Consider the following 72089-nt stretch of genomic DNA (forward strand, 5'->3'; position numbering starts at 1 on the left):
CACACTGAGGGCAAGATTCTCCAGAGGCAAGTGGAAAATTCAGAAAGGTCACCAAATGTAGATTAATGAGAAGAGCACACATCACCCACTTGAGTTAGAAAAATGAAATTCTACTTTTCTAGATGCAAATATTTTGTGGCATTGATGGGCTGTGTTTTTCAATAATATGCCAAGATGACTTATAGTGACACATTGGTCTACTTTTAAAAGATATTTTCTGATTTTTCCTTTAATGATTTTTTTATAGCATACCTGTGTTTAGCCATGTCTAAACACATAGGCTTACAGAATTACCGTCAATAAAAAAACCGAAACCCAGTTTGCTTCAGTGTTCAGGGGTTCATTAGAGTCAATTAGTCTTTGTTTTCTAAATGACTTCAATGAATGGCCCTAGGAACTGAACTTTCTACCCCCTGCCCTGCCCTCTACCGTCAAGGTAGGTGTGCACAGTCACCAGCTTGGGCTCTGGTCACTGGCCACAAGAGTTGATTTAAGGCTTGCAGATAAAGTCTGTCTATAGCTTTGGCCTGGTCAGCACTCCACTAGGATACAGTGGAGAGTAGATCCTATTTCAGTGCAGTGACTTAGCATAGCAAAATACTGCAGCTGAAGTACAGACCCTCAAAGCAGCCTCCATCAGCTCCCTGCATCTCAGTGCTCCTGTGTGGGAGGTGAGGAGTCATTTGCTAGGATGAGTGAACATGGAAACATGGAATATAGAGGCCAAGGTTGGAAACCCAAACTCAGCTTCATTTTACCCAACCTCTAGAGCAGAACCTTCCATATAAAAGTATAAAGAGCAGTAGAAAAACTCTAAACAATGGTTAAACTGTTAATTATTGTTCGAAAGGCCTTTGTAAACCTTTGAAACTCATAGCATAAGTTAGGAGCATATTTAAAACTTCGATCCTACAAAGATTTCTTTTCCTACAATTTCTTTTCCCCTCTGTCTCCTGCATGTGTGTGTGTGTGTGTGTGTGTGTGTGTGTGAGCCTCTAGCTAACTTACTAGAATTGTAACCTCTTTGTGATTGGAAATGTGCCCTCAAGAATATATTTTTTGACTCTTTGTTTTCTATCTTAATGTGTAACCCTTAAGATTTATTTTTAGAGGAACAATATCACTGATCTTGAGAAATTACACCTTTTTATTTTTTAAACAAATGAGATAAGCTACTCAGGGAGCCCAGCATGACATTAGTTCTCGATAGCTGTGTCCCTCGGTTTTGTAGCAATGGGAAACCCATTTCTGTTTGTGGAATCAGGGAAGGTTTTCTGAGGAGGCAGCAGAGAAGATGTGCCTTAAAAATGGGGGCAAGTGTGTTTAGGGAGCATAAAGAACCAAGGCAGAAGCTAGGGGTACATGATGGGGCAGTAGTGGTGATGGGCCTGGACAAGCTGGCTGGAGGTATTCTGGAGAACTGGGGAAACCAGAGTGGGAAATCTGTACTTAATTCAAAAGACAGAGAGACTTCTAGTTATGCTATGTCCCGAATGTCCCTCAAAATGACACTTACAGGATAAAACAGGGTACAGGCATTGCAGAGAGATGTTAACCAAATATGGGAAGCTTGAAAGCTGATACACAACTGGTAACTGACCCAGTAGTCCAGAAAAAGCTGAACAGTGAAAGCCTGCAGAGGGTTTGAGTGTGGGGGAAGTAAATGAAGAAACAATCCCATTCCTTTCACAGAATCCTGAAGATCTTCAGAATTAGGGACACTGAAGGTGGGTGCAGCTGGTGTAAAAACATGTTTGACTCAAGAAGCAGTTAGAAGCCCAACCCCTGTCCTGGCCCCACATAGTTAAAAAGGGAAGGATTCTGGGCTCTGTATGTTAGGACTTCAGGAAAATGATGGAGGCAAGGAGAAAAACTGTATTAGTTACTAAGGCCCAATGCCTCTGACACCAACTCCAAGAACACTGGCAGTCAGGGTTTTCTCTCCTAGCCAGAGATGAGAGGAGAACAAGATGCTGAAGAGAAAAGATGCACAGACCTTGACAAGTGGGAGCTCTTCTGGCACTGGACAAGCACAGCCAAGCACACAGGGCTTCCTATCAGCTTTTTAGTGGCTCACTCTTAAATAGGAGAAGACAGCTGTGCCTCACCAGACATTTGAGGAAAATTTCTCCTGTGAAATATGAAGATCAAAATAAAGATACAGAAAGCAGGAAGTATAGAAAAGAGAGATGATGCAGAGTGGGCCAAAGGAAATTGAACAACAAAAATAAAACTGTGTGGATAAATATTCTCAGAGAGATAAGGAAGGTTTGTGTTCATGAAACAAGAACAGAAAGCTAATAAAAAGGAAACATTCAGAGAGAAGGAAGAAAAGAGTTCTGGAAATTAATATGAAAGCAGAAATGAAAAATTCAATAGGGGTTTTGAAAGATAAAACAGTAGCACAAATTGGCAAAGAATGGAAAACAGAGAAGAAAATAGGAGGAAAGGTAACATAATTAGAGGAGCAGGCCAAGAAATCCAATATCCAAAGAAAAGGCTCTTCAGAAAGAGAACAGAAAAATCACAGATGAGAAAATGACCAAAGAAGTAATTCAAAACAATTTCCTTTTGCCATGGGACATAAGTTTCGAAGTTGGAAGGGCCCTTAAGAGAACTCCATTTCAGTGAAAGAAACACAACAATGGTAACAACAAGGCTTATATAAAGTTGTATTATTATAAAATTTCAAAACCCTGGGGACAGAGTGAGCACTTAAAAACTTCTGGAGGTGAGAAATGGGTCATATACAAAGGATCAAAAATCTGAATGGACTCAGAACCTGTCAACAGCAACAGTATAAACTAAAAGACAGTAGAGCAAAACGTTTTCCAATCTGACTTCCTATACTTAGCCAAATTTTCAAAAAACTGTGAGTAGAATAAAGACATTTTTTAGTATTCAGGTCTTAGTTTACCTTTCTTGCACCATTTCAGGGAAGCCACTGGAGGATGGGCTCTTCCAACATGGGAGATAGGATCAGCTGAAGACAATAGATTTGGGAATTGAGAATCCCACCTAGGAGAGAAGTGCAAGGAATTTTCAGGATGATGGTCCCAGGATGATGACTGTGTGGCAGGTATACAGAGAACATATAGCTCAGGTTAGGTTTTAAAAATGGGCTTAGACTCATCAAGAAAAAAAGGGAGAAGACTCAAATCAATAGAATTAGAAATGAAAAAGGAGAGGTAACAACTGACACTGCAGAAATACAAAGGATCATGAGAGATTACTACAAGCAACTATATGCCAATAAAATGGACATCCTGGAAGAAATGGACAAATTCTTAGAAAAGCACAACATTCTGAGACTGAACCAGAAAGAAATAGAAAATATAAACAGACCAATCACAAGCACTAAAATTGAAACTGCAATTAAAAATCTTCCAACAAACAAAAGCCCAGGATCAGATGGCTTCACAGGTGAATTCTATCAAACATTTAGAGAAGAGCTTACACCTATCCTTCTCAAACTCTTCCAAAATATAGCAGAGGGAGGAACACTCCCAAACTCATTCAATGAGGCCACCATCACCCTGATACCAAAACCAGACAAAAATGTCACAAAAAAAGAAAACTACCAACCAATATCACTGTTGAACGTAGATGCAAAAATCCTCAACAAAATACTAGCAAACAGAATCCAACAGCACATTAAAAGGATCATACACCATGATCAAGTGGGGTTTATCCCAGGAATGCAAGGATTCTTCAATATATGCAAATCAATCAATGTGCTACACCATATTAACAAACTGAAGGAGAAAAACCATGTGATCATCTCAATAGACACAGAAAAAGCTTTTGACAAAATTCAATACCCATTTATGATAAAAACTCTCCAGGAAGTAGGCATAGAGGGAACTTACCTCAACATAATAAAGGCCATATATGACAAACCCACAGCCAACATCCTTCTCAGTGGTGAAAAACTGAAACCATTTCCTCTAAAATCAGGAACAAGACAAGGATGCCCACTCTCACCACTATTATTCAACATAGTTTTGGTAGTTTTAGCTACAGCAATCAGAGAAGAAAAAGAAATAAAAAGAATCCAAATCAGAAAAGAAGAAGTAAAGCTGTCACTGTTTGCAGATGACATGATACTATACATAGAGAATCCTAAAGATGCTACCAGAAAACTACTAGAGCTAATGAATGAATTAGATTAAAGTAGCAGGAGATAAAATTAATGCACAGAAATCTCTTGCATTCTTATACATGAATGATGAAAAATCTGAAAGAGAAATTAAGAAAACACTCCCATTAACCATTGCAAAAAAAAAAAAAAGAATAAAATACCTAGGAAAAAACCTACCTAACAAGACAAAAGGCCTGTATGCAGAAAACTATAAGACACTGATGAAAGAAATTAAAGATGATACAAACAGATGGAGAGATATACCACGTTCTTGGATTGGAAGACTCAACATTGTGAAAATGACTATACTACCGAAAGCAATCTACAGATTCAATGCAATCCCTATCAAACTACCAATGGCATTTTTCACAGAATTAGAACAAAAAATTTCACAATTTGTATGGAAACACAAAAGACCCAGAATAGCCAAAGCAATCTTGAGAAAAAAAAATGGAGCTGGAGGAATCAGGCTCCCTGACTTCGGACTATACTACAAAGCTACAGTAATCAAGACAGTATGGTACTGGCACACAAAAAAAGAAAAAGAAATATAGATCAATGGAACAGGATAGAAAGCCCAGAGGTAAACCCACACACATATGGTCACCTTATCTTTGATAAAGGAGGTAAGAATATACAATGGAGAAAAGACAGCCTCTTCAATAAGTGGTGCTGGGAATACTGGACAGCTACATGTAAAAGAATGAAATTAGAACACTTCCTAACACCACACACAAAATTAAACTCAAAATGGATTAAAGACCTAAAATGTAAGGCCAGGCACTCTAAAATTCTTAGAGGAAAGCACAGGAAGAACACTCTTTGATATAGTTCACAGCAAGATTCTTTTTGACCCACCTCCTAGAGAAACAGAAATAAAAACAAAAATAAACAAATGGGACCTAATGAAGCTTAAAAGCTTTTGCACAGCAAAGGAAACATAAATAAGATGTTATGGAGGTTTCTTAAAAAACTAAAAATAAAACTACCATACGACCCAGCAATCCCACTACTGGGCATATACCCTGAGAAAACCATAATTCAAAAAGAGTCAAGTACCACAATGTTCATTGCAGCTCTATTTACAATAGCCAGGACATAGAAGCAACCTAAGTGTCCATTGACAGATGAATGGATAAAGAAGATGTGGCACATATATACAATGGAATATTACTCAGCCATAAAAAGAAACGAAATTGAGTTATTTGTAGTGAGGTGGATGGACCTAGAGAGTATCATACAGAGTGATGTAAGTCAGAAAGAGAAAAATGAATACTGTATGCTAACACATATATATAGAATCTAAAAAAAAATTGTTCTGAAGAGCTTAGGGGCAGGACAGATATAAAGAGGCAGATGTAGAAAATGGACTTGAGGACATGGGGAGGGGGAGGGGTAAGCTGAGACAAAGTGAGAGAGTAGCATTGACATATGTACACTACCAAATGTAAAACAGATAGCTAGTGGGAAGCAGCTGCATCCCACAGGGAGATCAGCTTGGTGCTTTGTGACTACCTAGAGGGATGGGGTAGGGAGGGTGGAAGGGAGAGACAAGAAGGAGGGGATATGGAGATATATGTATACGTATAGCTGATTCACTTTGTTTTACAGCAGAAACTAACACAACATTGTAAAGCAATTATACTCCAATAAAGATGTTTAAAAAAAAGCAAAAAACCCCCCAAAAGCAAAAACAAACAAACAAAAATCAGTGGGCTTCAATGTGGTATATATATATATATATATATATATATATATACACATATGCATACAATGGAATATTATTCAGCCATAAAAAGAAATGAAATAATGCCATTTGCAGCAACATGGATGGCCCTGGAGGTTATCATACTAAGTGAAGTAAGTCAGACAGAGAAAGATAAATATCATATGATACCACTTATATGTGGAATCCAAAAAAATGATACAAATTAACTTGTTAATAGAACAGAAATAAACTTACAGACATAGAAAACAAACTTATGTTTACCAAAGAGGAAAGGTGGGAAGTAGGGATAAATTAGGAATTTTGGAGTAACATATACACACTACTATATATAAAATAGATAAACAACAAGGACCTACTATATAGCACAGTGAACTATACTCAATATTTTATAATAATGTATATGGGAAAACAATCTGAAAAAGAATATATGTATCTGAATGTGTATACACACACACACACACACACACACGCGCGCGCAAATATGTATGTATAACTGAATCACTTTGCTGTGCACCTGAAACCAGCCCAACATTGTAAATAAATGAAACTTCAATAAAAAAAATATATTAGGTAAAAAAAAATGGGCTGCAGGAGGGAGGGGAGGTTGAGGTACTTACTGCTGGAGTTCTGGGTCTGTTGAGTCTACTGAGATTATGTGACGGTCCACAGAAAAGTAAGCAAAATAGAAAAAACAAGACAATTGTATAAAAAAAGAAAAGAAAGAATAATACATTTCTTAACCATACATAGTATTAATATAAGCACAATAATGTAAATTCAGCTAAAATTTGTGATGTCACTATATAGAAAGGATAGGAAGGTGTGAATGGATTGTGTTTTGTGTAGGGGTATTTTGTGAGTGTGTTAAAACTTCATTTTCCATACTAATAAATCAATAGATAATATCATACACTGAAATGCAAGTGATGAGGATATATAGTATGAATATCACATCATATTATATCACATAAGTAATATAGTAATATCTAGAGAAATAGCAGCAGAAGTGGCCTAAAAAGATGGAAGTGGCTGCAGTTGGGTGGTAGGACCTTAGGGTATTGGAGGGTGGGAGGTTAGGGGCCTCTGCTTTTTCCATAATAAGCCTAGTAAAATTTTTCACCTTTTTAACAAAGTACATTATTATTTCGGTTTTTAAAAAGCAAAAGAGAAAAAGGTGATAGGAAGCGAGTTTTGGTTTTTGACTTGGGGAGTGACAAGATCCAAGTTGCACTTTGGGAGGGTTGTCTTGTGTTGGGAGGGGCTGGGTTAGTGAGGGAGGGACCAGGAGCTCAGGTTGGAGGTCTTTGAAGTGGCCTAGCCAGCAGATACAGGGGGCTAAGCTAGGAGGGCCCCCTCGTAAGGGTAAAGAGACTGAGTCTGAGGCCCTCTGCTGAGCCCAAGTGTGCAGAAATTTTCCCTCCTCATCTGGGTGTAGGAAATTATTTTTTGAAGCAAAATGCAGGATCACACACTGTGTAGTTTAAATATCATGGTTCAGTCCAACATTCCAGATAGTGTAAAGTTGTTATTATTTACTAGATTTTTAAAAAATATATACATAGTGAAAAATCAGAACAGTTTAAAAATATATAGAAAAAAGTAAATTTTGATTCTAACTCACACCCCAGATATCCTAGTTCCTCTCCCTAGAGACACTCATCAATTTCTTGATCTTCTTTCCAGTAGTTTATCTATGCACCAATTATCTATGCACAAACTAGCAGACTATAAATATCTTCTTTGTTTTTGCACAAACTTAAACACAACATGCACACTCTTCAGCACCTTGCTTTTCTTTCCTCTCAATAGTATATTTATCTATTCAAATATATCTCTTAAGCACCTTCCATATGCCGGGCACTGATCCAGGCATTTGGAGATCCGAGCTACTCCAGAGATCATGTCTATACATATATGTGCATCTAATTTAATCCTTATGCAATTACCCAGCATTTAATAGGGTAGCACCACCATTTTTCAGATCAGATTCCTTGTGGAAGGACATCTGAGAAATTCAAGGAAGTTGAGAGTGTTTTGATTTTGAGTTGATCCTTGCTGTGTTAGTGTTCCTCCAAGCTCTGTGTCACCAGAAAAATTTATTCATACTTCTTCGTGACACTGAAAGAAACGCTGAACTTTGTAGAGTGAGTCAGCACTGCTCCAGAGTATGCCTACGATTTTACTGCAGTTTCTAAATTCTCATTGTGGGGATTTACCAGCTTCCACTGAACGACTTCTGGTAAGCAGCGCTCTCCATTCCTTCTCTAAACCCACTGAGGAGTTACCCTATTTTGCAGAATCAGGCTGGCAGCCTGCTCAGGTATGTCTAGGGCTCCTGCTGCTTCCAGCATTAAGGTTTATGCTTTCTAGGAGTTCGTTGTGTTTGCCCCAAGCCCATTTACACCAGCTGTTCTTGCTACTGTAATTATGGAAATTAATTAAATATCATGGGAACCAATGAAATATTAGTGTGAAAAGGAAAAGTTGTTTATATGAAAACAGAAGATTTTTCAAGTGCTTTGAAAAAATTGATAAGGCTGAGATGCTTAAAACAATTCTGCCCATTTAGATGTAGGTGAGAGAACTGTAGAAAATTGTAAAACAAACAAACAAACAAATCACAAAAAATTATTAAAGGGTTTAAATTTTTGTTTGCTAAAAACCAAACAAACCCAATAACCTAGAAATCATATAGGATTTATCAAAGATGTGCTTTTTGCAAGAAAGAGAACAAAACATGGACCTTGGTCTCAATCCCAAAACTGCCAAGTGATTGTCCTTTTAATACATTTTAGCATCAAATAAAAAATTTAAAATATGATATATAGGTATCTTTTTTTTTAGTGATGCTTAACTCTGATTTGTTTTTTCAGTTAATGGATGAAATACCAGGCTTCTACTGTAGATGATAAATGATCTAAATTCATCTGATAGTAATATCATTGAGTACACAGTTATTTTATTCAAAATGGTACCATGGACAGGTGTTTCAGATGCTTACTGATATCAAAATACAGATATAAGTTCTCTAGTATTTTCCTTGCTCTTAGTAACTCCAGAATTGGGGATGTTGCAGCATGGTCTGTTCTTTGTAAGCTCTTTTGTTCTGATTGATTTCTCCCTTTTTTTCTAAAAGATCACCTTTATGATGGTTGGGATTTTCAAATTCTTCTAATAGAAATTCTTTTAGTCTGAGATGCTAGGCTTCCAGTCTAGAAATTCTTCTAGTCTGGGATGTTGGACTTCCATTCATTGTTGTGTCCTCCATTTGTGTATAATAATTAGTGACATCTATATGAAGAAGTTACACAAACATGTTTGGACTACTATAACACAAAGAATGCAATTGCAGAGGAAAGGAGATGCACTAAAATGCAAGCTCTATAGGGTAAATGATTCTTCCCTGTAACTTGACTGACTGTACATAACGTCAAGCTTATTGGTGAGTAGATACTTAAGTGTGTCTTTTAACTTAAAAAAAAAATGGAATGGTATTTGCTTGTTTTCATTCTTCAGGTCCCGATTTCTAACATTGAAAGTGACCCTGAAATGATCCCTGCCTGCCTATAATTCAGGATTTGGAGACTTGAATTCCGATTCAATAAAGGACTCAGGGCTTTGTTGCTATTTCCTAACTCATTCTAGACATAATTACTTTGTGATGTTTCTTGCTTTTCACTTTCCATTTGAAAAGAATTCCACATTCTGGCCACTTTGAAAATAAAACAGATGGTGTGGTACAGTGGAAAGAGTCAGGAATCAAGACTCAGAAGAAATGAGTTCTATTTCCTGTTGGTTTTGACCATGAAAATTTCCCGGTAGGGCCCGGAAATTAAGTGTCCATGATTGTGAGAACACACTTCATGAACAAAGCAGGCATGGTTCTCCTTCAGATTTTCTTCTTTTGTTCTCCTTAAGAAGACCCCCAATCTGTTATAAGCTCCTGGTCTTTCAGTACCTACTGGCTAGTTTTCCCCGCCATGTTCTGCCACTTCTGTATTCTATGGCCTTTTTTTTATTACATCTTTTAAATTAGCTTATCTCTGGTTTCCATTCTGGCTATTATTATACTTCTTATTGTTTTCAATCTTATTACAGTGGAGTGAAGTGAGTAAAACTTTACATTTTTTTCAAGGAAGAGATAATGCCTTGTAAAAGATATACACTTACACTGTTTCTCTGATGTATAATGTCACCTTTTCTTTCTTTCATTCTTTTTTCCCCTTCTTCCCTCCCTCCCTCACTCCCTTCCTCTTTCTTTCTTTTTTTCCTTCTTTCTTTCTTTCTTTCTTTCTTTCTTTCTGTTTTTCTTTCTTTCTTCCTTCCTCACTCCCTCCCTCCCCCTTTCTTCCTTCCTCCCTTCCTTCCTCCCTTCATTCATTCCATCCCTTCCTTCTTTCCTTCCTTCCTTTTTATTTTTGGAGAAGATGACTTGAATGCCTCCTATAGTTTATTCATTCATTTAACAACTATTTACAGAGTTCTTCCATGTGCACAGCCTTGTGCTAGGCACTGTGATTACAAGAGTGGATGAGACAGAGCTAACCTTCATGGGCAGAGGCAGATAACAAAGTAAATAAACAACATAATTACAAAACAAATGACCTAAAAAAATGAACACAGGACTGTGAAAGGTGGGGTGGGGCAAGGCCACTTTAGATGGCATGGCCTATGTAGCTGGACTGAGAAGGAGATGAGATTTAAGGTGAGAAAAAGTCAGCCGTGTGAAGAGTATCTAGGCAAAAGGAATACATTGCGATGTCCTGCGAGGGGAAAGAGGTAGATATTTTAGGAATGGACTCAAGACTGATGAGGTGGGGATCCAGTGAGTAGAATGGGAGACAATGCACAATGATGTGAGTGGGGTAGAAAGATAGGGCCAGATAAATCAGGGCAAGACTATATTCATATCCCTAAGGTATACATAGACACCTGTTACATTACTAGTATATCACACAAGAACAGCTAACGTTTAATAACAGCCAGTGGCAATGGAGCTCGTCATGATGTGTGTGGTGCTGTCTAAGAGTCCCTATGAGACAGGTACAGTCATCATCCCCATTTTGCAGATAAGGAAACTGAGACACAGAGATAACTTCCCCAAGTCCTACTGCTAGTAAGATTAACCAGTGAAATTCAGACCTAGCCAGTCTAGCCCCAGGGCCTGTGCTCTAAGTTACTTTGTTCTACACTACAGCTTCTGAAGGGGTCAGTTGCCCTGCCCAAGTGGTTAAGAATGACTTTGACCAAGTCAGTTGCATGTGGGCAGCATGGGACTGGAGGTTAGATTTTTAAATTTGATGATTCAGGTGAAAGAATTTAGGCTAGAATGTATCACAGGTGATATATTCATAGGGGAAAAGTTCCTTGACATTGGTCTTGGCAATGATTTTTTGGATATGACATCAAAGACAAAGGCAACAAAAGCAAAACTATACAAACAATACTATATCAGTCTAAAAAGCTTCTGCACAGCCAAGGAAAATAATCAACTGAATGAAAAGGCAACCTGTGGAATGGGAGAAAACATTTTCAAATCATGTATCTGATAAGGGGTTAATATCCAAAATATATAAGGGACTTATACAACTCATTAGCAAAAACCAAATAATTCAATTAGAATTGGGCAAAAGATCTAAATAGACATTTTTTCCAAAGAAGACATATAAATGGCCAACAGATACATGGGAAGGTATTCAACATCACTAATCGTCAGGGACATACAAATCAAAACCACAATGAGAAATTACCTCACACCCATTAACATGACTTTTATCAAAAGACTAGAGATAACAAGTGTTGGGAAGAATATGGAGAAAAGGGAACCCTTGTACACTGTTGGTGGGAATGTAAATTGGTATGACCATTATGAAAAACAGTGTGGAAATTCTTCAAAAAATGAAAAATAGAACTACCATGTGATCTAGCAGTCCCACTTCTTGGTATACACCTGAAGGAATCAAAATCAGGATCTTGAAGAGATATCTGCATTCCCATGTTCATTGTGGCATTATTCACAATAGCCAAGATATGGAAACAATTTATGTTTGTCAATGGATGAATGAATAAAAAATGTGATATATATATATATACACCATATATGAAAAAATATGTATGTATCAGAATTTTTAATTGAAATATGATTGATGTATAACATTATAGGGGTTTTAGGTGTACAACATGCTTTGATATTTGCACATATTGCCAAATGATCACCATAATAAGTCTGGTTAACATCCATCATCACACACAATTACAATTTATTTCTTGTGATGAGAACTCTTTCCAAATAAATGACACAGTATCATTAACTGTAGTCCCCAGGCTGTACTAACATGGAATATTATTCAGCAACAAAAAGTGAGAAACTACTACCATCTGTGGCAACATGGGTGAACGTGTAGGGCACTATGCCAAGGGAAATAAGTCAGACAGAGAAGACAAATACTGCAGGGTATTGCTTATATGTGAGATCTAAGAAAAAAAGTTAAACTCAGAAACAGAGAGTAGAATGGCTGCTGTCAGGGTCTGGGGGTGGGGAAAAGAAGGAGATGTTGGTCAAAGTGTAGAAATTTTCAGTTATGAGTAGCTCTAAGTTAACAGTACTGTACTCTATTTCAATATTTTATTGAAATTTCCTAAGAGAGTAGATCTTAAGTGCTCTCACCAAAAACCAAAACCAAACAAACAAAACAAAAAAGGTAACTAGGTGAAGTGATGGATGTGTTATTTAACTTGATTGTGGCAATAATTTAACAAGGTATACATATATCAAATTATCACATTGTACAATTAAGTACATGTAATTTGCCAGGAGGGGGGCGGAAATCTTCTCTGTCCTTAGATACCCTGAGTTTTCATAAAAGCTGCAAGTCTCTTTAAAACTCCATCTAGTTCCCACTTCCTTCCCCTGAACCACCCTCTCCAGCCTCCCCTCCATCCTCTTCCCAACAATACTCCTGTTCCTACTTCAAAATTTATTCTGTTTCCAGTTCAGGATTATTCATATATTTACCTAAATTCTCCTCCTTGGTTGTGAGTTATGACTGTGTCTTCTGAAATTTAAGAAAGATAGGGACTTCCCTGGTTGTGCAGTGGTTAAGAATCCACCTGTCAGTGCAGGGGACATGGGTTAAAGGCCTGGTCTGGGAAGATCCCACATGCTGCAGAGCAACTAAGCCTGTGTGCCACAACTCCTGAGCCTGCACTCTAGAGCCTGCAAGCCACAACTACTGAGCCCACGTGCCACAACTACTGAAGCCTGCATGCCTAGAGCCCATGCTCTGCAACAAGAGAAGCTACCGCAATGAGAAGTCTGCACACCACAATGAAGAGTAGACCCCACTTGCCATAACTAGAGAAAGCCTGTGCGCAGTGATGAAGACCCAACACAGACATATATACACTAATATGTATAAAATGGATAACTAATAAGAACCTGCTGTATAAAAAAATAAATAAAATTCTAAAATTAAAAAAAAAAAGAACAGGGCTTCCCTGGTGGCATAGTGTTTGAGAATCTGCCTGCCAATGCAGGGGACAGGTTTGTGCCACGGTCCGGGAAGATCCCACATGCCACGGAGCGGCTGGGCCCGTGACCATGGCTGCTGAGCCTGTGTGTCCGGAGCCTGTGCTCTGCAACGGGAGAGGCCACAGCAGTGAGAGGCCCGAATACCACAAAAAAAAAAAAAAAAAGAACAGAAAAAAAAAAATAAAAAGACCAACAATACCAAGTGTTGGTGAGGATAAATTTTTTTTTTCTTCTGTACCTTGACCTTAGGACATCAACAGCTAAGCATGTTATCTGCTCTTCTCCCCTCCTCCAATCTCTGTTCCTCATGTATTTTCTATCTTGGATAAATGGCACAATCCTCTACCTGGTTGCCTAAGCAATGGTCTCCTTTACTCCTCCTTCTCCTGTCCCCCAAGCTGTCTATTGTGACTCCTGTTTTACCTTTCAATGCTGTTCACTTGCTTCTATTCCACTTCCACCACCCTAGGCCATGCCATCGTCTCCCACCTGGACTACCCTAATCCACGCTGAACATAGCTTAAAACAATTCAGTGACTCATTATCACCAATAGGATCAAGTATCTACCACTTAACTTGGTTTATGGCTGTTTATGACGTACACCCTACTCATATCCCCAGCTTCATTTCCCCTAATGTCTTATGTCCCAACTACATCAAACGGCCTGTCATCCTTAGAACAAGTCGTGGTGTGTCATACTCGTATACCCTTGCACATCCATCCCTCTACCTGAAATGTCCTCTTTCTGCATCTGCCTGTAAATTACTGTCTTTCAAAACTTAACATAGAAGTCACTTCTTCTGTGAAGTCTTCCTGAATTACTGGTTGCTTTCAGAGTTAATTGCTTTCTGCTCTGCACCACCTGTATGACTTGTGCACATTTTTATTATACAATTAATTACACATGTTGATATTGCCTACTTACTTTTTTGTTTTTCGCAATAAACTTCGAGTTTGAGGGGAGCGACCCTGCTGATTTATCTCTGATATTCCAAATCACATAGGTACAGAGGCGATCCAAGGGGGCCAAGCTACAAAAGCAATTCAAGGAAGCCATAAGAACTGAATAGAGATATATCAACTGTAGCACATAGTAGGAGATACAAAGTTTGCAGTTTGAGTCCAGGCATAAATGGACTAATGAAAAAAAAATCCAACAATTTCCAACTCAACCAAATCCAGAGCTGCTATAATGTATTATTTATGACATCCAGTTTTCAACCAAAATTATGGAAATGCAAAGAAATAGGAAAATGTGGCTCATACTGAGGAAAAAATAAATAGAAATTGTCTCTAAAAGGGACCAAATATTGGACTTAGCAGACAGACACCAAAGCAGCTATTATAAAGATGTTCATAGGATCAAAGAAAAACATATTTTAAAATTTAAGGAAAAATAGTTTTTTTAAAACATTTTTATTGGAGTATACTTGCTTTACAATATTGTGTTAGTTTCTACTGTACAGCAAAGTGAATCAGCAATACGTATATACATATCCCCTCTTTTTTGGATTTTCTTCCCTTTTAGGTCACCACAGAGCATTGAGTAGAGTTCCCTGTGTTATACAGTAGGTTCTCATTATTTATCTATTTTATACATAGTATCAATAGTGTATGTATGTCAATCCCAATCTCCCAATTCATCCCACCTCCCCTTTTCCCCCTTGGTATCCATGTTTGTTCTCTACATCTTTGTCTCTATTTCTGCTTTGTAAATAAGATCGCCTATACCAATTTTTTCAGATTCCACAAATATGCATTAATATATGATATTTGTTTTTCTCTTTCTGACTTACTCCACTCTGTATGACAGTCTCTAGGTCCATCCATGTCTCTACAAATGACCCAATTTGTTCCTTGTTATGGCTGAGTAATATTCCATTGTATATATGTACCACATCTTCTTTATGCATTCCTCTGTTGATGGACATTTAGGTTGCTTCCATGTCCTGGCTATTGTAAATAGTACTTCAATGAACATTGAGGCACATATGTCTTTTCAAATTATGGTTTTCTCTGGGTGTGTGCCCAGTAGTGGGATTGCTGGGTCATACAGTAATTCTACTTTTAGTTTTTTAAGGAACCTCCATACTGTTCTCCATAGTGACTATATCAATCTACATTTCCACCAACAATGCATGAGGGTCCCCTTTTCTCCACACCCTCTCCAACATTTATTGTTTGTGGATTTTTTGGTGATGGCCATTCTGACTCATGTGAGGTGATACCTCATTGTAGTTTTGATTTGCATTTCTCTAATAATTAGTGATGTTGAACATCTTTTCATGCATTTGTTGACCATCTGTATGTCATCTTTGGAGAAAAGTCTATTTAGGTCTTCTGCCCATTTTTTGGTTGGGTTGTTTGTTTTATTGATATTGAGCTGCATGAGCTGTTTGTATATTTTGGAGATTAATCCTTTGTCAGTTGCTTCATTTGCAAATATTTTCTCCTATTCTGAGGGTTGTCTTTTAGTCTTGTTTCCTTTGTTGTGCAAAAGCTTTTAAGTTTAATTAGTTCCCATTTTTTTATTTCTGTTTTTATTCTCATTACTATAGGAGGTGGGTCAAAAAAGATCTTGCATCATCTCACACCGGTCAGATTGGCCATCATCAAAAACTCTAGAAACAATAAATGCTGGAGAGGGTGTGGAGAAAAGGGAACACTATTGCACTGCTGGTGGGAATGTAAATTGATACAGCCACTATGGAGAACAGTATGGATGTTCCTTAAAAAACTACAAATAGAACTACCATATGACCCCGCAATCCCACTACTGGGCATATACCCTGAGAAAAACATAATTCAAAAAGAGTCATGTACCAAAATGTTTATTGCAGCTCTATTTACGATAGCCAGGACATGAAAGCAACCTAAGTGTCCATCAACAGATGAATGGATAAAGAAGATGTGGCACATATATACAATGGAATATTACTCAGCCATAAAAAGAAATGAAACTGAGTTATTTGTAATGAGGTGGATAGACATGGAGTCTGTCATACAGAGTGAAGTAAGTCAGGAGGAGAAAAACAAATACCATATGCTAACACATATATATGGAATCTAAGAAAAAAAAATATCATGAAGAGATTAGTGGTAGGATGGGAATAAAACACAGACCTACTAGAGCATGGACTTGAGGATATGGGGAGGGGTAAGGGTAAGCTGTGACAAAGTGAGAGAGTGGCAGGGACATATACACACTACCAAATGGAAATTAGATAGCTAGTGGGAGGCTGCCGCATAGCACAGGGAGATCACCTCTGTGCTTTGTGACCACCTAGAGGGGTGGGATAGGGAGGGTGGGAGGGAGGGTGATGCAAGAGGGAAGAGATATGGGAACATATATATATCTATAACTGATTCACTTTGTTGTAAAGGAGAACCTAACACACTATTGTAAAACAGTTATACTCAAATAAAGATGTTAAAAAAAAAAAAGATCTTGCTGTTATTTATGTCAAAGAGTGTTCTGCCTGTTTTCCTCTAAGAGTTTTACAGTGTCTGGCCTTTTATTTAGATCTTTTAATCCATTTTGAGTTTATTTCTGTGTATGGTGTTAGGGAGTGTTCTAATTTCATTCTTTTACATGTAGTTGTCCAGTTTTTCTAGCACCACTTATTGAAGAGTCTGTCTTTGCTCCATTGTATATTCTGGCCTCCTTTGTTGTAGATTAGGTGACCACAGGTGCATGGGTTTATCGCTGGGTTTTCTATCCTATACCATTGATCTATATTTCTGTTTTTGTGTCAGTGCCACACTGTCCTGATTACTATAGCTCTGTGGTATAGTCTGATGTCAGGGAGCCTGATTCCTCCAATTCCACTTTTTTTTTTCTCAAGGTTGCTTTTGCTATTCGAGGTCTTTTGTGTTTCCATACAAATTGTAAAATTTTTTGCTCTAGTTCTGTGAAAAATGCTATTGGTAATTTGATAGGGTTTGCATTGAATCTGTAGATTCCTTTGTGAATGAAAATATCCCTATCTTAACAGAGAAATGGAATATATATGAAAATTTAGGAGATGAAATTACAACCACTGAAATGACAAATTCACCAGATGGGCTCAACAGAAAACAGGCTCAACAGACCTGTGGGAGAATATAAAGTGGTACAATACATGTCATTGCAGCCCCAGAAAGAAAGGTTAGAAAGAGACAAAATATTAAAAAACAATGGCTAAAAAGTTCCCAAATTTGATGGAAAATACTAATTCACAGATGCAAGAAGCTTAACAAACCACAAGCAGTATAAATACAAAGAAAACTACTCCTAGAAAACTACTCCTAGGTACATTATACTTAAACTGCAAAGATAAAATTTTCATGACTGCTAGAGAAAATGATCCATTACATAAAGGAAAATAATGATATGACAAAGAGCTGACTTCTCACTGAGAGAATATACTGCCAGCAGACCTGTGCTCTAAGAAATACTAAAAGAAGTTCTTCAGGATAAAGGGAAAGTACACTAAATCTCTGGGAAGTAAGAGAGAAATGAAGAATGTATATATATATATATATATATATGTTATACAATATATTTTAAAAGATATGCAACTAAAGTAAAAATTATTACACTGTATTTTTCTGTTTATAATGTATGTAATTACATATAACAATAACACTAAGGATGGGGGAGGTAAATGGAAACATACTGTTGTCAAGTTTCTAACTACATGAAATAACTCAATATTAGCTCTAAATATACTGGGATAAGTTACAGATGCAACTGTTATAAAATAATGCAAAGTAAAATAGCTCTAAAGCCAATAAAAAATGGAACACTAAAAAATATTTGGTTAACACAAAAGAATGCAGGAAAGGAAGAACTGAGGAACAAAAAATAAATGCAACAAATAGAAAATAGCCAAATGGCAGGCCTACATAAAACCATATAAATAATAATATTAAGCATAATGGACTAAATATTCATATCAAAAGGCAGAGATTGTTAGAATAGATTAAAATAAATAAAAAGCCAAGTATATTCTGTCTATAAAAGACACACTTTAAATACAGAGATACAAAGAGGTTCAAAGAAAAAAGATGGAAGAAGATATATCATGCAAACCATAACAACAACAACAACAACCTGGAATGGTGTTTATATCAGACAAACTGTATCTCAAGACAAGGGTCAAGAGGGTTTTGGGGGAGAAGAGGGTCACTTCATGATCATAGGATTAATATTTCAGGATGATTTAACAACTACAAATGTATATATAATTAATAAACAGAAGTAAGCAATAATAATTATTAGGAGCTTAGCCTTTTTCAAAATTAGGAAACTTTTTCAAAAGTGATTCAAGAGTATGTCAAAAGTATAGAAAACAAATATTGCGGTTGTAAAAGGGACCTATGTTTTCTGGGCACTCAACACCTTGGTCATTTCAACACAAGGAAAGTTCAGATCATCCTTCTAGTGATTTACAGTAACAAAAATTCCCAGGCCTTTCTTTCTTATTTATAAATCCATCACATTTAATATACTTTTTCAATGTTTTTACACAGTTTATTTCTTCCTTAGAGCTTATAATTTATAGATATTTGAAATCCAGGAAATAAAGTTCATTTCTTTCATCTTTCTGATCTTCTTTCATGCTCTGCTACAACCAGCCAATTCTTACTTAAGACAAAATTATTCTGTCCTTTTTCTTGATAAACAAAAACACATCCATTATCTTGCATATACAGTTCCTTACCAGCACACTCCTTCTTTTATATTTCTTTAAAAAGAACATGAATATTAATAAAACTCAGGGATATTAGTGCATCCTTTTTTTTGACATATTAACTGATGCCTACTTTATTATGTAGAAAAAAGTGTAGGTAAATGAAAATTGTATTGTCTAAGTATTCAAATGTTATTTATCAGTGAAAAATTAATATCAATTCAAGATCTTAAAGTTAAGTAAGAATATGAAAATTACAGGTTTGAGTTTGAAAATTAAGTTCTTATGATTTGTAACATCAAAAAATTTCACTAGCGTAACACTTTTAAAAGACATTTATTATTACCACCTCATTTAATTAAACATATTTTTGTAATATTAAATGATTTGTGCAAACAATAATTTTGACATAAAGCCAACATAGGAAATTTAGAAAATTTTAATCATGAGGAAATAAACTCTACTTTATGCAAACTAGAATATTGTACTTACATTATTTCTATAAGGTGGTAAAAACAAGGAGAAGATATAGATTTAGTTATAAACTAAAATTATTAAGTCAGTCTAATTTGTCCAAAGCATCTTGATAAGACTGTTTTTTCTAATATAATTCAAACATATTTGAATTTATAAATCAAATTTTAAAGGTTCTTTAAATCATGCTTAAAAGCTCTGAATATCTCTCTTTTTTATTTTGTAACCTAGTACGTAACCAAGACCATTAAATTAACTCAGAGGTAAACTTTTTATTATTTTTCAGAGCTGTAGTGAAAACAGAATTTTTTTCCACAGAATAGCCAAAATAAACAAAATATTAAGAGTTAAATTTTTCCCTTTCGGAGACTCTTAAGTTTTCTTTTCAAATTTATATGAGTATTTAATGTACCATTTTTTCACCCTAAAAATTTATAGGAACAGAAGATGCCCCAATAGGTTTTAAGAGACCTTGTAATCGGATTTATACCAATTTTGTATTAGATGTGTTTATCTGGATTAAATGTTCTTAGATTTGAACATAACAGAATAATTTTTTAAAGACTATTTGATCTCCAAAGTTTCTTTTTTTCTTTTTTTGTTTTTGCGGTACACGGGCCTCTCACTGTTGTGACCCCTCCTGTTGCGGAGCACAGGCTCCAGACACGCAGGCCCAGCGGCCATGGCTCATGGGCCCAGCCGCTTCGCGGCATGTGGGATCTTCCCGGACCAGAGCACGAACCCGCGTCCCCTGCATTGGCAGGCGGACTCTCAACCACTGCTGCACCAGGGAAGCCTCAAAGTTTCTTGAGGGAGCAGGAGAAAGAAAGGAATAGGGATAAAAAAGGGGAAGTGAGAGAGAGCTAGCTACAAACAGATATGGAAGGTGCCAGAGAAGTCTTGGATGCAGGAAAATATATTTTCACACACATACATACACACACACACATGGGGTGGGCTGTGTGTGCAGAGACAGAGAGCGAGAGAGAGAGAGAGAGAGAGAGAGAGAGAGAGAGAGAGAGAGAGAGAGAGAGAGAAACGTGATTGAAGCTACAGCTGATTTAAACGACTCAGGACCTTGATAATTCCATGAGGAGCATATGAATAAAAGCTGATACTTACTATTTCCCAAAGGAAGGTCATCTTTTATATTAAAGTGATATGTCTTTTAGTCAAAGCAGAGAATTTCCTCACTGGGGTTTCTTTCCTTTTGTAGTAAGGCACCCATTTCATTTTTGGGTCTCCTGAGAAGCAGGCAGCAAAACTGACTTAGATGTGAAAATATTTATTGGGAGAAAAGTCCTTAAAGGGAGCGCAGGCATAGACAGGGAAAGCCTTCAGACTGCAGTGTAAGTTTGACACGTGAAGAGAGGGAGGGAAGGTGGGAAAATTATGTATAAAGAGCCTCACCCCACAGTACAACTCTAAGAAAGTGTCAGCCAGGCAATGGGGGTGTCCCAGAGCAAAGATTGCCTGTTAGAGGAGTCCTATGTTGGACAGGAATTTCCCAGGTATGGAACCTCAGCAGTTCTAAGTTATTGGCTAGAAACTACCTAGGGAATGTGGTGGATCTTGAAAGTGGGACAGGTCAGTTGATTGCATTCCTTTCAGAAGTTCTGTCTTAACAGGAGATCTGAGCAGCTCACTCTCATGTCTACTGCAGAACCTCTCCAGTGAATAATTTTGGTTGCCAATGCAATTACAAATTGTCCTTGGTGAACTTATGACATTTAGAAAGATAAATGCAAGACTGAGAATGTATAAGCCAAAATTCTTCCAGGAGGTAGCATAGTTTACTAAGACATGGCTTGACCCTAAGGTCAAGCTCATCTTAACTTCTGACTCAAGAAATCAGCAGCCCTTGCAGGTCAGAGTGTATGGAGAGAAGAGCTCTCCCAAAGCCATAGTCTCATATACAGACCAGAATGAGAAATGTTCTTAATAGCTTTTGATGGTGACCCAAGGCAAATTTTGCCTTAAAAAGAATGCTAGTCTATCAAGACCTTTTACTCAGTGGTTTTCAGGGTCAGGTTGGAAGACAGAATTATGAAACCTGTATCAATTTTCTACTTTCTGAACTCCTTATAGACATAAAATAGTGTAGATAACAGATGGGCATGCAGAAGATTAATGGCAAATTATGGCTTTGGATGACCTTTACCAATAAAGGCTGTTTAAAGTCAAAATTTTCCCTATACTTTCTTGAAAAGTTTTAGTTTTGAACTTTATCTTTAATTCACCTTGAGTTTTGTGTATGTGCAGCTAGGGATTGAATTTATTTAATAGTACTTCCTTTCCTTAGTGATTATCAGGGCCATCTTAATCATATACCAAGTTTCTATGTATACATTGGTCTGTTTTTGAGCTTTTTCTTTTGTTATACTTGCATAGTTGGCTGTATCTGCACCAATACCATATTCTTTCAACAGTTCTCATTTTGGAATCTTGAAATATGATAGAGCAAGTCATTCTACCTTGTTTTTTAGAAATCTCTTGGCCATTTGCCATGATCATTTACTCTTACATATAAATTTTGATTGAAGAAATTACGTTTCAGAAAGAACTTTCTTGGAATTTGGTTTGAAATTTAATCAAATCCATCAATCAATTTTGAGAGACCTGGCATCTTTACAACATTTAATCTTCCTATCCATGAACACAGTATAACTCTATTTTATTCTCCTTTAATGCCTTTCAATATCATTTTATAGTTATCCATAGATAAAAGTTTACAAGTCTTTTATTGGATTTATTCCTAGCCTCACTCTTGTTCTTTCTCTCTCTTTCTCTCATTTTCCTTTCTTGTATTTTATTTGCTTAGTTTTAATATCAAATAATCTCACAACATGAGGTAAGAACTATTTCTTCTTTTTCTAGTCTCTGGAAGAATTTGTGTAATTGATCTGTTCCTTAGGAGGTTGTTAGGAGTGAACTATAAAATCATCAGGTCTGTTTTATCTGCCAGAAGATTTTAAACTACTGATTCAATTTCTTTAATAGATATTATAAAGTCTAGCCAGGTTTTCTGGTTCTTCTGGAAACTATTTTTAAAAGTTATATAAGCTTCTGGTTTGGCTTCTTTGAAAAATCCCTTAGCTTGACCCCATGATCCTAAAGATAACTGCCCTGTCTCCAATTTACCCTTCTGCAGGCAATCTCTTTGGCAGGCAAGATGGAAGTTGTGCTTTCTCCTATCATTGTTCTTTTTATCAAGGTAGAAGTCCTTTCTCATAAACCAGAGGGAGAGTGATCTCTGAGATCAGTGCCTGTGCTCCGGCTACAAGAGGTTGGTAAAATGAATGGCCTTTCACTGTCTGCAGTGGGACAAGATTCTTTTAACAAGGGAGAAAGGGGAAGAGTGGATGATGGTGATCAGCAGTGTCTGCCATAACTCAGAAGCCTTCAAGAACTGTAAAATATTTGTAGCTAGGACCATAGAAAAAAAAAGTTATAGTTTTGAAAAATGTGTAAATTTTAACTCGGCTTACTAATTTATTGGCATAAACACCTCAATGGTATATTCTCAATATTTGAAATCTCTGCGGATTCTATTGCATCTTCTTTTTTATTCCTAATATTTAATACTTGTGCTTTACTTCTCTTCCCCACCCCCAGATTAATCTTACCATAAATTTGTTCTTGATTAGTATATTTGAAGAATGCATTTTTGGCTTTGTTCATCTTCTGTATTTTATTTTGCTTTCTATTTTATTATTTCTGCTCTTATCTTTTCTATTGTATTGTATCATATCTTATATTGTATCATTCCTTATATTGTATCATTCCTCTTTGAATTTATCTGGATGTTCTTTCTCAAACTTCTTAAATTCTTAACTTTTAAGTGGGATGCCTTTGACTTTCTACTTTTCTAATATAAGCATTTAAGGTTACAAAATTTTCACTTAGTACTGCTTTAGCTTCATCCCATAAATTTGATCTGTAGTTTTTACATTATTATTCACTTATAAATGAAGTAAAAATCATATTTCCATTATGATTTTTTTTACCAAGGAGTTATTTATAAGAATCTTTGTACGTTTCCAGGTGTATTTTCTTTCCACAAACTGTCTTATGTTATTGATTTCTAACTTAATTGTATTGTGGCTAACAATGTGGTTAAATGGTATTGATTTTTTAAAAAAATTGTTGAGACCTAGTATATGGTCAGTATTTAAATATTCCTTGTGTTACTGAATAGTGGGTGTTCTAATTTTGAGTGCAGTGTTCTATATATGTCTAATGTTAATTTTATTTATTGTGTAGTTTGTATCTTTTGTATATTTACAGATGTTTTAATCTGCTGACCTGTCTTTAATTGATAGATGACATAATAAAGGCCATATATGATAAGACCACAGCTAACATCATACTTAATGGTGAAAAGCTGAATGCATTTCTTCTTAGATCAGGAACAAGCCAAGGATGCTCATTGTCACCACTTTTATTCAACATAGTACTGGAAGTCCTAGCTACAGCAATCAGACAAAAAGAAACAAAAGGAATCCAAATTGGAAAGGAAGAATAAAAACTGTTACAGTTTGCAGATGATGTGACACTACATAGAGAAAGTCCTAAAGACACCACCAAAAAGCATTAGAACTAATAAATGAATTCCATAAAGGATATAAAATTAATACATAGAAATCTGTTACTTTTCTATACACTAAAAACAAACTATCAGAAAGAGAAATTAAGAAAACAATTCCATGAATAATTGCATCAAGAAGAATAAAAGACCTAGGACTAAATCTATCTGAGGAGGTAAAAGACCTGTACTTGGAAAACTATAAGATAATGATGAAAGAAACTGAAGATGACACAAATAAATTGAAAAATATACCATACTCATGGATTGGAAGAATTAATATTGTTAAAATGACCATACTCCCCAATCTACAGATTCAGTGCAATCCCTATCAAAATACCAATGGCATTTTTCACAGAACTAGAACAAATACTTCTAAAATTTGTAAGGAAATACAAAAGACCCTGAATAGTCAAAACAATCTTGAGAAAGAAGAGCAAATATGGAGGTATCCCATTCCCTGGTTTCAGACTATATTACAAAGCTAGAGTAATCAAAACAGTATGGTAACGCACAGATTTAGACACATAGATCAATGGAACAGAATAGAGAACCCAGAAATAAACCCATGCTTACATGGTCAATTAATCTACAACGAAGGAGGCAAGAATAAACAATGGAGAAAAGAGAGCCTTTCAGTAAATAGTGTTGGGAAAGCTGGACAAAAACATGCAAAAGAATGAAACTGGACTACTTTTTCACACCATATACAAAAATAAACTCAAAATTGATTAAATACTTAAGTGTAAAACCTGAAACCATAAAATTCCTAGAAGAAAAAATAGGCAGTACACTCTTTGACATCTTCCATCTTAGCAATATTTTTTTGAATCTGTCTCCTGAGGCAAGGCAAATATAGCAAAAATAAACAAATGGGATTACATGAAACTAAAAAGCTTTTGCACAGCAAAGGATACTATCAACAAATGAAAAGCCCAACTACTGAATAGAAGATATTTGCAAACAATATATCTATTAAAATTTAATATCCAAAATATACAAAGAACTCATACAACTCAAATTTTTAAAATATCTGATTAAAAAATGGGCAGAGTACCTGAATAGAGATTTTTCCACAGAAGATTTACAGATGGCCAGCAGACACATGAAAAGATGATCTACATCATTAGTCATCAGGAAAATGCTAATCAAAATCACAATGAGATATCACTCAGACACATGAAAAGATGATCTACATCATTAGTCATCAGGAAAATGCTAATCAAAATCACAATGAGATATCACTTTAGATCTTTCAGAATGGCTATTATCAAAAAGACAACAAATACCAAGTGTTGGTGAGGATGTGGATAAAAGGGAACACTCATGCACTGTTGGTGGGAATGTAAATTGGTACAACCACAATGGAAAACAGTATAGAGGTTCCTCAAAAAATTAAACTACCATAAGATCCAGCAATTCCACTTCTGGGTGTTTTTCAAGAACAAACAAAAACACTAATTAAAAAAGGTATATAAAACCCTTATGATAATTGCAGCATTAGTTACAATAGTGAAGATACAGAAGCAATCTAAGCGTTCATTAATAGATAAATGGATAAAGATGTAGTATATATATAAAATGGAATACTACTCATCTATAAAAAAGAATGAAATATTGCTATTTGTGACAACATGCATGAACCTAAAAGGTGTTATGCTAACTGAGTAAATCAGCCAGAGAAAGACAAATACCATATGATCTCACTTATAGGTGGAATCTAAACATCAAAACAAATGAACAACTCAAAATGGATTAAAGACCTAAATGTAAGGCCAGAAACTATCAAACTCTTAGAGGAAAACATAGGTAGAACACTCTATGACATAAATCACAGCAAGATCCTTTTTGACCCACCTCCTAGAGAAATGGAAATAAAAACAAAAATAAACAAATGGGACCTAATAAAACTTAAAAGCTTTTGCACAGCAAAGGAAACCATAAACAAGACCAACAGACAACCCTCAGAATGGGAGAAAATATTTTCAAATGAAGCAATTGACAAAGGATTAATTTCCAAAATTTACAAGCAGCTCATGCAGCTCAATAACAAAAAAACAAACAACCCAATCCAAAAGTGGGCAGAAGATATAAATAGACATTTCTCCAAAGAAGATATACAGATTGCCAGCAAACACATGAAAGAATGCTCAACATCATTAATCATTAGAGAAATGCAAATCAAAACTATAATGAGATATCATCTCACACTGGTCAGAATGGCCATCATCAAAAAATCTAGGGCTTCCCTGGTGGCGCAGTGGTTGGGGGTCCGCCTGCCGATGCAGGGGAAAAGGTTTTGTGCCCCGGTCTGGGAAGATCCCACATGCTGCAGAGCGGCTGGGCCTGTGAGCCATGTCCTCTGAGCCTGTGCGTCTGGATCCTGTGCTCCGCAAAGGGAGAGGCCACAGCAGTGAGAGGCCCGTGTACCACAAAAAAAAAAAAAAAAAAAAAAAATCTAGAAACAATAAATGCTGGAGAGGATGTGGAGAAAAGGGAACACTATTGCACTGCTGGTGGGAATGTAAATTGATACAGCCACTATGGAGAACAGTATGGAGGTTCCTTAAAAAACTACAAATAGAACTACCATACGACCCAGCAATCCCACTACTGGGCATATACCCTGAGAAAACCATAATTCAAAAAGAGTCATGTACCAAAATGTTCATTGCAGCTCTATTTACAGTAGCCAGGACATGGAAGCAACCTAAGTGTCCATCAACAGATGAATGGATAAAGAAGATGTGGCACATATATACAATGGAATATTACTCAGCCATAAAAAGAAACGAAATTGAGTTATTTGTAGTGAGGTGGATGGACCTAGAGTCTGTCATACAGAGTGAAGTAAGTCAGAAAGAGAAAAACTAATACTGTATGCTAACACATATATATGGAATCTAAGAAAAAAAAAGGTCATGAAGAACCTAGGGGTAAGATAGGAATAAAGACACAGACCTACTAGAGAATGGACTTGAGGATATGGGGAGGGGTAAGGGTAAGCTGTGACAAAGTGAGAGAGTGGCATGGACATATATACTCTACCAAACGTAAAATAGATAGCTAGTGGGAAGCAGCTGCATGGCACAGGGAGATCAGCTCGGTGCTTTGTGACCACCTAGAGGGGTGGGATAGGGAGGGTGGGGGGGGAGATGCAAGAGGGAAGAGATATGGGAACATATGTATATGTATAACTGATTCACTTTGTTATAAAACAGAAACTAACACACCATTGTAAAGCAATTATACTCCAATAAAGATGTTAAAAAATTTTTGAAAAAAAACAAAAACAAATGAACAAACATAGCAAGACAGAAACAGACTCATAGATACAGAGAAAAACTGGTGGTTGTTAGAGGTGGGGGGTGGGGGGAGGAACAAAATAGGTGAGGGAGATAAAGAAATACGCACTTCCAGTTACAAAATAAATGTCACTGGGATGAAATGTATGGCATGAGGAATATAGTCAATGACATTCTAATAATTTGGTATGGTGACAAATGGTAACTAGACTTATAGTGATCATTTTTTAGTGTATAGAAATATCAAATCACTATCTTGTACACATGGAACTAACATAGTGTTGTAGGTCAAACAGACTTTAATTAAAAAAATTGATAGATGTATAACAAAATCTTCCACTCTGATAGTATATGTGTCCATTTCTTTTTATAGTTCTATTATTGATTATCTACTTATTTATATAATTTGAGCATTTTTGCTATGTTTATTTATGGTTAAAATTATTATATATCTTTCTGTATAATAAAACCTTCCATCATTATGTAGTGATCTATGACCCTAGTAAATTTTTTTGCGTTAACTTCTATTTCATTTGATATTACTATAACTAGCTCTGGGTTACCTTCGTTTTGAATTTTCTTGTAATGCCTTTTACCACACTTTTGCTTTCAGCCTTTTAGAGCCATATGTATTGCATTTCTTCTCTTGTATTTAATACTGGTAGATTTTTTTAATTTACTGTGATAATCTCTGTATTTAGCAGATGAATTTATTTATTGTGATTACTAGCATATCTGGACTTATTTCTGCTGGGAGACAATTCTATGTAAGTCTCTTCTGTTTCTGCAAATCTTTCAAGAGAAGTACTGAGTGCCTTTTGTTCCAAACTAGCTTTTCAAGGATGTTTGTGTAGTGAGTAGCCTCGGAAGAGAGAGATAGTGTCTCCCTCTGGAGCAAAGGGCAATTTTACTTACAGCCTTGGAGGTTAGAGATGGAGTCTCTCTCCAGAGCAAAGAGCAAGAATGCTTACTATTTATCATCAAAGATTCAGGTTTCCTAAGCTCAAGGTTCCTCTCCTGTAACACAACCCACTTCATGTGCAGGTGTCATCTGGCCATCTCCTATCACACTGTGGGAATTGTGGTTTGGAGAATAGGTACAAAAATGCTGATACACTGGCTACTGCTTCTGCTGTGAGTAATAAATCATCTCTTGTCTTGGACCAAGGATTCTTGTGTCTTCTACCAGTATCCATGAAACTGTGGCAGGCTAACGTGTTAGCTTTTAAGTAGGGTAAAATCTCAGTCTCTTCACTATCCTTGATGATTTTTGCTTTATTATTTAGTTTTTTCGCACTTGTCTTTCCCATCCTATTTCCCTTCTTCTTTGCCTTCTTTTGGATCAGTTAAGGTATTCCCCCACTCCCCCACCTTCCTTCCTCTCCACTGGCTTAAAAGCTAAATTCTCCATTGCTATTCTCTTCTCTCCTCCTGGTACTTAGAATAATAACTCTGATCACCCACTCCTGACATGTATGCTATTAATGTTACATATTTAACTATATTTTGTGTTTTTTCTCAACCTCACAAATCAAACATCATCATCATTTCACAGAGTCAGTATTTGTTTAGGTCTATTAGCATGTTAACTAATTTATTCACTCATCATTTCATCCTCCATATCAGGTCTACTTTCCTATCATCACTCATCACTAGTGAAATTACAAAACATCAAGGATAAAAATTTTAAAAGCAGTCCCAGAAAAATGGGAGATAACCTCAAAGTGAATTAGACATGAATCCATAGACACAGACAGAAAACCCAACATATTCCGAGCCATACAAATGAAAAGAAGTCCATGCTTAGACATGGGTCTGAAAATGTCTTTTCAAAAGTCTTTATTTGAAAATGCCTTTGGTCCTCAGTTTTGAAATAGTTTTTTGGGGGTATTCATTTATAGATTGATAAATGTTCTCTCTGAACACATTGAAAGTATTGTTTCACTGCTTTCTGGGTTAATTATTGATGTTTAGGAGTGTGATATTTGTATAATTGTAATTCTTTGGAAGGTGATCTCTCTTTTCTTCTGTTGCTGCTTTTAAGATCATCTCTTTATCTTTGGTGTTTTATAATTTTTCACTATAATGTGTTGAAACACAAACTTCTTTTTTATTTATAGGCTTTGGTATATGTTGGGCTTCCTGTATCTAGATTCATGTTTGATAACAGGTCTGGGAAACTCATGTCTTTGATTTTTTTCCATCTCTCCCATTCTGTTTTCTCATTCTGGAACTCTGGTTAAACATTTTCTTTCATATAACCTCTCTTTCACAAGTTCTACTTCCTTTTTTTCTCTATGCTGCAATCTGGATAATTTATTTTGATCCATCCTCCTATCCATTTTCTTTTCAGCTGTGTCTAATCTGATTTATAATCCATCCAGTGAGTTTTAAAAAATGATTAAATTTTAATGTTTTATTTGATTCCTTTATTAAATCATTTTTAATAGTTTTTTATTCTTTGACCATTTAAAATTTCTGTCTGCTTTTTTAAACATTTCATATAGAGACGCCTCATAAACATTATCCAAAATTTCAGTAAATGAGGTACCTGTGAGGAGGGATGTCTGAATTTGTGTTTTGTTATTTTTGCTTCATCTCCCTCATGGTGGCTCATTTCCCTGTGTAATGCTTTCATTTTTAATTGTGAGCTCATGTTTGATCCAACTTAATCTGTGTGATCCTGAGCAGTTAGGGAGTGTTCACCTTTATTTTTACCAGGTGCCACAGGGTTTTATTAATCTTGAACTACTTTAATTTCTAGACTGAGTGGATTCCTGGCCTATGAGTATCTTACATTTGAACTCTAGATCGGAGTGTGAGGGCCTTGGATAGCAAATTTTCTGGAGTGACTAATATAATTACTATGATTACTGTTATTGATGCTGCTATTGTTCTTTTCTACATAGAACCATCAGAGCAAAAAGAATTCCTCCAGTCTCCCATTACTGACAGGTGGATAATTTACCCTTTATTTCATCCATGGTGCTACTCTTTTCAAGGGTTTTGGCTTGGGGGGAGAAACTTTGGCATATTTCCCACACTTTTCTTGAGCCCAAGGTTTATTCTTCCATTTCCCTGCATAGTAGTTAATCCCCAAGGCTTTGGTTCCTGAATTCGAATTTTCTTTTAGGGCCTCACAAAATTTTGTTCTTCGTTATCATTTACTTTTTTTTTTTTTTTTTTTTTTGTGGTACGCGGGCTTCTCACTGTTGTGGCCTCTCCCGTTGCGGAGCACAGGCTCCGGACGCGCAGGCTCAGCAGCCATGGCTCACGGGTCTAGCTGCTCCGCGGCATGTGGGATTTTCCTAGACCAGGGCACAAACCCACGTCCCCTGCATCGGCAGGCGGACTCTCAACCACTGCGCCACCAAGGAAGCCCTACATTTTGGTTTTTTTGTTTGCTTTCATTTTCAAAAAATTTCAGCTTGTGCTGTTTTGTTTTGACTTTAGGAAGAATTTCTCTTTATTATTAATTTTTAAAATTGAAGTCTTGTACAGCACAGATAATTTCTCTTTATTTTTAGCTCAGATGTTAAAATATATGTTTGTTGGGACATATTCAGGATCTAGGCATGTTATTAAAATGGGAAGGCATTTTGGAATTTCTAGTATTCCAAGCTGTCAGAAAGGAAATATCTAGCCTTAGACTTTTTCATTTAATAAACCATGTCTCCTTTATTAGCTTCTTTGTTGAAGCTAAATGACAATCTAGAATCTTTGTGTGTGGATGAAAGGCAGGGTAGAAACCATTTCCAAATAACCAATTTGCAGTTTCCAGAATCTATTTTTTTAGTCAAAATTGAGACCATATAAGTCCATCTATATTTAATCTCTTGACAACTTTCCTGGTTTCCATAATTCCATAAAAATTATCAACTGGTAAAGCTGTTTGGCCTTTTCCTCTCTCTCTTTTTTTTTTTTCCCGTACGCCGGCCTCTCACTGTTGTGGCCTCTACAGCAGCGGAGCACAGGTTCCGGACGCACAGGCTCAGCGGCCATGGCTCACGGGCCCAGCCGCTCCGCGGCACGTGGGATCCTCCCAGACCGGGGCACGAATCCATGTCCCCCGCATCGGCAGGCGGACTCTCAACCACTGCGCCACCAGGGAAGCCCTCCTCTCTTTTTCTTAAGCTCCTTCTATGTAATTCATTTGGATCTGGAAGCATCCTCATGCTACCTCTCATCTCTCTTGGAATTCAGCTTTTCTTACTACCTGATTGAAGATTATTTCTTTTAATAGAGAAGATAGAAGCCTTGTTGATACGCAAATTGTAGGGCTTCCCTGGTGGCGCAGTGGTTGAGAGTCCACCTGCCGATGCAGGGGATACGGGTTCGTGCCCCGGTCCGGGAAGATCCCACAAGCATGGAGCGGCTGGGCCCGTGAGCCATGGCCGCCGAGCCTGCGCGTCTGGAGACTGTGCTCCGCTAATGGGAGAGGCCACAACAGTGAGAGGCCCCGCGTACCGCAAAAAACCAACAAAAAAAACGCAAGTTATGGAAGAGTTGGCAGGTGAAGGATTACCTTATAAGTGGCTTATCTTGTCAATAAGAGAAATCCATCGGCTATGAGTCTTATGCTCACATGGCTCTAAGTCATTTAATTTGGTGTGTATTCTTCCTACCTTGACTTTCTGCATGATGTGGACAGCTGGGTGCTTTTCAGGGGCATCTGCTGCTTCACGACCTCTTTTTCTGTGCTTTTCCTGCTACTCCTGGGTGAGTTTCTCCTAAAGGAAGGTGTGCTCTATTCTCCTGATGCCTGAGCCCCATTGCCAAGCTCTCTATTTTATTGTAGTCATGGGGGCTCTTGGATCTGAGTTTTACAAACTGGGGATCCTGCTAAGTATTACAAGATCCTGGTCTGGGGCACATAGTTGAAGCTTTAGAGGTAAAATACTGGTGTGTGTGGGCAACACTGGGCTGGCTCCACAAAGCTGGGCAGCAGAATAAGGATGAAGACGTCAACCCGTGGTCCTGGACTCTGAGGTTAAGCCCCACCAGATTTCAGGGAGAGCCAGCCACAGAGGTGCCTGGATACCATAGTGATGCCCTGAAGTTGGAAGTGATAGTCCATTGTCCAAGGCGGGAGCTTTGTGGTTGGTTGAGGCCTGCTGCAGCTTTTAAGCTAGTGGTTTTTGGTTTTTGTTTTAGCTTTATGCTTCACCCACGTGCCTCTAGTTTAAAAGCAGTGGCCACACTGGTTGCCTCACGGTCATCACTCCTTGGCAAAGGCAGCCAATGTGGACAGAAGGGAGGGTCAAGAGGCCTCTCCAGGGACCCTGGCCTTCTCCTGTCGTCTTGTTATTACTGCCACACAGAATTGGGCAGGGATCCTGCTCACGGGCCCCCAAGGGACAAAGGTAGATCACATTTAGGTAATGGAAGGAGCATTTGCTTGAATTCTGTTGGGAAGTGATGACATCAGTAAGGGGAAGAAAGAGAAGAGGAAGTGTTTTATCCCACTGCATGTTTTTGCAGCTGCAGCAGTAGATGCATGCTGGTGTCTGGGTGCAGCGCACACGTCCAGCAGTACATGCCATGGTATCAGATTTTCTGTGTGCTTGTCTGTCTTCCCCTACTAGAGTAAGAGTATTTTTAGGGCAGGGACACTGTTTTATCTTTAAATCCTGACTGCTCCAGTTAGTGGGTGTAGGGCCTTGGGCAATTTCCTTATTCATTCCAAGTCTTGGTTTCCTCATCTGTAAAATGGGAATGATAATAATAGTACCTACCTCAGAGTGTCATTTTGAAGATCAGAGCATGTCAAATGAATACACAATGAATGAAGTGCATTTTCCTTCCATTTTTATTCCCTTTCAGGAAGTTCAAGCCAAATGGTGTTAATGTCGTTAAACGTTGTGGGATTGTGTGTAATGGTCCAAGTTCTCCCATCAGGAGTGCTTGGATAGAGAAGTCAGTGACCCATTCTTCCTTGACCTCCCCATTTCCCCTCTCCCACCTGGATTCTCACGGGTTGGGAGCTGGGTGGGGATGGGGAACCCCATGCTGCTGAAAAACTGCCTTTAAAGTCTTTGGAATCAAAGGCAAGGAGCCAGAATCAAAGATTACCTTGTTTTTTGGAGTGTATCACTGGCTATTGTCCCCATCCAACAAAGCCCTTTCATCCGAGGTTCTTAAAACACTTTTTTCCCCTCCTTTATTTTGCTTTGAAATAAGCTGAGCAACAATTAATTTCAGAGAGAGAGAGAGAGAAAGATAATTCAACAAGGATCTATGACTACCCTCAGCTTCTATTGCTGTAATGAAAATCTATTTCCTTTCCCTTTTGTGTCCCATATAATTTAATGCCCATTTTATTAATGGTCTGAAATAATTATGGAACCCTTTGTGATTCTCAAGTATGTTTCATTTAATTGTGCAATAAATGCCTAATCTCTTTCTCCATCTGAAGCTATTATGGCGTTAAAATTAACAATTATGCAGCAATGCGCCGGGGTCCATAGAAATCACTCCAGATAACTAGACATATATAAATCATTCATGAGAACAATTTCTGAAAAGAGACGGAGGGGAAAAAAATTGTGTTGAAAATGACATTGGGAAGCCAAGGGCCCAGCCTGTAAGAAGATAGCAACACCTTTAAAAAATCTTTTTTCTTTCCTTTTTTGTTATTATTATTTTATTAATTGTGTGGCACAGCCCCTCCCCCCCCACTTCTATTAGCCTGACAGATATTTTCAGAATTAATTAACTGTTAGCTCTGAGGATAAATTGTTCATTATCAATCCCCCCCCTTTCTTTCTTTCCTTTTATAGTTTTTCTTTTTCTTTCAGGCCAGCAATTACATTCCCTGCCTTTCTCCAACAGCTCCTGTTCTTCACAGCTATCCAAATGGGGAAAGTGCTTTTTCTTTCAGCCCCATTCACTCCTCCTCTTCTCCCTTTTGTGGGATTTAATAACCATGGCTGATAGGCTCACGCTGGACAGGGAGGTTAAGTTTGTTGTCTCAGCACTTTGCTGACAAGGGGACAGTGCCGGAATTCTGTAACTTCTAACCAGCCCTGTGGGGCTGCCTAAGGCCTGGCGCACACTGGCATAGCCCGTAAACTGTGTTCAGAAACCCTGCAGCCCCAAACATCCTGCTTACCTAAGAGCACTTCCACTGACGCTGCTAAAGCCCGCCTCCATCTTTTAAACATTCTTGAATCCTAATTGATTCCCAGCAAATATCCTCCAGCCCACGTCCTGCCCCAGGACAGGTATGGGCATGTGCGCACACGCACATTCACACACAAAAATGCTTGCTGTGGAGCAATGGGCAGGATCAGAAAACCAAGTGTCCTCAGGGCTAGGTAGGAAATACAGGTGAAGTGGGTGGAATGGGGAAAACTGGAGATCCCATGCCCTGCCTGAAGGGGGCAGCTGTGACCCAGCTTCCAGTGATTGCTGCCTTCTGGGAATGTGGGCTCAATGTGGCCAACTCTTGTGATACTTCAGGAGAAGTCTGAAATGTTAATGTGTCAACTAATTGTTTGCAACCAATTTAGAAAAATTTAAGGCAGCATAGGCTAAATGGGCAGGATGGATTCTGGCTGGGGCTGCTACTTTTGGGCCCCTGCTATAAAGAGCATATAAAGGATTGATGCTTATTTCCCGAATTTGGTCCAGCAGAAGGTTCCTGGAAGGGACAGACTGAGTACGCTGTCCCTTGGCTGTCCACACTTCACAGGGTCCAGGCTTAGGTCTTTTGGGTCTGAGGTTGCCCTGAAGGTTGAGCTCCATAATGAAGAGGGTATTGGGGGAGGGAAGGGGTCACCTTTGATTTCCTGTCAAGTGTCACCAATTCTAAAACATCAGTTTAAGTACTGAAGGATCATCAGGGTGGTAGTTAAGGGTGACAAGTCCATCTGTGTTCATGTTCCTGGTGACTTCACAAGTGATTTGGCTCCGCACTAATTGAGGGCTCATGGGATTTAGAGTCCAAATGTGCTTGGTGTGATGATACCAGAAATTTGGGCTCTGTTGATGATAGTTAACATTTATGGAGAGCATACTACCTATTAGACCCTAATCCATGTAATTGATATTGGATCAACTCACTCAATCTTCTTTGTAACCTCATTAGGTAGGCATTATTATCATTCCCATTTCACAGGTGAAGAAACTGAGAAGTTAAGGAACATGCACCAGACAATTTAGTGTAAACAGCAAGGGCAAGATTAAAGTCATGGCCATCTGAGCCCAGAGCTTTCTTGGCACTTGGTAGAACTAAGCAAGATCGAACACAAAGGCAGGACATGACTGGAGAAAATTTAGTAAATGATAGCAATCAAAGCACATCTATACAGAACTAAACAGTTCATACATGTTTTAAGGTTCATTATCTAACTGGGAGACAAGTTTTAACTACTATGGACAGCACACTGATAAACATCTCAATATCATTGTACTTCTTTCTTTGTAGACTGACAAGATCATTTTCTTAAAATTAAGTCATGGAGATGGAATTCCTTTATCAAAAGATATGGAAATTTATAAGGATTTTTAATATATGTTGTTGAATTGCCTCCACATTATTTGTATGTACATCCCCACCAACAGGTCTGCCATCATTTTTATTGGTTGCATAGCATTCCTTCACAAGGTGGAGCTATACTAATGTCAGACTTCAGGATTTCATCTAACTTTTATTTAAACCCTTCTTCTAAAACAAACTCTGATTCTTGCTCCCAAGGTTAAGTGAAAAGCCAACTTGCTTCATGCTGACACATCCTCATAGAATAAAAACATTGACTGGGCTGGCACTTTGGGACATCAAGGAAAGTTTGACATCCAAATCCCTAATAAGTGTCTTTCTACCATGTCAATATTCTTTAATTAACTGCTTATATGAATAAAAGAGCAGGAGTTAGTTCTTACTACTTCCAGCTAGTTGTTTTACTCAGTTTTTGTCTCTTTTAATAAGTACTATCCCTGGCTTTCTCCTCCAGCAAAAGAAGAAGCAGCACCCTGTCTGCAATTTGCATGTATGTAGCCTGAAACCACCTGTCGCAATGTTTCAATTCAGAATTTTGTGATTTTCCTGGTCAGTGGTATCTAGAATACTCAACAAACAGCACTACTCAATTTTGTTACCAAACTCCTGACTCAGATTTCTAACTCTGTAAATTTAGCTTGCAGATAAAATGTCTTTTAGGGAAACACATTAAACATTTAAACAGAATATCCACTTCTAAACAATAAATCACCTGGGACCTGCTTTCGGTATTAGAATATCTATCTCACCCCTGAAGACCTTTAAAAAATAGGATAATAATAAAAGCTGACATTTATTGAGCACTTATGATCTGTGAGGCCCTGGGCTTTGCAAGCATTAATTTATTTGCTTTCACAGTAATCTTACAAGGCAGGGTTTTTTCTTTCTTTTTTTTTTTTACCCTATTTAACAGATAAGGACCAAAGCTTAGAGAGTTTAAGTAATTTGCCCAAGGTCACACAGGTAGTAAATGGAAGAGCCTGTATATCCCACAAGCCTGTCTCTTAATCACTGTGTTACAGCACAGTGTCTTGATTGGTGTGGAAACTGTCCCAGGAACAAAGGCATCAGGACTCCAGGCCACAGAACATTCTGAAGTGAGTGCAGAGGCCCTTACCTATGTGTCACCCATGCATTTTGAGGAGTAGATATGTGGTTTTGAGGTCATTTAACAGCTTGACGGGACACCAGCAAATGGACATGAGAGCCACGGGGCCTGCCCATCCCAACGGTGTAAAGCCCTGGTGTCCAGAGGGGCTTCTCTGGGCCTGCTGTGATCTTGGGGATGGTAATATATTTCTCTTAGAGGCAGAATTCAGGGGTGACACGTTATTACCTTTCCTTGCAATTGTTTTCTTTAAATTTCCATTTGAAAATTTATTTCCTGTGAGAATGAACTGACTAGAATTCATTTGTGCCGGGGAAGGAAGGTGAATTTCTTATTAACTCTCCCAGGTAATGGACAGCTGCAGCTTGGGCTGTGGGGAGGACTGGAATTGCTCAGGGCTGGGGAGGGCAAGGGAGGGCTTGTGTGGGGTGTGATGGATGCCAGGCAGCCCAGAGGGGAAGCAGTGTGCTGTGGGCCTGGGTGGTGTGGTCTGGAAGGCAACACACTGGTTGAAGTTTCACACAAAAATCTAGAGGAGGCAACTCCTTCAAATGGGAAGAGAAAGTTGTCTTTTCCCCTGGCTGAAACAGAGACCATATTAAGGAAAACAAACAAAATGAATGTTTTTAAGCAATTATAAAAATCCTTTTTTTGAAACAAAACTTATTTCCCTTCCTATGGTTGGCAGATGTGAAGCTGGTGTCGATTGAGACTGACATATACACACTACTATATATAAAATAGATAACTAATAAGGACCTACTGTACAGCACAGGGAACTCTACTCACTACTCTGTAGTGACCTATATGGGAAAAGAATCTAAAAAAGAGTGCATATATGTATAACTGATTCATTTTGCTGTACACCTGAAACTAACACAACATTGTAAATCAACTATACTCCAATAAAATATTTTTAAAATTTTCTCCAAAAGAAAATAAAGGAGGGCTTCCCTGGTGGCGCAGTGGTTGGGGGTCCGCCTGCCGATGCGGGGGACGCGGGTTCGTGCCCCGGTCCGGGAGGATCCCGCGTGCCGCGGAGCGGCTGGGCCCGTGGGCCGTGGCCGCTGGGCCTGCGCGTCCGGAGCCTGTGCTCCGCGACGGGAGAGGCCACAGCGGTGAGAGGCCCGCGTATCGCAAAAAAAAAAAAAAAAAAAATTAAAAAAAAAAAAGAAAATAAAGGAAAGGAGTTTTTGTTGTTGTTGTTGTTGTTTTATTTTATTTTTTGGCAGTACGTGGGCCTCTTACTGTTGTGGCCTCTCCCGTTGTGGAGCACAGGCTCCGGATGCGCAGGCTCAGCGGCCACGGCTCACGGGCCCAGCCGCTCCGCGGCACGTGGGATCTTCCCGGACCGGGGCACGAACCCGTGTCCCCCGCATCGGCAGGCGGACTCTCAACCACTGTGCCACCAGGGAAGCCCAGGAAAGGAGTTTTATAAAGCAGCAAACACAGGGAAAATGTCAAGACATCTTGCTCACGCCTTTGTCTGTGAACATGTCTGAGTGGGACTCTGGGCAACTGGACGTTTATTCTGCAGTGGCCTTGGCACTCCTTTCCATGATAGCCTTATCCCCGGACAAGCTGGATGGCTCAGACCCTGCATATTGAAAACCTCAGAGCCTACCCTGTCGGCACTGCCTGTCAGTGAGTGGCCAAGTGCCATCCACCCTCCCTCCCAATGTACCTGGTGTCCATTGCTTCTGCATCTACTGCCTGTGCTTTGTTTCAATCTCTCATCCCCTTGTTCAAGAGATCCCATCCTGAGCCTCCTGCCTCCAGTCCATGGCCTTTGAAACTGTTTTACATGCTGGCACCAGATTCATCTTTCTAAAGCATGACTTTGGTGATATCATGCTTCTTTAAAACTTTCGATCGCTTCCCATTGGGTGAAACAAACATCTTATCTTGGTATCTAGTGATGTTTCAGCCATATTTCCCCATGATCTAGACTCACCTGACTCAAAACAGGTGCTCCTCTTGCCAGCATCCCTGAAAAGGCCCCTGGTCATCATCCTCTTAAGCCCGGAGGCAGAACTGAAATATCTTCAGGGGCCAGGCAGACCAGATAAATGGTATCTAACACTTGGTCTCATGTTAGGGCAGAAGAAGAAAAGCTGTTGTGGACTCTGGAGAATTAAACAACACATATCCCACGTCAAGGGGGGAAGCTGCTACTCAGACTGTGGTAGTCTTTCCATGTAAGTATTCTTTTCCAGCTTTTCTTAGAAAATGTACATGTTTCTCTGGATCCTGAATCCTGAGAAAAATCAGTCAAAAAAATCACGAAAATAAGAAAAAGTGTTAGAATTCTTCTGCAAGAATTAAAGTTAACAATCAATATGGAGACATAACTGGTTCAAAGGAATCCACTTTTGCTAAGTTGAAAATAAACAGGAAATAGTGACATGTGGAATTGAGGGTTAAGTGTGTGTTGGCCCTGTCTGCTGCTTAGAGTGTGTCAATTTTGTAAATAAAATAAATATTAAATTTATATGAATTGTATATTTAATACAAATCCTATGAATGGTGTTCCAAACAAGAACAAATTGAGAACAAAGTCAATTCTAAAACTGGCAATTTTGACATATGATTGTGTGAAGTGTCAGTAAACTTGATAGATCTACTTGAATACTACCAATGATTTTCGCTGCTCTTTACCAGTCTTTATTGTGGCCTACATTTATATGTAAATATTGCCAAGCTTAATATTTATTAAACAAAATGTTTTAAAATATATACAATAATAAGTAGTGATTTTGAAGAACTGTGAAGATATTTTAAGAATAACTTGTGAGTTAAAGGAAATATTCAAGAATTCCTGGGGATTCTAATTTCTCCTGTTCCTGAATCCTGAGATTAATATCTATAGGGAATTTTGAAACCTAGACTCAGCTGATTGTTGCCAGATGGAATAAAGTGTGGGCTTAGTGCTGTTGGATCTCTCCTGACTTTATAAGAGATGTTAGAAATATGGACACATGTAAAAATATTAAATCAAAGTATTTTACAATGTTCAATTTTTATGATCTAAGCTGTTGATCTTGTAGACTTAAAGAAAAATGTAAAACGTGAGAGTCATGGGTGTAAGTTTTCTTCAAGGTCTTACTGAGGACTATAGCTGGGGAAACAGCTCTGAATAAACTGCTCTGAAGAGGTATGGGAGGAACCAGTATATGTATGAATTTTTTGATTAGAAAATACATGTAGTCAAGTATACTTCTTGATAAAAGATTATTGCAGGATACTATAAAACTCCTAGAGGGAAACATGGGCAGAACAGCCTTTGACATGAATCGGAGCAATATTTTTTTGGATCTATCTCCTAGAATAATGAAAATAAAAGCAAAAATAAACAAATGGGACCTAATTTAACTTAAGGCTTTTGCACAGCAAAGGAAACCATAAACAACATAAAAAGCCAACCTATGGAATGGGGGAAATATTTGCAAACAATGTGACCAACAAGGGGTTAATTTTTAAAATATACAAATAACCCGTACAGCTCAATATCAAAAAAACAAACAACCCAATTAAAAATGGGCAGAAGGCCTAAATAGACATCTCTCCAAAGAAGGCATATGGATGGCCAACAGGCATATGAAAAGATGCTCAACATTGCTAATTATTGGAGAAATGCAAACCAAAACTACAATGACGTATCACCTCACACCAGTCAGAATGGCCATCGTCAAAAAGCCTATAAATAATAAATGTTGGATAGGGTGTGGAGAAAAGGGAACCCTCTTAAACTGTTGGTGGGAATGTAAATTGGTGCAATCACTATGCAAAACAGTATGATGTTCCTTAAAAAAACTAAAAATAGAGTGACCATATGATCCAGCAATGCTACTCCTGGGCACATATCTGGAGAAAACTCTAATTCAAAAAGATACATGCACCCCAATGTTCACAGCAGCACTATTTACAATATCAAGAAGTGGAAGCAACCTAAGTGTCCATGGATAGATGAACGGATAAAGAAGATGTGGTGTATAGATATATAATGGAATATTACTCAGCCATAAAAAGGAATGAAATAATGCCATTTGCAGCAACATGGATGGACCTAGAGATTATCATGCTAAATGAAGTAAGTCAGACAGAGAAAGACAAATATATCACTTATATGTGGAATCTAAAAAAAAATGATACAAATGAACTTATTTACAAAACAGAAACAGACTCATAGACATAGAAAATAAATTTATGGTTACTAAAGTGGATGTGGGAGGTGGGGAGGGATAAATTAGGAGTTTGGGATTAACGTATACACACTACTATATATAAAATACATAAACAACGAGGACCTACTGTACAGCACAGGGAACTATATTCCATATCTTATAATAACCTATAAAGAATATATATAAGAATATATATATATTAAACTGAATCACTTTGCTGTATACCTGAAACTAATACAACATTGTAAATCAACTATACTTCAATTAAAAAAGAGTAAAAATAACAAAAAAGACTACTGCTAATCACAAAGAACAGATATCTCAAGTTGATGATTTTAGTACTTTTCTCTATATGGGAAGATGTGAGACTCTGGGGTCATTGAAATTTTTCCTGAGTTATGCATCAAACTATCTAGGGGCCCTTTTATCAAAGGACAGAGTGCCACACCCTGGTTTTCATCCTGAGTTCCCCTCAGGGTGCACTGTCTGTAGGTGACTTCTGTGGGTTGAGACTTAACCCTTGTATAACTGGTTGATGAGTGACGTGCTGTTCTTTTTTTGTCCACAATCTCAACTTTCCCTCTACTTAGTACATCTTTTCTCTCTCCACACTTCTAGCCCTACAGAAAAAATCCTCCCCATCTTTCAATCCCTTTCCTCTCAGCTGTCACCCCCTTCAGGAAGGCTTCCTCTTTACCCTCCACCCCTCAACCTTTAGAGCTACCTGGGCAATTTCCGTGGTCCCACAGGGCACTGCTGATATTTGGGTCCACATCTAACAGCTGAGTTTAGATTCTTACCTGGCTGGAACTGTGCTGTCTTCGTATTTGGCTAACCCACAGACCCAAACACTGCAGGGACTCAATAAATATTGAGTAAATGGGTGAAAGAATATACCAGGCTTCTGGATTATAAACCCACAAATCCTAGATTCTGACACCCCCCCAACCCCACCGCAAGACTCATCATCAGACAACATACAATATTTCAATCAGTGACCTCTTCCAGGGAATGAAGGTTGGCCAAAGGCCAAACAGGGAATTGCAATTAACAAACTCATGAATATCTTGTTGACATTTCAAACAAGCTCATAGCTTGGTTTCTACATCTAAAGGATTGTGCTTTATTTATAGACCACTAATGACTATTAATAAGTGGAACTGTGGTTGAATTTCACAAATGTTACAATCTGAGAACAAACTCAATCCACCTTGTTGTATGGAAATTACTCTGATTAGAGCATAATGACTAACTAAAGAGTTATTTGTCTATTCAATTGCAGGGCAGAGAAGGGTAATGAGTTTACTGGCTCAGCCTCCATTCTTCTAGGAATCAGTAGGAGGGAACTTTTGGTCTTCAGACACAATGATCCAATTGTTGAGAAGTCTCAGCTGACTTCCCAAGAATCCACTTCTCGGGACCCTCTCCCTATAGGAACAGGAGGTTGATCATCCTTGTTTCATTCACATCCATTGCAGAGCCTTGAACTTAGTGGGTATTTAAGAAATGTAGGAAAGAATTCCAGAATCTTATATTCTCACCCCCATTTATTTGGATCAAGCATTTACTATGTCCATACTGAGTATTATGGGCTAGGGATACAGAGAGTAACAGGATATGTGTTCCTTGCCTTAAAAAGTTTACAGTCTCATATGGGAACGGACAGATAAACACACAGTGGTATGTAACTCAGTGAGGTAAATGTTAGGACTGTTCAGGACCTCATAACGGTGGGCATTCCTCACTGTATCTTGTACATAACTTTAATGAGACCTTCAACTGCTCTGTACTTCAGTTTGTTTTCTCATTTGTTTCCCCCACTACACCAGGAGCAACTTGAGGTCAGAGAACGTGCCCTATATAATAGGCTTTCCCTAAGAGTTGAATGAATGGATAAACGAATGGGAATGTCACAGAGCTCTGACACTGAAAGCTCACAATGCCTGCAGGGCATGGAAGGAGCAGAGCAGCCCTCCTAGAAGTCTGCCAGGGATTGTGTGTCGGGAGCGGGGGGTGGTCCATCAAAGAAGCATGCTTGGTCTAACAAGGAAGCTTCAGGGCCCACTGAGAAGTGGACATGACCGCTAGCTTGCTGTAAGGCATGTGCCTCCAGACTGGAAGCCCTGGCCTGAAATGACTCACTGTAACTTAACATACCAACATCCTAGGGACTCTGTGTCAGCTGTGACATGAATTGGTTTCCCTGAAGCCCCTCCACTTCTGACTCTGATCAGGTCAAGTATCTAGGCTGGCAAAGCTAAGGACTAGGTTTTGGACCCAGAAGAATCATGGGAGCTGGAATTGCTTATATTTCATCTTACATTGTTGCCTGAAGAAGAAAACCATTTGCAATAGGAAGGAATGAGGTCAACAAACAAAGAAAAGAAGAATCAAGAGTTGGCTCCCTGATAACATTGTTCCTGGATCTAGGTGTGCCTGAAAATAGCTATCCTCTGGATTCTTCAGTTATGGCAACCAATAAATTCCTCCTCCTCTTTTTTTAATTTTGACTTTCTGTCTTCTTTGACTTCTTAGAAACTACCAGTAAAGGACCTGTGCTTTGGATTGAGACAAATCTGGTTTCAAACTCTGACCACTGCATTGTTGAGTCTCTCTATTACAGCAGCTCAGCCTCTTACCCTAGCTAAATACACCAAGTGAAAAATGATTCAGGTCTGAAGTGAGGTGGTGGCAGAGGACAGAAAGAAGGAGCTAGATTTGAGTGCCTTTAAGGAATTAGAATTGACAGAACATGGGTTAGTTTATTATATGTGTGAGAGTAAAAGGGTGGGGGGAGGACTTGAGGAGAAGTCTTGGATTGAGTGACTGGTGGACAGAGTGCTCAGAGCCACTAACTCCATGGACATGTTTCTTTTTTATTTTTTAATTGAAGTACAGTTGATTTACAATGTTGTGTTAATTTCTTCTGTACAGCAAAATGATTCAGATACACACACACACACACACACACACACACACACATATATATGCACAATCTTTTTTGTATTCTCTTCCATTATAGTTTATCACAGGATATTGAATATATTTCCCAGTGCTATACAGTAGGACCTCGTTGTTTGTACATTCTATATATAAGAGTTTGCATCTGCTAACCCCAAACTCCCAGTCCATCCCTCCCCAACCCCCCCTTCCTCCTTGGCAACCACAAGTCTGTTCTCTATGTCTGTGAGTTTGTTTCTGTTTCATAGATAAGTTCATTTTGTTATATTTTAGATTCCACATATAAATGATATCATATGGTATTTGTCTTTCTCTTCCTGACTTACTACACTTAAGTATGATAATCTGTAGGTCCATCCTCGTGGCTGCAAATGGCATTAGTTTGTTCTTCTTTATGGCCAAGTAGTATTCCATTGTATACATGTACCACATCTTCTTTATCCATTCATCTATTGATAAACATTTAGGTTATTGTGAATAGTGCTCCTATCAACATAGGGGTACATGTATCTTTTTAAATTATAGTTTTGTCATGGGCATGTTTCATATACTCCTGATCGGTCCTGTTGTGACAAACTTCCAGATGAGCTACTTTGCTCCTTCCATTCTCTAAACTCTTGAAGAGTCAGAGTTCTGGAAGGCCCATGACACTCTTGCTCTTTTTTTTTCATTCGTTCAACTCTTATTGAATGCCTATGGGGTACTGGTTTGAGCTCGCACCAGGACACAGAACCAATTAAGGCACATTCTCTGCCTTCAAGTAACTCACAGAGTAGTGGAGTCAACTGATGAGAAGACAATAAACTCCAATAACAGAGAAGCTGAAGGTCGTAATTAAAGTCACAGGGCCTCACACTTGGTTTAATGCTCTGCTATTGCTGTCTTGAAATTCCTACAAGTTTTTGAATGAGCGGCCCTACATTTTCATTTTGCACCAGGCCTCACACATTATGGAGCCAGTTCTGGTGTACCATTCACTTGGAAAGGGCATGATGGCAGAAGAACAGTTTAGGGGTGAAAGATACTGGATTTGGTTTGGAAGTTTAAAGGTTAGAGGCTGACAGGAGTGTTCTGGGATGGCTGAGTGAGGAGAAAGGGCAGCAGTGGTCAGACTTCTAGAGCTTGAGGGGCAAGTGTTGTGAATTTCATGTGGGCCAAGAGGATGTGGAGTCCCTGAGCTGTTGTCTTTTTTTGTTTTGGGGGGGGGTGGTACGCGGGCCTCTCAGTGCTGTGACCTCTCTCACTGCGGAGCACAGGCTCCAGACGCTCAGGCTCAGCGGCCATGGCTCACGGGCCCAGCCGCTCCGCGGCATGTGGGATCTTCCTGGACCGGGGCACGAACCTGTGTCCCCTGCATCGGCAGGCGGACTCTCAACCACTGCGCCACCAGGGAAGCCCTGAGCTGTTGTCTTGGAAACATGGGGATCACAACCCCTGTGGCTCCTGAGAGTGCTTCATCCAGTTTCTGAAGACCCCATGGACATGTAACCAGACATGCTTAAGGGAGACAGACCAAGAGACTGAGGACAAAAACAAGGCAGCTTTCCAGATGAAGGTTTATAGAATGAAGGTTAATAGTCTCAATATCTTGCTCATACAGATGCTGTGAAAAGAACAGAAATGACTGCTCTTAATCTGCTGCTGTATGCCTTGGCAGATAATATTTTATTTGTTTTTGTTCCAGCAATTTGACAGTTTGACTGTGGATAATATATCTCTCTGGCAGCAGGGCTGGAAGCAGTCCTATGCAGCTCATGGGGGAGTGTCCAATATTTTATCTTTAGAATTTTTTTTAAAAGCCTTTTGACTGATTTAATTTGATGTGAGCCAGAACATTCTGAAGCATAGTGCAAAGGGTCCTGGCTTTGAAGTCCGACATCTCAGGTTCAAATTCAATTTCCACCAGTTGCAAGCTGAGTGAGCTTGGGCAAATCTCAGAGCATGTTTCCTTACCTGTGAAAAATACACACCTTGTGGGGCGTGTGAGGGTTGGAAGTGAGAGTGGCTGGATTTTGAATGGTTGACAAAGCTGGGGAAGATTTTAAGTGATCTTAAAGATGTTAGAGAGCCCTTAGCAGAGAAGGGCTTGCTAAGAGCTGGCCAAACTGATGCAGTAACCATTTCCTCCAGTAGCCTAAACAGTAGAAGCTTGGAGGGTGCATTGTGGGAGAATCTTGGAGGGGAATTTGTAGGCATAGAGAATGCAGAGGGGAGGGTCAGGGTGCTTTTATCCTAGCTCAGCCAAGTGAGGAGCACCCCGAAAGAAAGACTTAGCAAGATCGGGTGTGCTGAAGAGGAGGAGAGACCCTCATTTCACTCCCTGCACTGCTGGCAGAGTGTGGCTTGAGAGAGCTCTTGGGAGACCCTCATAGGTCACCTGAAGTTCAAGTGACCTGGAAACTGCTGGCTGGAGAGAGGGCAGCTGAGGGAGAGATTTTCACCTCACACGATGGCCAAGGGTTAGTGAGCTTCCTTGTGGGCTATGAGGATGCCCCAGGAGGTGACCAGGCAAGAGCTGTCTTGAAAAGACTACAGCAAGAGAGCTATTTTCTAAAAGGGGAGTCCCTTGACCACCCTAATGCTTTATCATTGAAGCAAGAGCTTAGGATGTTTGCAAGCGGTCAGGTAAAGAGGACGTCATCCTCATCAGGAAATGAGATGGTGCACAAGTCCTCATCTGTGTGTTGAGCGCTCTCTGAAAAAGGGGGCAGGACTTGCACTCCTGCAATGAGAAGGAATTGACAACAAAAGGCGATTTACCAACGGTCCCATCTAAGGTAGAAAGGTATTTGCCTATGTTTCCTCTAATTCCTCCTCCCTGATCTGACCTCAGGGAGGTTTGAAGGTGGAGGGGATCAAAGAAAATTTTTTTAAATATCAGAACTTGGACCTAAACTTGGAGGTTGGGAGCAGGGAGGGAGAAGAAAGGGTATAAATGAAATAACCCTTAAGTTGCACTAAAGATTTTATTGAAATTGGAATTGACTTTTTTCATTTTACTTTTAACTGTGGAAAATTTCAAACATATACAAAAGTAGAGTGAAGAGTATAATACGCTCTCAAGTATTTATTTCCCAGCTTCAATAATAATCAGTTTGTGGCCAATCTTGTTTCATTTATAATCCTAAATACTCCCCATCTCCTGTTTTATTTTGAAGCAAATCCTAGACATCATACCATTTCATCTTATAGTTTTCCAGTATGTCTAAGGTATAAGAACTCTGTATTTAAGCATTACGACAATATCATTATTATACCCAAATATTTGACAATAATTCCCTAATGTCATCAAATATCCAGTCGGTGTTTAAATTTCCTCATCTGTCTCATAATATTTTTTTATAGTGAGTTTGTTTGAATTAGGATCCAAAGTTCATACGTTGCATTTGGTTTATTGGTCTCTGTATTGTTTTCCTAGGTCTGCTGAAACAAAGTACCACAAACTGGGTGGCTATAACAACAGAAATTTATTCCCTCATAGTTCTGGAGGCCAGAAGTTCAAATTCAAAATGTTAGCAGGGCCCTGCTCCCTTTGAAGCCTTTAGGGGAGGATCCTTCCTTGCCTCTTCCAGTTTCTGGTTTCCCCAGGCTTTCCTTGGCTTTGGCAGTTCAACTTCAATCTACCTCTATCTTTGTGTGCCTTTCTTCCCTCTGTGGGTGTCTGTCTTTGTGTCTCTTCTCATAAGGACACAGTCATATTGGATTAAAATGACCACATCTTAACTTGATTACACTGTAAAGAACCTATTTCTAAATAAAGTCACTTTCACAGGTACCAGGGGTTAGGACTTCAACATGTTTTTGGGGGAGACACAACCCATAATAGTCTTTTAAGATGTTTTAATCTATTGATTTCCCATCCCTCTTTTTCTCTCCCTTGAAATTTTTCTGAATTTCTCACATTCCAAATTTTCCTATACATTCCCACAGTGTCATTTAGCACATTTCTCTATAAACTACTTTTTATTTTTTATTTTATTTTATTTATTCATTTATTTATTTATTTTTGGCTGCGTTGGGTCTTTGTTGCTGCACGTGGCCTGTCTCTAGTTGCGTCGAGTGGGGGCTACTCTTCATTGTGGTGCGCAGGCTTCTCACTGTGGCGGCTTCTCTTGTTGAGGAGCACGGGCTCTAGGCATGCGGGCTTCAGTAGTTGGAGAACGTGGGCTCAGTAGTTGTGGCTCATGGGCTCTAGAGCACAGGCTTAGTAGTTGTGGCTCATGGGCTTAGTTCCTCTGTGGCATGTGGGATCTTCCCGGACCAGGGATCGAACCCGTGTCCCCTGCATTGGCAGGTGGATTCTTAACCACTGCACCACCAGAGAAGTCCCTAAACTACTTTTTAGATCTAGAAGCTTGATCTGATACAAGTTTGATTTTTCCCAAGAAGTGCTGTATTGCAAATGTTGTATTCTTCCATCAGGTGTCATGTAGCTTTTAGTTTGGACTGGACTTTTCAATGTTGGAAAATTTTATTATGTGAAAGAGACTAACAAAGTGTAATGTCATCCAGAGGCTGAGAAGGAAGTTCTGATATGGAGTGTGAGGGAAGCGGTACAAAAAGAAGTGTAGCAGTAACCTTGCTGCATTGGACCAGGGTTCTCACCTCAACTCTGTCATAATCTTTGTTGAGTGCTCTTGGGTAAATCCAGGCAATTCTGTGTTTTTGTCCTCATTTGCAAAATGACAGAGTAGCATAATTTCCATTCTAAAAATTAAATGCCTTATCAAAAAGCCTGTAACAGGGCTTCCCTGGTGGCGCAGTGGTTGCGAGTCCGCCTGCCGATGCGGGGGACACGGGTTCGTGCCCCGGTCCGGGAAGATCCCACGTGCCGCGGAGCGGCTGGGCCCATGAGCCATGGCCGCTGAGCTTGCGCGTCCGGAGCCTGTGCTCCGCGACGGGAGAGGCCACAACAGGGAAAGGCCCGCGTACCACAAAAACAAACAAAAAAACCAGTTTAAAATAGCTCATATAAATATAAAGTGGATATGTATCAAAATTGGACTCATTAATGAGGAGAACAGCAGGATGGTAAATGTAGTTCAGAGAGCATTTGGAGAAGAGTTATATAATTAGTTGGGAAAGCCCAGCTAAAGTAAGTTTGCTAAATTACAGACAAAGCTGGTTAATGTCTTATAGGGCAATAAAACTGTAACCTTTGGAGTTATCTTCTATAAGACAGAAATTGTTTGCATCTCTGCTGACGATTTGTAAGTTAGCACATAACACAGAGAAGCTAGGTCTTAATAAATAAAAAATAGTACTTCAAACAATAGTTGTTCTCCTAAAGAATTAAATAGTCCTCTGGTCTCCTGTTAGATGAGACTCCAGTGTCATATCAAAAAGAGAGGCATTTCTCTTTATGTCTCAGCTCCAAGTTTTGGATTCAAACCCAGCAGTTTGGTTATTAGAGCTCAAATTGGAACCACTGCATTGCATTGCATTTCTAAATGACAGGATTCCCCTCCCCAGTTAAGTCATGGCCAATAAGAATATGTATGGTATAAAAAAGAACACTATTTTGTTTTTATAATCTTAGTATTGTAAAAGCACATTCATGTCCAAAGACCTGCCTTTTAAAGAAAACTCCTTTCTCTTGTGATTCTTCTTTCTTTTCCATTGGGAGGGGAAATGTAGGAGGGAGGTGGGAAAAATCTGTCCCTGGGAAGATTAATCATTCTGTAAATTCATGTTGACCTCTGACTGGAATAGAAACTGGTTGTCTTGGAAGAAAATCTGGGGACAGAGAATCTACCTAAGCGTCCCTCATGCCTGTCAAAGTTATCCTCTTCTATCTAGAGAAATGGACACTGACCTTTAGTTTCTTAAAAATATTTATTGTGATTATAACATTGCATAAACAACAAACTGATAAATATTATATTTAAGTATCTTGTTGGCTGAAGTTTGACTGGTGGGAGTGATGGTAGCTGATGTGAGTATAGAGTGGTGTACTAAATAACAATGAATTATTTATTTGTGAGAAAAAGAGGTCCACTGAGTACCTCTCAATATGTTCCATTCCCTAGAGATTTTTCTAAACCCAGACTCCTCAGTGATCTGTCCTTTATCAGTTTAGTTGTATAATTCCTGCTGCCCTTTTATTGATTCTGGGCATGAGTTATCTTCATAAGAGTTGATTTCTGTCCATTTCTTCTCACTCATTGTTACTGGGACTATATTTAAGATCTTCCATTTCTCTGGGCTTATTTGGGACCCACCACCAATTTCATGGAATAATTATCCCTTTCTTGACTTCTCTGTTGCTAAGTGCCTAACACAGAATGGTAAGTGTTCTGTATCTCAACAAGAGGGTAAGTCACCACTGTTCATTGCCATATCTTCTGGGGACCTTGATTTCATATTACAGTTTAGTCTTAAAAATGTTTCCTGACAGAAGTGCAGATAGACAAAAAGATGACTTGATCCATTTGTAGAGGCCTGGAAACGAAGGACATAGAAGAAATTAAAGTTAAGAGGGGAAAAAAATGAATAGTAGGTAAAGAAAGGATTGGAGGAAAAAAACGTAAAAGATGAAATACTATAATCATGGGCACAAGTTAAGTTATAGGACTCTAAGCAAAAATACAGAAAAGGTTCTCTGTCCCTTGGTAAATAGGTAGCAGTGGTAGAGCTGTACTGTTTGTAAAAGAACAAGCAAGAGGTGAGCATGAGCCATTCTTCTTGCCTTGATTTGGGCTCGCTCTATTTATTTCTCATTTTATTCATTTTTCATTTATTAATTCATCATATATTGGGCATTTGGGTATAGTGCTAAATTCAGAAGGTAGCGATGACCCTTCTGCCCTCATAGTGCTCATGGTTTGCTTCTTCTCACTGAATTTTTCTGTTTGTTTGTGCACGGCAGAAAATAATTATCTAAGAAGTGGTCAACCTACATTTAAAATAGATAACCAACAAGGACCTACTGCATAGCACAGGGAACTCTGCTCAATATTCTGTAATAACCTGAATGGGAAAAGAATTTGAAAATGAATAGACACATGTATATATATAACTGAATCACTTTGCTGTATACCTGAAACTAACACAACATTCTTAATCAACTGTACTCCAATACAAAATAAAAATTAAAAAAAAAAAGAATTGGTCAACAAAATCCTAGTATCAGGCTCAGTAATTTTGCTGAAGTATTACTTCAGCGAAGTAATACTATATATATGTGCACACATATTTATAATATATAAATATACATTTATAACATATAGTGCTTTATAAAGTTGTAACCTTGCAATGAATTGAATTTTTATTGAATTATTGATTATTGTTCCCATTTGCTCCCCATTAATTCACTCTGTTAATCTCCTGTGATATGACCATTGAGAGGTCATGACTCATTCCCTGGTTGTCAGACGCAATGACCTTTTCCAGTTTTCTACTGTCCTTGAATAGGGGACATGTTCTCTGAAATGTTTTCGGAGCATTTGACAGTGTTGAATACCTGTCCTTCCTAACCCCTCTTCTCCCTTCCTTGCGTTCCTATCCTGGGCAGGATCGTGGGCTTTAGCGTCAGGCCAAACACACTTTGAGTCCTTGCTCTGCCACTTTCTGACTTAATGACCAAGGAAGCAGTCACTTCATCTCTTGTGCTTCCATTTGCTCATCCATCCAGTAGGGGTGACATTACTGCCTATGTCACAGGGCTTCAGAGGGTGAGGATGAAATGAGATAACATATATGAACAATATAGTGAGACCTCTGGCTCAGTCTTCTTTCTTCCCTCCAAGTGCGTCCTTTGTCTAGGTCCTTGAGTTTGAGCCTCAGTCATCTCAGTCAACACCCTGTCTTTCAGATCCCATCTTTTCCTGTGGCTTTGTTGCCCCCCTCTATATGAAAGAGAATGACTCTCCAATCATTATCTCGAATTCTAACCTCTATCCCAAGAGTCAGTTCCACCTCACTACCGAGAGTGCTCAAAGATAAGGACACAGCCTCCATTTTTCAGAAACAACCTAGGATAGTGTTAGAGTTTCACCCCCATTGTACAATGATGGAGGAGGGGAAACCAGCCTGAGTATGATGGGCTAAAGCTAGGGTGGCCATCTGTCCCAGTTGCTCAGACCAGTCCTGGATAATGCATGTTGTCCCAGTGTCCTGTCCTGTCTTTCCACTCTCACTCTCAATAGCATCACAGTTAGGAGAATAAATTATTTGGCCACCTTAGTTAAGAGGCTAATGTTTGAACATAAATTGCTTGTTGAGTCACTCATTTACTTGCTTATTCATTTGGTCTTTTACTCAACAAATATTGAGCTTTTCCTCTGGGTCAGGCCCTGGGGCCAGAGAACTGAATGACATGTAATCCCCACTTAAGAAATTCACAGTCCAGTGGATGGGACATATAGTAAGGCAATGATTATAGAATAGTGTGATCTGTGCCGTGACAGGGCTTAACCCAGAATGCCACAGGAATGTGAAAGAAGGAGAGACAGACAGACAGACACAGCCTGAGGGGTGTGTGAGGGGACCAAAGGGTACCAATGGATCTGGGGAGGGGAACAGAAGGCTTTCCAAAAGAGGTCCCAGGAAAACAATGGCATTATGAGGTTAATGTACTAGAGTAAAGGTTTAGGGAAGGGAGATGGGAGAAACAATTTGGACATTTACAAAAACTGGGGTTTTACCTAAATCACATCCCAGTCTGCAGAGAATCCCTTAGCAAAAGAAAAAGATTACCACAACTCCAGGGATGTTTCCTTCCCTTTACAAGTCTCTTCACTTCCTCCTGCTTGATAGCAATGCCCCAAAGAGCTGCCTTATAAAGAGAAGTTTAAAAATGGCCTTCCAATTAAGACATAATTTCCATACCATTTGGAATTTTTTGTTAATTTTTCATGTAGTTTGTCATCTAATGGATTTTATTTTGCCAGTTTTCTCTTCAGAGGGAATAGGTGCAGCAAAATGTCTTCAGCCACCCCTGGCGATGTTTGGGGGATGGGGTAACGAATGAGGTTTCGTGCTCCAAATTGGCCACTATCTCACATGTGGGTAGAACCCCACGAACTGGGGCTTTAGAGGCCATTAGTCAGCGCTGCTCCAACAGCCTCCATGCCCAGCACACCTCAGACAGGACTTGCATTAGCTGCCTCCAGCCACAAAGAAGCCTGGGGAAATGTTTGAGAAATGCTTGAATTCCACTTAATGAGGATACATGTAACTCGCCAGCTTTCAGTGGGCATGCAGTTTTCTTTACTGACATTTTGTGGGGTTTTGATCTTGCTGCTTTTACCAGACAGAATTCTTGATCTCAAACAGAACCTGAGTTAACTGGAGCAGAAAAAGAAAATTTATTGGAAGGATATTGGGTAGATCACAAAATCTGTAAGAAGGCTGGAGAACGACACTGAAAACTTGACAACCGAGGCCACACTCATGAGTCTGCTAAGGACACCACCTGACATAATGGCTAACAGCCAGCTAGTCTGTGCCATTGGATTGCCCTGCCCCAGAAACTCACCCCTGTACTTCTGGACCCTTGGCTCCCTCAGGGCCCCGGTGAACTCTCTCTGATTCTCCCTGTGCCCTTGTGGCACTGCCAACTCAGCTCAGGCACGATCATCTGACTGACTGAGCCTGGACTGCTCATGTTGTAGCTGTAAGCAGGCTGGTAGAAGAAAGATTTTCTCTTCCTTAGGATCTATCGCCCACCTGTCTTGGGATTTCTCCCCCAAATAGGGCTGTTTGTGATGTAGTAAAAGGAAAGAGAAAAACAAAAAAAGAAAATCCAGATGAATTACTGACTTAAATATGAAAGGTAAGACAATAAGCCTTCCAGAAGACAATTTGTAAAAGTTTCTTCATGACCTTGGAGTAGATAAAGATTCCAAAATAGGACACAACAGGCAGTAACCATAAGAATAGGTTGATAAGTTGGACTTCAATAAAATTAAGAACTTCTGTTCACCAAAAGACATTATAATGAGACTGAAAAGATAAGCCACAAAGAAGGAGAAGTAGAAGATATTTGAGATATTTGCTATATATGTGCCATATATATAATACATATATAATATATATGTATATAGCAAATATCATCCATCTATCTATCTAACATATGTAAAGAACAAATAAAAGAGAGACAAACAGTTGTTTTTAATGGGCAAAGACTTGAACAGGAACTTCACAGAAGAGGATGTCCAAGTGCCCAGTAACATATAAAAAGGCACTCAACCTCATTAGTCATCAGAGGAATGTGAGTTCAAACCACAATGAGATATCACAATATATATCAAAATGGTTAAAATAAAAAAGACTGAGAGTAGTGGGTGTTGGTGAGAATGCTGAGAAACTGGAACACTCATATATTGCCCATGGGATTGATACAACCATGTTGAAAAACAGTTGGCAGAATCTAACATTCACCTACCTTATGACTCAGCAATTTCACTCTCAGGTGTAGAGCCGATGTGTACAGATGTCCACCAAAAGACAAGTGCACGAATGATCGCAGCAGCTTTAGCAGCATTATTCATAATCGCCCCAAACTGGAAACAACCTAATAATGTCCATCAACAAAACATAAAAATACATTTTGGTGTATTCATACAATGGAATACTGCTTGGCAACAGCTACACACACGACATGAGTTAATCTTACAGACATGATGGCAAGCCACACACACAAAAAAAGCCAGAAACACAAGAGTATACACTATATAATTTCAGTGATGTGATTTTCAAAAACAAGTGAAACTGTTCGATAGTGATGGAGGTCAGAAAAGTAGTTCCCTTTGGGGTATTGGAGAGAGGCCAAAGGGAAATTTCTAGGGTCTTTAGAAACGTTTGCTATCTTGATCTTGAGCTGTGCACTTGAGACTTGTGCATTTTATTGTATGTTAGTTACACTTACATAAATTTTTTTTTTTTCTTCGTTATGCGGGCCTCTCACTGCTGTGGCCTCTCCCGTTGTGGGGCACAGGCTCCGGACGCGCAGGCTCAGCAGCCATGGCTCACGGGCCCAGCCACTCCGTGGCATGTCGGACCTTACCGGACCGGGGCACGAACCCGTGAAGCCCACATTTGCCTTTTTTTTTTTTTTTTTTGTGGTACACGGGCCTCTCACTGTTGTGGCCTCTCCCTTTGCGGAGCGCAGGCTCCGGATGCACAGGCTCAGTGGCCATGGCTCACGAGCCCAGCCGCTCCGCGGTATGTGGGATCTTCCCAGACCGGGGCACGAACCCGTGTCTCCTGCATCGGCAGGCGGATTCTCAACCACCGCACCACCAGGGAAGCCCCACATTTGCCATTTTTGTGAGCCAACTTTAAAAAATATTTTTGGGGGCTTACCTGGTGGCGCGGTGGTTGAGAGTCCGCCTGCTGATGCAGGGGACACGGGTTCGTGCCCTGGTCCGGCAAGGTCCGACATGCCACGGAGTGGCTGGGCCTGTGAGCCATGGCCGCTGAGCCTGCGCGTCCGGAGCCTGTGCCCCACAACGGGAGAGGCCACAGCAGTGAGAGGCCCGCGTACCACCAAAACAAACAAACAAACAAAAATGGCAAATGCTCTGTTTGGTTTTTGTCAAATAAATATGTCCACATTTTAATAATTAAAATAGGACAGAAAAATCTATACTGAAAATTGACAGTCTCTTATCCCAACTCTCCTTTTTTCTAGTACTAATGGCCAGATTTAATTTTTAAGACAATTTCTTCTTTTAATTCTTCTGCTATAACTATAAATAAGTGCTTACACTTTAATTTCTTGATGTATATACTTTAGATAAGATATATGGATTTTTCACTGTGAATAAAAGATTTGGATCACATACATAATTTCCTCCTTCACTCTACCTAATATTTTATAATTTCAGTATTATTATCTCTTCTTGTATTATACCTTTATATAATATAGTAAACTGTCATATCTTGTCCTGTCAGTATTTGACAGTATCTCTCTACTACCAACTTTATAAGATAAGGATAATAACAGCCTACACTTTCTTTTATACTTTCTCCCCAATTCTACCTCCTTCCATCAGCTCACTTTTTCTTTTTTATTGTCAAGGTTGCTAAGGTTTACATTCTGTCCTGCAATCACAGGCAAGTCTTCTGTGCTTTGTTCACAGACAGACACTAAGCATTAAGCAATAAACATTATTAATATCATTACTACTAGCACAGGGAATTATAGCTATTGTCTTGTAACAACTTTTAATGGAGTATAATCTGTAAAAATATTAAATCATAATGCTGTACACCTGAAACTAATATATTCTTATAAATCAGCTTTACTTCAATTAAAGTTTTTTAAAAATATTACTACATAAACATTGAACTTTGATGGTCCAAGTAGTGGGCTAGAATTTTATTTCCTTCTCTATAGGTTCAATGCAATGATCACTATTGCATTAGATGAAGGATTATTAGATGAAGGATACTTCTAACATTAAGGTAAAAACAAACGATTACACTCTATCCATCGCTTTAAAACATGCTTCCTTATTCTGAGACCTAAGAGCTAAAAAAACAATATGTCCTCTTCTATTCCCAATTGACAATGATGACACACATATAGGATAATCAGAAGACAAACTGCCATTCAATAAGAGGAAAATTGGGAGCACAGCAAACACAAGTCTATAGCAATCCTGAAATCCTGTTGGTAGGTGCTACATGGGATCAGACTCCTGGGGGGTGAGTATGTTCCTGATCCTGTGCTTAGGGAGGAGCTCCCAGCCACTTTTCTCTGAGGTTCTTTCCCTTCCCCTATCCTTCTTGGCCACGTTTGAAGTGGGCATTGGAGAATGTGTCCTCCTTATTCTTTCAGCAGCTTTCTCAACCCACTTCCTTCTACAGAATATTGGAAGCCCAAGCGTTGATTTAGGTCTTTAGCAACTCTTAATATTTTGATCTAGCACATTTTGGCGAAGGGGGAAATAAACACAGCTCTCTCAATAATTTAGTCAGTTTCTTATCTATTTGATTCTAATTAACATCGTATGCCAATACCTACACCCAAAATTTAAAAAACAAAGTTTTCTCCTATCTCGTACCCACCCCCCACCCCCGTCTCTTTCTCTTTCTCTCTCTCAATTTATGGGTGGGTATCTTGAATCTGTCAGGCTTAGGTGGGAAAAATCTTACCCTTGTCATCTTCTCTTTGAGTCATTTTGACCAACTGAAAGGATTTACTGGTATCACAGTCTTGACTGGGTATTTGCTGTCAGACATAATCCATTCAGAGGTTAACAATGGGTGTGACAACCATATGTTTTGATTTGCTTTTCTCTTTTAAGCTGCTTGTTCTCTTCTTTGCCTGGAGGTCTTTGTCTTTCTGTTTGTTCCAACAGGAAAACTGACTAGGAGCTCTGAATGTGGTGGAGGATGATGGCCATTCGTACTTCACTTTAGGAATTCCCTATCATTCCCAAAGGGATTGACAAATCAAGAGATATAATAGAACATTATTAAGAATACTTGAAATTCTGCACCATGTAAAGTCCATGGGGATGATACACGGGATGTGTTTATGGTCATAGTAGCAGTAAAAATGCCACCTCTGATGTGGTCCCTGTTTCTTTGTGTTTCAGCAGGAGCCCTGGTTGCTCACTGACCTCTGATTTGGGGCAGACAAGGAGGAAGAAGGGATAAAGATAGGTCAATAATATGAAGGATGGTTTGGCACTCTGGTAGTTCAATACAACCCCACAAGAGAGAAAAGACATTGTGATACAGTGGTTCTATACCAGGAACAACAGAGCAGAGAGGGTGGTGAAACTTACACATTCTTGACACTGAAAAGAGACCCACTGTTTAGGGATAGCCTGGTGAGGATCCGTGCTAGTTTGTCAGACAACCAGAGACTGGATGTGGTGGATAGGGACCCATCAAGGTAAGGTGGTACATCACAGTAATCTCTCCACTCAGGAGCCAGTGGGAGGAAATCTGCCTGCCGTGGGATACTGCCTTTGAAACCCAAGACAGAATTTATAGGCAGTATCCTAATGGGACCAAAACACAACCCCAGGGCCAGACACAGGGAGGTGAGTTGAGAGTGGAGGGCAGTGATGGCACTGGCCACTCTTGGAGGTGAGGGAGGCAGTGATCTATGAGCTGTGGGGTCGCAGACTCTCTTTTGTGGAACTATGTCCAGAGGGAGCATTATTTGAGTCCCTGGGACATGGCCAGTACTTGTCCAATGAGGAACAGATGGGACTTATCTCTAAGCAGGGGTTGTTCCATCTCCTGAGGGAGAGGAACAAGCGTCCACTCCCCACTGAGGGTACTGAGGGTACTGGGAAATCCACCCTGCTTCGCAGGGATGTGTGACGGCATGGCCAGGGGGGTGGGGGGGCTCTCAGGGCCATAAACTGCCTGGTGTGTAGGAAGCAATAGAATAGACTCTCGTTCCCCACCTGTGGTGGAAGAGGCTGTGTGTCAGCCCCTATACCATCACTTGAGTGTGGTTGGATGGGATTGTCACTGTCAGGACAGAAGAGAGGAGGAGAGTGATTTGGGGTTGGGCAGCCTGGCTCCAATTCCAGTTTCAGGCCTTTCTGGTTCTGTGGCTTTGGGCAGGAAGCTGAGGTCCTCTTGGCTTCCTGTTCTCCACCAGTGAAAAGCAGATAATAATATTAGTATCTAAATCATTTCACAATCTATACATGTATCAAATCATCACATTGTACACCTTAAACTTACACAGTGTTATATGTCAATTATATCTCAATAAAGCTAGAAAAAAATAACAGTACTTACATCCTCAGGCTGTAATGAAGGTTAAATGAGGCAGTCAATGCAAAGTTCTTGGTACAATGCCTACCACATAGTAAATACAAATGAAATGTTAGCTGTTATTACTATTTAGCCCCCTACCTCCTGGAGCTGTGTATATCCTAGGCTAAAGCAATGAAAGGGTGCTGTTTGTAATTCAATTCAAAGCTGAGAAGGAGACAGTTACTCTCTTGGCAGTAAGGCAAGTTGAGATGTCATGGTTTTTCAGATGTGCCACTGGCTCACTAAGATGGCCTCCCTCCGTTCCTCTCTCCCACTCTCCCCTTGACTGGCAGAGGAACTAGTAGGGGCAGAGAATGGCTGACAGCCCTTTCTGGGGTCTGTGGCACAACTGGAGGTGGGAGCTGAATGGAGGGGTTGGAGAAGGGGTTTGGGACTGGAGGGCTGTGGGACAAGGGAAATGACCCAAGGAAAGGATTCATGAGTGTACTGAGTATTTGACATCTGAAGGGGTGGCCACAATGCCTGTGGGGAGGCCCTGAGCCTGTGAATAGCACACTGAGGCAACCTGCCTCTGTCAGGGGCAGTACTCAGAGGAACAGTACCCAGAGGAACAGTACCCAGAGGAACAGTACTCAGATGAACAGTACTGAGAGAACAGTACTTAGAGGAATGGTACCCAGAGGAACAGTACCCAGAGGAACAGCGCTCAGATGAACAGTACTCAGAGGAATACTACCCAGAGGAACAGTACCCAGAGGATCAGCACTTAGAGGAACAGTACTCAGAAGAATAGTCCTCAGAGGAATAGTACCCAGAGGAACAGCGCTCAGATGAACAGTACTCAGAGGAATACTACTCAGAGGAACAGTACCCAGAGGAACAACACTCAGGTGAACAGTACTCAGAGGAATACTACCCAGAGGAACAGTACCCAGAGGATCAGCACTTAGAGGAACAGTACTCAGAAGAATAGTCCTCAGAGGAATAGTACCCAGAGGAACAGCACTCAGAGGAACAGTACCCAGATGCAACCAACCTCTACCAGGGTGGTCCCCAGGTTCTGTCACCCTTGGGTCTCAGAATGCAGTGAGCTATATAACCTGCATGTGAAGGAAATCACTGATGGGACATTATCGTGGCTGTCACAGGACACGTTGATGTGGAGCGTGGGTTGGTGGCTGCTCTTCCTCCTCAGATTCCCCCAGCCACCTACAAGGATTTCTCTCGGGTGGAAGGCAGGTTGCAAAGAACCTGTATGGGCCGACATAATATCTGTTTAAGTTACTGGATCTACCTCCACTTCCTTGTACAAGAAAGGAATGCTGAGTTAACACAGGGAAAAGTACAATCAAGGGAGCTTAATAGAGTGGAGACCAAGAAGGGAAGGGAAGCTTCACTTAGGAATGGGATGTGGGGAGAGAGAAGGGCAAGCAGGAGTGAAATGTGAGGTAGGCGGGGAGTCTCACGTCCTCACGGGGGTGTAGGGACCCAGCATCTCTGTGTGTTTCCTGCTGGTTGTGCTTAGCAAACATGTTAGCTTCAGGGCCTAATTTCTGTAGCAGCTGAGCTGCCTGGAACCACTACTGCTATTTATTTTCTCTGAGCCTGTGTTTAAGGCGTGATGAAAAACAACTTAACGGCCCAAGCACAACTGCCCCATATTGGGAGACCATTAAGATAAAGTCCCGTGTAAGTGGCCCTAATAAAAGAAATTCATCACAAGACATGGAGAGGAAGGTGTCTTTATTCACTAGGTGAATAACACCAGGCATCGTCAACGTCGCTTTTCAAGGCTCAGAAATTATCATTCATTTTCCAAATTACCAACCGCACAAAAATTACTAAATGGTGCGTTATCACTCCCTCTCAGCGAGAGAATGTCTTTGTTTAACGTTTGATTACAAATGGCTTTCCTACGATTATCATCAATAAATCACAGGTAAGTGTAGCCGTGGCTGGGACCGAGGCAGAAAGACTTCATGAGCTACTGGGAAAAGGAAAAACAAAAAGCGTGCGATAGCTGACACTTCAGGGAGGGCTGGATATCTAGAACTGACTTTTTGGGAGGCCTTGTGTGGGTATCTCAGAAGCAGAGCATGGACTGTGTCTATTCAAGGGAGGTGGGAGTTCTCTAGGGGTTTGATGATGTGCTTTGTGGTCCTACAGCATTTGGAGATGGAGTTTCACCTCTGAGGAGGAGAGTGTATGCAGAAAAAAGTACACAGAAGGGAGAGAGGTCTTCGTCTGTGCAGGAAAGAGGGGACCTGGTCACTAAGAATCTTTGAGAAGAGAGAAAATTAAAGCAATGGAATCATGATCTCTATCGTTAGGAAGGAGAGCAATTAGAGAATGTTCCATTATTTCATTCATTCCTTCATTCCTCCAGTCTTTCAGTCAGCAAATACTTATTGAAGTCCTACTATGTGGCAGGTACTGTTAAGGGGCAAATCTGGGAAAGTAAAGAGACAGTCCTTGCCTTCATGAAGCTCATGCTTCTGGAGAGAAATAAACAAATGAGATAATGGTAGTTTGTAATAAGTGCTATGGAGAAAATAAACAGGTTAAGGATAAAGAGTAACTGGTGTATGGAGAGCTACTAATACTTTGGTTACAGTGCGCAGGGTTTCACGTCTCTGGAGAGGTATAATATTTGAACTGAGACCCTAAGGGTGAGAACAATGAATCTTCTGTAAGAACATTTCCAAGGAGTCTGAGGACACAGAGAGATGAAAGTTTCTAGCAATAATCTAGACGAAGTGATCAGCTTTGGACTCAGGTCTAACAGTGTCACTCAAGTGTCAACAGGCTATTCGGGAGACAAAACTGAACATGGAATGAAATGGAATGAATCCTTTAACTCCTCACCTGGATCTGCTTACAGTGCCTCCCACTGGAGTGCCCACTTGGCCACTGCTTTTTTTTTTTTTTTTTTTTTTGTGGTACGCGGGCCTCTCACTGTTGTGGCCTCTCCCATTGCAGAGCGCAGGCTCCGGACGCGCAGGCTCAGCGGCCATGGCTCACGGGCCCAGCCGCTCTGCGGCATGTGGGATCTTCCCGGACCGGGGCACGAACCCGTGTCCCCTGCATCGGCAGGCGGATTCTCAACCACTGCGCCACCAGGGAAGCCCTGGCCACTGCTTTTTACCCAGGTTTCTCCAGACCTTCTTGGACCTGGGACGGTACCCATGTGGTCTCCCGGTGCAGGTATTTAACAGACGGGGTTCACCCTGATTCCGCAGTGCCTGCTGTTTGACTGGCTCTCTTGTAAACGCGTTGCTCCCAGGCCTGGTTCAGGTTGTGTGACAGACACTAGCAACCAGGTCACTAGCTAAGGGGAGACAGTTATTTTGCCGAATTAGCAAAATATACGCATGAAGGATCAAAAAAGTCACTCTCTTCCCTTTTGCCACATACATTTATCTTAAGCCTCTGCTTCTATTTGTGAAAATTTGCCAAAGTGTAATTTTGCTTTCTTAACAATTTCAGAGATTGTTGACAATGAATTGAGAACTACCAACATGTTAAAATTAAATGCGGCCTAAACTCTCTGGGAACTCTTGAGAATTGAAATCTGATGGATGTTGGGACTTCCCTGGCAGTCCAGTGGTTAAGACTTGGCGCTTCCACTGCAGGGGTCACAGGTTTGATCCCTGGTCAGGGAACTAAGATGTCACATGCCATGCAGCACGGCCAAAAAAAAAAATAAATAAATAAATGAAAAAATAAGTAAATAAATAAATTTGATGGGTGTTTATGAGAAAGACAAAGGAACAAGAGAGCTAGAAGGATGGAGAGGGAGATCCAAGACCCTACAAAGAGTGAAGAAAGGAAAGAACCAGACTGTGAAAAAGAGACAAAGGGAGGTGGCCACAGAGAAGTACAAAAACGGTACAAAAAGGGGTCAGAGTGGAGGGAAAAGAGATGGAGAGAGACAGAGCCAAGAATGGGGAAGGAGGGGGTGGGCAGCAGGGCTGCTGCTGTGTGAAGGGGACAGTGTGGAGATTAAGATCTCTATCTGAGCTTGTGGCTGGAGCGATTACAGTGTATTAGGGTCCTGTCAGTGTTGACAAACACTGCCCCAATTAGGAATTAGTTCCACAAGGCATCAGATATGGAGGCTGCTGTTGACCTGTAAATAGACGGGTCCTCCCTTCTGCCTCTCTTATTCAAATAGGAGCAGCTGTTTCCTAGAATAGCCCAGGAAGCCCAGCCCTCTAAGGCTCCTCCTACAGCACTCTCCAGGGAACAGAAGTGAATATCAATCACCTGGTATTCAAAGAAAAATTTTTTTTTTAAACACTGGTATTCTGGTAAATGCAAGTTCTTTCCCTAAGAATGCATGTTCAACAACCATAAGAGTTCATTCTCCCCACACTTCATCCTGCATCAATCACAAGACCCATCTTTTTACCACAGTTTCAGGGACGTGGAAGTACTGTCTAGAGGAGGTGCCTATTTCATGGCCAATAGTCAGTAGGCAATTTTAAATTAATTGCCAAAGACTGGATCAAGAGGGCAGTTGAGCACACACTGCAGACTCATCCTTACCCAAATCTGAGGAAATGATAGGAAAAGGATATAGTTCTTGGAAAACACACCCACAACCAGAGTGGAAAATAAGACGTTTCATGGATGCATCCAAAACTAGAGGGGAATCTCAGAGAGATGAAAGGTAGGTGAAATCAGACAGAAGCAGGAAATGTCTGCAGAAAAGCATGGCAGCAAAGGAGGGTATGGCTGGTGGGGAGCCCCAAGCCTCCTGGGGCCAGATTCTCAGAACAGGAGCGCTGCTGGGTCCAGAGTGGGAGCCTCACCTGGCAGGAGGAACGTCTTCAACTCCCTACCCTTCTCTTTTCTGTCAAGGCAGGCAGCATGGGGAGGGTGGGCTTTTGCCCAGAGAGGAAGGACAGCACCTCAAGAGGTTGGTGCTCCCAGAGAGGCTCCAATATTCAGGAACCCAACTAACTGGGTCACACTGCCCAGCGTGTGTTCCATGCCTCTCCAATAACCTTTGGAGGCAGGCTTCCACCTATAGGCTAAAGGGAATCGAAAATACAGACATGAACACACAACCAAGATTCATTAAATATCTGAGGGAAGCCAAAACTATGAAAGTGAGTACCAAACTCAACGAGTGGATGAGCTGATATCAGGAACTTGGGCTAATTAAGAACAAAAAGAATAAGATGTTAGAATAAGGATAATTAAAATCACTAGAGAGGCATAAAGGATATTATATTCATGATAATCACCTCGAGACTTGGAAGTTAAAATTTTGATTTTTGAAATAAAAACTCAACAGACTGAATAATAGGATGGAGACAGCTGAAGAACAAGTGAGTAAGCTTGAAGACCAAGCTGAGAAATTCTCCTGGAAATCAAAAATATGAAATAAAAATTAAGATGCATGGCACATGTGCCAACACACATCTAATGGAAATTGGGGGATAGGTCATTAGCATTAGCTCACAGCAAAGAAAAAACAAGCAGAAACCCAAGGATCAATGGATAAATCCATAATTACAGTGAGAAACCTTAACTTACTGCACTCACAATTATTAGAGGTCATAGAAAAAAAAGAAATGAAATGAATTAAAGTATGTAGAGAAATAGAATGACATAATTAACTGTATGTCTTAACTTACTCCAACAGAGAAAACATATTTTTAAACACAAAAAAATCTTTCATAAAAAGTGATCATGTTTTAGGTTATAAAAGAAATCTTGATAAATTCCAGAAAACAAAAATCATATGATTTGTATTTATTGATCACAAGGCAGTAGAAATATAAATTAACAACCAAAAGAAAGCTTTGTCCAGGAAAATTAAAAATCATGCTTCTAAATAATTTTGTAACAGAAAAGGAAGTAAAAAATGGTTATTACCAACTCTGCAAATGTACAAAATTAAGAACACACCTATCAAAGTCTATGGATTGGGCAGAGACAGAGGAGTAGGCATAGTATTACATGCATTTACTAGAACACAAAAAAACATGAAAATCAATTAACTAAGCTTTCAGTTTAAGAAGCTAGAAAAATAATAAAACAAAATGATCTCAAATAAATTAGGAAAAATAATTAGTAAAAATAAAAGCAGAAATTGTTAAATTACAATATCAAAAATAGAGGAGATGAATACAAACAGAAGCTGATTCTTTGAAAAGATTACTAAAATATACAAATATTTGGCAAATCCTGTGGAGGGGGAAAAATAATTTTCCTCTGCCCAGTTAAGGAAAACAGAGAGAAGGTAAAATAAACAACATAAATTTAAAAGGAATATGGCTACAGATATATAGAAAATAATATTACAAAGCAAAACTTTATACCAATACATTAAAAATACTGTAGACAAAATTAAAAATGCTTGGGAAAATATAAATCACAAAAATTTGCTTAGAAAACAAAATCTGACTATAACAATAATCATAGAAGACTTTGAAAGAGTAATAAAACAATTACCTATTAAAAGGGCACCAGGTCTAGACAATGTTAAGGATTAGACTTACAAACTTTCAAGGAACACATAATTTTCATGTCATATAAATTATTCAAAAACATTGGGAAGAAAAAAAGAGATATTGTAAGAAGCCACCCAATTGTTTTATCAGACTAGCAACCCTAATGACAAATAACCATTATTCAGTGCACAGCACACTCCCACTGGCCCATGCAAGGCCCCTCAATTTGTCATTTGTTCTCACTTTCATTTTTCACCTTTGCGCTTCAACTCTGCTGCCTGCATCCTGTCCCCTCCCCAGCCCTTGTCATGGGTCAGTCAGCATTCTAGTATATTTGCAACCTTGTAAAAGGCTTTTGTATGCCTATGTTTTTAAATTCCGCAAATGATATGCTGTAAAATTTTTTTTTTAATTGTTCTGTAGGGAAAGAAAAAACTATTGGCTTATCTCATATCACAATTTAGACACAAAAGTCTATCACAACTACTTTTCCAGTACACACCCTGGTATATTACATGCACTATTATGCATGTAATATACAGTTCAGTACAAATGTTGCAAAAAAAGTACCCAATATTATCCAACCTTTTGTGTGTGTATCCTTGTAAATTTGTAAATTGCCCTTAAATTGCCAGAAGGCTACTCAAGAAACTGTTAATAGAGGTTGCTTTGGGGCAGTGGAAATGGAATATTGGGTGGGGTGGGGTATTGGGGAGTATTTCTTGTCAGTTGTGTTCTTTAGAACTTTTTTTCTTTTAAACCATAAGTGTGTTTACTTTCAAATTTTCGAAAGAAAAAAAAGGGGGGGAATACAATGGTTTTTATTGTTCACCGATCTAAAGTCTGATTTCTAGAACCCTCTGCAAGACTTAATGATTCTTTCATTTGTGGGGTTGAGTCTCCCTAACTTGGAGAAAGAGGCTTATTTTCTGGGATCCCAAGGAGCAGAGCTAGGAAGAACCAGTGGGGACTGTAACAAGAGAGAGATGTCAGCTCCCCTTGAGGAAACTTTCTTCAAATTACAGAGAGCCCAAGATAAAATGGACCTCCCTGTTTCTTTTTGAAACAACTTTTCTTGTCAGACAGAAGTTGGATGAGGCCAGCTGGGAGTAGTCAGTTTAACCCTGAGGTTCCTAGTTCTTTCCTTAAACCCGATTATTCTGATCTTAAAAAGTAGGTAAATATTTGTTTTGCCAGTTCTGTACGCTTGAAATTTCTCACTATACATACCCATATATATGACTACTCTGTGAAATTTAAAGTGCCACAAATCAAAGATACGTCATTTTAGCATATTAATCAGTAAGAGCCTTAATTCCTCCATTTAATTCGTGCTTACATTATTTGTAGGTTTTGAAAACGTACAATTTTGTTTTTTTCTATCATAACCTTAAAATCCTTATAACAATCTTGTTAGGCAAACAGAATGAGTACCATTACCGCTTTTTTGGAGTCAAGCCGGTAAGCTGCTCGGTCAGCTTCACCCAGCCCAGTTCTGGCTAGTTTAGGGGGCCACCACATTCTTAACTCTAAACTCAGGGTTCACATAAATTGCATCATTAGGTCGCAATATGCAATCTCAGTCAACAGAATCAGACAGACTGTCACAAATGTAATGAGTTGGTGGAATACTTGGAGCCAAAGAAAATCTGGTTTTGTTTGTTTATCTGTCTTCTTCCTGAATGATTTACCTGGGCGAATAAGGAGGGTTGTTGCCTAAGTTATCTAGGCATTTCTTCGAAACAACGGTGGTTTACTTTGTACTGTTGTAGACCTGCGCTGGCCAAGCTGCATTTCCGAGAGGCACGTGAGTCCCCGGGTCTGGTGAAAGCCAGGCTGTTTTGATCTACTCCTGTAGTCCTGGAGGTTTCAGACAATCCCCGGCTCCGCTTTGTCACTGGAGGATGAATCATTCATTGGAAGTTGCTAATAGGCTGGGAAACAGCAACCGGATCCGGCAAACGATTGAGTGGTGTTATTCGCGCGTTGTTTACACTAGACTGTAGAATAACTCAGGGGCGAATTGGCCTTAAGTGAATTACTGCCACAACCAGCGCTAGGCCTGAGGGAGCTGCAATTAACGCATTAATCACAAGGAGCCACCGGGGCCCGCGTGTTAACACACGGGATTTAGTAGCACTCCACTAAGTTGTTGATGAGGCCTGCGGCGGGATGAAAACCCTTAGAATACAAATGTGACATTCCATGCCCCTTTATTTGTTAGTCAATAATCTGAATAACCCCAGTTTCACAGCTTCTGTGTTGGATTTGCTCTTCCTTTCTCTCCTCCGCTAATCGCCAGCGAGGCGCGATAGGGTAGACTTTAACTTTGATTTGAACCCCCTCTCCCTCCCCCTAAATAAAAGCACAGGTTTTTATCCACATGCGTATATTGCATAGACATCAAAGAAAAAAAAAAAGCCTCATGCATTTCCATTAAAGCCGGGCGGACCAGGGGGAGGCACCAAGCTGGGTGCAGGCTTTTGAGGCGGTGGAAATTGATAAGGTTCATCTGCATACAAAAGACTGAATGGAGAGGCAGCGGGGTGAGCGAGGTCGGACACCCAGATGGATTTTTTAATTCTGGGGAAAATAACACCACGCTCACAAGTGATAACTGAGCCTTTCTTCCCAACTCAGACCAAAATATGATTTCCATTTGTGCATTGGAGGAGAAGAAAATTATACAGAATTTCATTCTGCAGCATAATAAGGCTTCACACTGAATAATGCTACCATAAGGCAGTGTAATTACTGAAGGGCAGAAAATACACTTTCAGTTTATATCTAATCACAATAACACATTGTCTGCTTTGGAAAAAAAAGAATCTGGGGCGGGGGTGCTGCGCGTTGCTAGATTGTGAGTGGGACTGAGGGGAAGTTGTTGGTCTCGAGCTTATCAGAGTGCTGAGAAAAGGTGTTAGTGGGTGCCTTAGCATCATCTAAGACTGGATGCATCCAGGAGGTATGGGCTTCTTTCCTCTGAGGATCTCTAGATGTTTCTCCTCTTCTAAAATGAATTGTCCTGCTCTATGCTGACCCATTAAGACCATGGGTAGTGCACACAGTGATCAAATAAAGAGCTGAGACTCTTCAGGGACTGAAAGAGACAGAATCAGTCAAGTTATTATTACTGTTTGATTGTCCTGATTATTTGAAATAGCTGAAGAAGAGTTTTGGTTATGTGTTTCTGGTTGGTACTTGACCCACTACAAATTGTTCCTTCCATTTTGCGATCCATTTCTTATCCACTCTAAAGTAATATATGTTTATTATAAAATATTTTGAAACATAGAAAAGTCTAGTGGAAAACACCCATCAATTTTTCTACCAGGTAAAAAAATAAAACTGTTAATATTTTGGTGAATTTTCTTCGTGGTGTGTGGGCTGTGTTTTGTTCTGTTTCATCCTGGATAATAGAAAAGGGTTTTCACAGTGGCAGAACTTGTTTGCACAGTAGATATTAAAAGCAATTCTGGTTTGAAAGCAATGTATTTTAGAGTTATATTTTAGATGCAGTGTAAGAAGCCTCTAGGCTTAATAGTTTCCAGCTCAGTGGCTCTTAAACGTGTATACATCAGAATCACCTGGAGAGCTTGTTAAAACATAGATTGCTGGGCTCAACCTACCCAGAGTTTCTGAACCTGCAGGTCTGGTGTGGGGCTGAGATTCTGCATTGGTAACAAGTTCCAGGGTGATGTGATGCTGGTACTGATTTGGGTGCCACTCTTTGAGAAGCACTGCCTTTGACTGGTTGAGGGTTTGGTTGGGAAAACCACAAAAATTGTAAACTCCCAGGGCAGAGAAATGCACAGATTTGGGGGAGGTCTTAAAATATTGAGTAACAGTTTGTGAAGCAAATTTACTGAAATAATCTCAGCAGTGTGGTAGACAGAATAGTAGTTCCTCAAATATATTCACATCCTACTTGCCAGAACTTGTGATTGGCAAGAGAGAATTAATGTGGCAAATGGAATTAAAATTGGTAATCAGCTGACCTTGAGATGCGAAGATTATCTGGATCCTTGTTTATCTGGATGGACCCAATGTAATCAAAAGGTCCTTATAAGTGAAAGAGGGAGACAGGAAAGTCAGTGTCAGAGTCAGAGAGGGATCTGAATATGCTGTGATACTGGCTTTGCAGATGGAGGAAGGGACTATAAGCTAAAGAATGTAGGTGGCCTCTCTTGACTGGAAAAGGCAAGGTAATGTATTCTCTATTAGACGCTCCAGAAGCAATGCAGCCCTGCTTGCACCTTGATTTTAGCCCAGTGAGACTCATTTGAGACTTCTGACCTCCAGAACTATAAGATAATAAATTTGTGTTGTTTTAAGCCACCAAGTTTATAGTAATTTGCTATAGCAGCAATAGGAAACTCATACCAGTAGCTATCCACTCACATACACACAATGTGCTATGACGCATGGATCCCATCATTGTTTCCTGAACAACTTTCTTCATCAGTTAACATTGTTTAGATTCACCTAGCACCTGGACTGGCCAGACCTGCGGAATCTCCATTGCCTCATGCCAGTTATAAGGAAGGCTCATAAGGTGTAGGCCAAGCCAGAGACCCTTACTGAGACCTGGTGTTCTTGGCCTGGTCCCTGGGCAAGTCCACTTGACGTGCTCAAAGGCTGAAGGCTCCTCTGTCACCACTAGGGAAAGTGCTGAGTCCTAACCACTGGACCGCCAGGGAACTCCCTCTGTCACCACTAGGAATGAGCAAGTTGTTTATAAACATTTTCTTACTTAAGGGACACAAAGATTGGTGGCAGGGATCATTACAGATGTTACATTAAGAAATCTGGGCCAGATGGCACAGAGTTTGCTAAGGACTGGGGGGCAGGATAGGGTATCATTTATTGTGGTCTCAGATTCCCCCTAGAAACCTTTTCCAGCACTGGTTATAGCAACTAGACCTAGCAGATCCCATAGATCTATGTATCTATCCCTCCCCTCTGCCAATACCAATCTTGATTACTGTAACTGTACAGTAAGTCTTAAAATTGGATAGAGTGGTTCCTCCTGCTTTATTCTTCTTTTTCAGAACTTTTAGCTATTCTAGTTTCTTTTTCTAAAATATGACTTCTAGAGTGGTCTTGTCTATAACTACAAAAAATCTGGCTGGTATTTTGATGGGAATTGCATTAAAACTATATATCATTTGGGGAGGATTGACATCCTTTCTATGTTGAATCTTCCAAGCTATGAACAAGATTTGTCTCTCCATTTATTTGTCTTTTATTCCTTTCATCAGCATTCAAGCCATGTACATATTTTGTTAGATTTACACTTAAGGATTTTCTTTTATCTTGATTATAAGTAGAATTGTATTTTAAATTTTGGTTTCTATATGTTCATTGCTGACATATAAAAGTACAACCTGTTTTTGTATCCTGCACCATCCTGGACTTACACTTATACATCTAGAATTCTTTTTTTGTAATTTTTGTGTTGATTTTCTTTTTTTCCAATTTATTTATTTATTTATTTATTTATTTATTTTTGACTGTGTTGGGTCTTCGCTGCTGCGCGCAGGCTCTCTCTAGCTGCAGCAAGCAGGGGCCACTCTTCACCATGGTGCGCGAACCTCTCATTGCGGTGACTTCTCTTGTTGCAGAGCACGGGCTCTAGGTGTGCGGGCCTCAGTAGCTATGGCTCGCAGGCTCTGGAGCACAGGCTCAGTAGGTGTGGCACATGGGCCTAGTTGCTCTGCGGCATGTGGGATCCTCCCAGACCAGGGATCAAACACGTGTCCCCTGCATTGGCAGGCAGACTCTCAACCACTGCACCACCAGGGAAGTCCCTTGGTGATTTTCTATGTAGACATTTATATCATCTGCATATAGGGAATTTTATTTCTTCCTTCCTTGTTTTTGCTTTATTGACCTGGCTAGGTGTTCCATGTTGAATGACAGTGGTGAGAACAGACATCCTTGCCTTGTTCCTGATTTGGGGGAAAAGTATTCATTCATCATTTAGTGTGAAGTTAGCCATAGGTTTTTGTAGGTGCTCCTTGTCCTTTGACTAGAGAGAGCAGGCTTTTGTTGTCATTGTTGTTGTTGTTTTTGTCTGTGCCCATTGGCATTTATGGTTTGTTGGCTTCTTTGATACCCAGTGGAATATATGAGGCAAAAAGAAAGTCCAAGGAACTTACCTCCTCAGGTCCCAAGATCCTTAGCCAATTCTCTTCCTTCTCTCCACCTTCCATGGCCTACTTATGACTGTTTTATATAATGTCCAGAGTGTTTGGCTGTACTTAGTTGGGGGAACAGAAAAAAGTACACCTACTCTATCTTCCCAGAAGTAGAAGTTTGGGCACATTTTTATAATACTCATGGTCAGATAATTCCAACCTCTGTGCCATCTGCCACTGGTTTTGTGATTTTCTTTTTCCATGTGAGTTAAGATTTTCCTTGTTCTTCTTGTATATCCTGGACATTTTAATATTATGTTTTGAGGTTCGGCATTTTGTCTAAATTATATGGAGAGTGTTGAAATTTTTGTCTTAGCAGATACTGAGGACACAACTTCAGATCTACCTTCTATGGGTTCCAATGTCAGTTTAATTTACAAAGCACTTGTTATGCTCTTCAGATCTGCCCTATGTGTGTGTTATTCAGTGGCCAGTCTGGGGTCTATCCTGTAATTCAGTTGTCAAAGTCTAGGTATGTTGTTTAGGGTCAAATCAATGCATGCATCACTCATGTAAGCCCAGGATTTCATAAAC

The sequence above is a fragment of the Kogia breviceps genome, chromosome 5 (assembly GCF_026419965.1).
Source record: "Kogia breviceps isolate mKogBre1 chromosome 5, mKogBre1 haplotype 1, whole genome shotgun sequence".
Taxonomy (NCBI): Eukaryota; Metazoa; Chordata; class Mammalia; order Artiodactyla; family Physeteridae; genus Kogia; species Kogia breviceps.